The 72,089-nt window shown below is 44.5% G+C and overlaps 1 protein-coding gene and 1 long non-coding RNA gene across 2 annotated transcripts; both read left to right on the top strand.

Moving 5' to 3' along the window:
• Window positions 1-35,525: 35,525 nt before the first annotated feature.
• Window positions 35,526-63,173, top strand: LOC123191667 (hydroxyproline O-galactosyltransferase HPGT1-like). Its single transcript, XM_044604321.1, has 4 exons — window positions 35,526-35,652; window positions 59,463-59,612; window positions 62,829-62,916; window positions 63,023-63,173. Exons 1-4 carry the CDS (start codon window positions 35,526-35,528, stop codon window positions 63,075-63,077), a joined length of 420 nt encoding a protein of 139 aa, XP_044460256.1. The 3' UTR covers window positions 63,078-63,173.
• A 4-nt stretch (window positions 63,174-63,177) lies between these two features.
• LOC123185266 (uncharacterized) lies at window positions 63,178-65,030 on the top strand. The gene is made up of 3 exons (XR_006493276.1): window positions 63,178-63,238; window positions 63,368-63,480; window positions 64,739-65,030. It is a non-coding gene; the product is annotated as an uncharacterized lncRNA (long non-coding RNA).
• Window positions 65,031-72,089: the final 7,059 nt, after the last annotated feature.

The raw sequence follows: 72,089 nt of genomic DNA, 5'->3' as shown, positions 1-72,089 counted from the left end.
CACACGTATGGGAGTGCGAGGCCATGGGTTCCGTGGTGTGGGTACAGTGTGCTAACCTCTGCAGAGTGTTTATTAAATCTATCGATAGCCGCGCCCGCGGATATGGGCCCATGTCGGTGTACAAAAAGGGGGGGGTACACTTTTTGTACCCCTATGACTGTGCACGGGCAGTCTGAGCCACGGACGCCGCCACACCGAGCACGGCAAGGGAGGTAAACCAAGGTAAGGCCGAAGCTAAAAAGAAGCAGGACGACGCCAAGGCCACAAAGAGCAAAGGGAACAAAGCAGACCCCCCGGCAAGGTCCTTGCCGGGGGACAACTTTAGCTAGCCAGGCAAGATCCTTGCCGTGGCAGCTCGCCCCGCACCTACGGAGCGAGGTCACCCTTGAGTCCACTGCCCCCATGGGGCAAGGATTCGGGAGACATCCCCGTGGTGGCACGCAGATCTTTGTGAAGACATTCAAGACCAGATACCCACTTAAGAAGGTGATGACTCTTGGCGGGATCCCAGCCAAGAAGGACCACAAGGCCCCCAGCAAGAGCCTTGCTAGGGATGACAGCGAGCGCCACGGCAAGACCCTTGCCAAGGACACCCGTGGGGTCACCATCAGGCCCGCACCAGTCACGCTCCCACCGCCATTCGCATGCAGCTGCCGACCCAACCAGTTGGGCAGGCACCTGCGTGGCGGCATGCAGATCTTCGTGGAAACCCACCGCTGCGCCACCTCAGCTGCTTGCCTGCCTACATGGCTCTACAAGAACCGTTGGCCAGGGCGCGTGTCAACACAAGAGGGAGTGGCGATGGACGGGACAGGGCTCTCCCCCGTCCCCGATAAAGCAAGGACACCTAAGCAAGGCGCATTAAATGCGCCTTGTCATGTAATGCGAGGGATAAACTCGCATTAGTGTACCCTTTCCACCTCCTGTGTGCCACTGTGGCAGCCCCTTTCCTATAAAAGGAGGCCCAAGGCGACCAGGAGAGGGATTCGGCTTTTTGGAGCTCTTCACTCCCCATAGCTAGCTCAAGAACACAGATATACAATCCACCAAAGCAGGAGTAGGGTTTTACGCATCCTCGCGGCCTGAACCTGGATAAAGGAACCGTGTGCTATCTGTTTGATCCGCTCTTCTCACGACCCCCGCGCCCCCGCAACCGTAGTAGGGATTCTTGTGATCCCATAGGTGTCGTTCCACACCGACAGCCCGGTTCGTAGTTGGTCACACGATGGGTCAACAGTAATAACAATATGCTTAATAACAACCTTGGTTCAATGATGAAAGAAGTTGGTTTATATTTATGTGATTGTGAGAGGATCACTGTGGTATCATGGATACCGAGTTGGTGGATATTGGTGGTGTTATGCGAGAGTCAAGGGTAAAGGTCAAGCTCCTTGTGGTCATAAATGATTACTACGGTATTGTTAATACCAAGCTTTATTGGATCCTGAGATGATCGTGTGATGTCTGTGATGGTAAGTGATACCTATGATGGTTACGATGTAACCCGAGCAAAGTAAGTTGGTGCATGGTAGTTTCATCATGTTGCATGCTAGTCTCGTCATGTTCATATGTTCATGCCATGATCGGATTGTTCTAGCTGTATCATATTGTACATGCCATGTTGCTCTGATAGTATCGTGTTCAACATTTCTTAATAATCTATAATTGACATGCTATTGTTTGTCTTGATTGCATTGGTTGCTATGAGCTTGCAAGTACATTCAATGTACTGACCTGGCGTGTCATGCCAGTTTGCAAGTCATGCCGGATTTGATTGCTTGTTTGCCGTGGATCCCTTGTTTACGAGCTAGGATAAGCGTTCCAGCAAGAGTCCCTATGGAGTTGAGTTCATCACCGTCGTCGTTGTTCCACTCCTAGAGTTATTCCGCTGCTTCGTGTTGTTCTGCTGCTTGCATGGAGCAACCGTGGCATGCGTAGTTTCGCCGTGCCGATGTAACCCCCTTGTACCCATATAGATTGTAATAAAGAGCTATTTTGTTCTATGCTAAGCAGTGTCGTATTCCAAAAGACTTCTCCTCGATCTCTGGGTTGGAATACGGGGTGTTCTGATTTCTCTGAGCCAGGGTGCCACAGATTGAATCGGGGGCATCACAAGTTGGTATCAGAGCCAAGTGCCTGTAGGAATCCCCCTTCCCAACTCCTTGGCCGAAGTTAAGTCTAGTCATTGCAAAACATTTACTAACATGGCTGTGTGGCTCACGGGCCCACATCACCATTGGGTGGTATTAGGATCTTCTATTCCTCGTCTATGCTCTGGGACTCTGATCTCTCTTCTCTTCGGGTTAAATGTTTTTGTAAAAAAACTAACTTTAGGTTCTCGAAAATACTTTCTCCCGGAGAGCCCCTCACTCCAGATGATCGATTTCTACACCAGAAGATTCTGAAGATACTCTCTGAATTCCTCTCGAGACTATGTGCCCATCACTTTTTCAAATCCCGTACCACCGATGTATCCCTATGGATAAATACATACACCTGTCCTTCTTACTTTCATTCCCAGCTGCTCTTGTTATTACAAGATGCATCGAATTATTCTTCGACTTTTAAGAATCTCTCGAGCCACTGCCTTACAGATCTTTGCCGTGTGAATACCCCTACGGATAATTCCTCGCACTTATCGAGTATCCGCTCATTCCCAGTTGTTCATCTATGTCGCAAAAGACTTCGAAATACCATTCGATCTTTCGAAAATCCTGAGAGACCTATTGCTCTTGAAATTCTTGCTTGCTTGCACTATGGTTAATCCCATCAGTCTCGTAACCTTATTGGCATCCCTTGTCTTTATCATTTTAAGTCCGTCGATTCAATATGTTGAGGATGCTCGCATTCCTTGGTCGAATCCTATAATTCATCCTTCCGGCTTAGACGTCATTTTGAATAGGAGCTGGTTGTCGACCAATCAAGTTGCCATCGATTGTACCCCTAAGCCTACTCAATTTATCCATCCTTGATCAGAGCGTGTGCTCCTGATCCCTTGACTTGAAAATCATAATTCCTTTGTTATTTAATCATTGAATTATTCAGATGTTCTATAAACTAATGCATTTGCATTCTTTCTTCCTCTGATTGGGTACCAATACTCACATCAGCTCCGTTATGGATCGCCATGTTCGCTGTTAAATTATTATCCGATAGTGTCCTTCATAATTAATCACCTTGTGATTTCTTTCTCCGATACATAATGCCTTTGGTAAATTATATCATCTCCTTTTGTCAACCATGCTCTGCCTTCGAGCTTCTGTTTATTACTCCTGAAGTTTATGATATATGTTCCCAAGATGCCCTATGGGTTGAACATATGCCTTCCCTAATCTCTGTGATCCCAAAAGTTATGCGGGTTATACCCTATTGACTCTTCGTCAGATAACTTTTCAACACTACAACTTCAAAAACGGGAGGCAAATATAAGGTTATGCATTGAAGAAGTGGGAGTCGACCTTGAACTTTGTGTTCATGCCCATGGACATGATGTAGATCCTATCATGGAAGATTCTTGTAATAATAACTATTTCTTTGATATAATATCATCTGCTATCGGTGAATTGATCCTTTGCAATCGTGGTTCCGACCATATGTTCTTCTTTGATCCCATTTCCCGGGCAAGTTTAAGCACTTGTCTTCCGCAGATCGATACCCCAGTCCAACCTCTACTTTGATCTGTCATCGAGTATTACCCCCCTGGTATCTCGATATTATCACGGAACTGCATAACTTCTTATGAGTTCCTCATCAAGTAATACATTCTCACTAATTCCAATCTTTCACGAGCTCTGAGTTATTAAACACTCAAAGACATCGATAACTGAATCCAGTCCACACCACGATTAAACAACTCTTGGTAACCTTCATTACTTACGAGTTTGAACTCAATCACGTCATTCCTAGCCCACTCGGCTATATCATTATAGTGTCGATTTTAACTGTGCTACCTGGTCCTTAAATCCCGAAGCACAACTTTCGACGATGAGCTAAGCTTACGTTGATCTTTCTCATCATATCATTTCGCCATCAACAACAAGCTTGATTTCGAGTTTGTGTCGTAACCATGGTTCCAATAACCTTTTGATTCATCATTCCTTTGACTTGATGTCATTGTCGATCGATTACATCTTCATGAAATATCTCGACAAAATTTGCCATGATCATCATCAACATTCTGAGCTCGTCCAGGATATCAATTAAATTCATGATGAGAAATGCCATCCTTTGCCCTCGATCATTTGGGTTATCATCAAAAACATTATTACATTCCCTCCAACACAAAACTTGTTATTGTTTTGTGTTATACCATGGAGTACTACCATCTTTGATGTCAAGAATGTTGTGAGGATTGCTCCACCTCTTTAGTGTTCTTGATATAGTAACACTTCTTGCCATCTCTGTTATTTTCTTTGTCCCCGTGTTTTTTCTAAACGGAATATCGACAAATGAATTGTGATGTATAATTTCATAACTTCTAGCAACCCTTTTGACTCGAAATGAATGGTTGATAGTTTCATTCTAAAAGTTGATTGGTTATTAAATCACCATTGTAATGTTGGTCGTGCTACTTAGTCCAGATTTTGGGGTGCACTTTTCAATCAATGTTTAGCCGAGGATGTTTTCCTCGAGCATACATCATTATACCATTTGATCTGACAAATGTTTTCTCCTTGTTCACATAATTGTGGAAATCCATCTTGTTGGAAATCTCGATGAATTGTCGCTGAGACCATCAGCCACCTACTCATCCTCTCCTTGGTTTAGTGATGAACTCTTGTTTCGGAACTCGCTCCCATAGTTCATTTCCCGAGGATCTTACATTGTCATCTCGTCAATTTGTGTTGCGCCTTTTCTTCTGAGGCATCCTAAGTCTGAGGTATCCTGACACCAATCAGATGTGAACCTCGGTCAGATATGATGGTTGGAACATATTTCCAATGTCATAACATTGGTTTATATAAACCAGCTAGGTGATGTCATGCCTAGCTCACCTGGCCGGAGGACCTATTATTATAGTTTCCTTTTTAGCAAGGTTAACCATTTTTCCATGAGGAAATTGTAAGACTTATTCTATCAATTGTTCCTAATGGATCCTTCGTGTATCCGAAGTCTGACCTTTGCTTGAAAACCATGTCAATGCTATCTCGAAGCATGTCTGTGGTACTCCGATCTTCAATAAGAACATTTGTAGCATAATGCTAAAATTTCTTTACTAATTATCCAAACACCGTTGTATGGGTAATGTCATGAAATTCCTTTCCCCTGACTTAATTGGTTTTCTACTTTCTATCCTGTCATGGATATCATGCTCTGCTTTTCATTGGGAAAGATATACCCTTGATACTCGGTTATAACCGCATTTTCCTTTCCATTGGTATGATTAATCTGATAATCACATTTTCCTTTCCATTGTTTGCTTTAGACTTTCTTGTGATCTATATGATCTAAGTGTTGGGAACGTAGTATTTCAAAAAATTTACCTACGATCATGCAAGATCTATCTAGGAGAAGCATATCAACAAGCAGGGAGAGTGTGTCCATGTACCCTCGTAGACCGAAAGCGGAAGTGTTTAGTAACGCGGTTGATGTAGTCCAACGTCTTCGCGATCCAACCGATCCAAGCACCAAACGTACGACACCTCCGCGTTCAGAACACGTTTAGCTCGGTGACGTCCCTCGAACTCTTGATCCAGTTGAGGCCGAGGGAGAGTTTCGTCAGCACAACGGCGTGGTGACAGTGATGATGAAGATACAAGCGCAGGGCTTCGCCTAAGCACTACGATGATATGACCGAGGTGTGTAACTGTGGAGGGGGCACCGCACACGGCTAAGAGATTGTTTGTTGTGCTGGCCACGTATATAAAGGAGGGAGGAAGAGGAGGCCGGCCTAGGAGAGGCGCGCCTATAGGGGGAGTCCAACTAGGATTCCCAATCATAGTTGGGGTCCCCTTCCTTTTCCAAGAGGGGAGAGAGGGAAGGAGTAGGAGAGGGAGAAGGAAAGAGAGGGGGGTGCCGCCCCCTCCCTAGTACAATTCGGACTTGCCATGGGGGGCCGCGTGGCCACCCCTTGAGGCCCTTCTCTCCATTCCTGTATGGCCATTAAGGCCCACTACTTCCCCCGGCGAATTCCCGTAACTCTCCGGTACTCCAAAAAATACCCGAATCACTCGGAACCTTTCCGATGTCCGAATATAGCCTTCCAATATATCGATCTTTACGTCTCGACCATTTTGAGACTCCTCCTCATGTCAGTGATCTCATCCGAGACTCCGAGCAACCTTTGGTACATCAAGTCACATAACTCATAATACAAATCATCGTCGAACGTTAAGCGTGCAGACCCTACGGGTTCGAGAACTATGTAGACATGACCGAGACACATCTCCGGTCAATAACCAATAGAGGTACCTGGATGCTCATATTGGCTCCTACATATTCTACGAAGATATTTATCGGTCAAACTGCATAACAACATACGTTGTTCCCTTTGTCATCGGTATGTTACTTGCCCGAGATTCGATCGTCGGTATCATCATACCTAGTTCAATCTCGTTACTAGCAAGTCTCTTTACTCGTTTCGTAATGCATCATCCCGCAACTAACTCATTAGTCACATTGCTTGCAAGGCTTATAGCGATGTGCATTACTGAGAGGGCCCAGAGATACCTCTCCGACAATCGGAGTGACAAATCCTAATCTCGATCTATGCCAACTCAACAAACACAATCGGAGACACCTGTAGAGCATCTTTATAATCACCCAGTTATGTTGTGACGTTTGATAGCACAGTAAGTGTTCCTCCGGTATTCGGGAGTTGCATAATCTCTTAGTCATAGGAACATGTATAAGTCATGAATAAAGTAATAGGAATAAACCAAACGATCATTATGCTAAGCTAAGGGATGGGTCTTGTCCATCACATCATTCTCTAATGATGTGACCCCATTCATCAATTGACAACACATGTCTATGGCTAGGAAACTTAACCATCTTTGATTAACGAGCTAGTCAAGTAGAGGCATACTAGGGACACTATGTTTGTCTATGTATTCACACATGTACTAAGTTGCCGGTTAATACAATTCTAGCATGAATAATAAACGTTTATCATGATATAAGGAAATATAAATAACAACTTTATTATTGCCTCTAGGGCATATTTCCTTCAGTCTCCCAATTGCACTAGAGTCAATGATCTAGTTCATATCGTCACGTGATTCCACACCAATAGTTCATATCTTTATGTGATTAGTTCACATCTCCATGTGACTAATACCCAAAGGGTTTACTAGAGTCAATAATCTAGTTCACATCGCTATGTTATTAACTCCCAAAGAGTGATCATGTTTTGCTTATGAGAGAAGTTTAGTTAACGGGTCTACCAAATTCAGAGCCGTATGAATTTTGCAAATTTTCTATGTCTACAATGCTCTGCATGGAGCTAGTCTAGCTAATTTCTCCCATTTTCAATATGTATCTAGATCGAGACTTAGAGTCATCCAAATCAGCGTCAAAAGCTTGCATCGACGTAACTCTTTATGACGAACTCTTTTATCACCTCCATAACCGAGAAATATTTCCTTAGTCTTCTAAGGGTAATTTTGACTGCTGTCAAGTGATCCACTCCTGGATCAATATCGTACCCCCTTGCCAAACTCATGGCAAGATACACAAAAAGGTTTGGTACACGGCATAGCATACTTTATAGAACCTATGGCTGAGGCATAGGGAATGACTTTCATTCTCTTTCTATTTTCTGCAGTGGTCGTCTTTTGAGTCTTACTCAACTTTACACCTTGCAACATAGGCAAGAACTCCTTCTTTGACTGTTCCATTTTGAACTACTTCAAAATCTTGTCAAGGTATGTACTCATTGAAAAAACTAATCAAGCGTCTTGTTCTATCTCTATAGATCTTGATGCTCAATATGTAAGCAGCTTCGCCGAGGTCTTTGTTTGAAAAACTCCTTTCAAACACTCCATTATGCTTTCCAGAAAATTCTACACCATTTCTGATCAACAATATGTCATTCACATATACTTATCAAAAAGGATGTAGTCCTCCCACTCACTTTCTTGTAAATATAGGCTTCACCGCAAGTCTGTATAAAACTATATGCTTTGATCAACTCATCAAAGCGTATATTCCAACTCCGAGATGCTTGCACCAGTCCATAGATGGATTGCTGGAGCTTGCACACTTTGTTAGCACCTTTAGGATTGACAAAACCTTCTTGTTGCATCAGATACAACTCTTCTTTAAGAAATCTATTAAGGAATGTAGTTTTGACATCCATTTGCTAGATTTCATAAAATGTGGCAATTTCTAACATGATTCAGACAGACTTTAAGCATCGCTACGAGTGAGAAAATCTTATCGTAGTCAACAACTTGAACTTGTCGAAAACATTTTGTGAAAATTCGAGCTTTGTAGATAGTAACACTACTATCAGCGTCCGTCTTCCTCTTGAAGATCCATTTATTCTCAATGGCTTGCCGATCATCGGGCAAGTCAACCAAAGTCCATACTTTGTTCTCATACATGGATCCTATCTCAGATTTCATAGCCTCAAGCCATTTTGCAGAATCTGGGCTTATCATCGCTTCCTCATAGTTCATAGGTTCGTCATGGTCAAGTAACATGAGCTCCAGAACAGGATTGTCGTACCACTCTGGTGCGGACCATACTCTGGTTGACCTATGAGGTTCGGTAGTAACTTGATCTGAAGTTTCAAGATCATCGTCATTAGCTTCCTCACTAATTGGTGTAGGCATCATCGGAACTAATTTCTGTGATAAACTACTTTCCAACTCGAGAGAAGGTACAATTACCTCATCAAGTTCTACTTTCCTCCCACTCACTTCTTTTGAGAGAAACTCCTTCTCTAGAAAGGATCCATTCTAAGCAACAAATATCTTGCTTTCGAATCTGTGATAGAAGGTGTACCCAACAGTCTCCTTTGGCTATCCTATGAAGACACATTTCTCCGAATTGGGTTTGAGCTTATCAGGTTGAAGCTTTTTCACATAAGCATCGCAACCCCAAACTTTAAGAAACGTCAGCTTAGGTTTGTTGCCAAACCACAGTTCATATGGTGTCGTCTCAACGGATTAGATGGTGCCCTATTTAATGTGAACGCAGCTGTCTCTAATGCATAACCCCAAAACGATTGTGATAAATCGATAAGAGACATCATAGATCGCACCATATCTAATAAAGTACGGTTATAACGTTCGGACACCCCATTACGCCATGGTGTTCCAGGTGGCGTGAGTTGCAAAACTATTCCGCATTGTTTCAAATGAAGACCAAACTCGTAACTCAAATATTCACCTCCACGATCAGATCGTAGAAACTTTATTTTCTTACTACGATGATTTTCCACTTCACTCTGAAATTCTTTGAACTTTTCAAATGTTTAAGACTTATGTTTCATCAAGTAGATACACCCATATCTGCTCAAATCATCTATGAAGGTAAGAAAATAACGATACCCACCGCGAGCCTCAACACTCATCGGATCGCATACATCAGTATGTATTATTTCCAATAAGTCAGTTTCTCGCTCCATTGTTCCGGAGAACGGAGTCTTAGTCATCTTGACCATGAGGCATGGTTCACAAGCATCAAGTGATTCCAAAAGCCCATCAACATGGACTTTCTTCATGCGCTTTACACCAATATGACCTAAATGGCAGTGCCACAAATATGTTGCATTATCATTATCAACTTTGCATCTTTTAGCATCAATATTATGAATATGTGTATCACTATGATCGAGATTCAATAAACCATTCACCTTGGGTGTATGACCACAGAAGGTTTTATTCATGTAAACAGAATAACAATTATTCTTTGACTTAAATGAATAACCGTATTGCAATAAACATGATCCAATCATATTATGCTCAACGCAAACACCGAATAACATTTATTTTAGGTTCAACACTAATCTCGATGAGGACATTAATACCATTGTTACACCCACAGCCCCTACTGTTACATATACTGGACCAATTACTTGAGCTCGCGCACGCCAATTAAATTACCAGGTACTTTCGTTTCTTGGTAATGATTCTAATGTTCAGATTATGATGCTGCCAAAATTGGATACATTTGTTTTGCTTACAAATGAAGGGCCTAGCTTGGAGAAGGATGAACATTGGAGCAAGAACACGCATGGAGTTGATGGCATGCGCAAGGGGATCAAGAACGGAGTTACAAGTGATGATTTCAGGACTTTGAATCCGCCAAAAGGAGTGCATGAAGCCTTGGACGAAATATACAAGATGCCACTTCATAATATTCGTCCATAGGCTATTCTAGGTGCTGCGTCACCTTATTAATGGGCTAGGCCCATGTAATTTCGAAATACTTAAGTATAGGCTATTTTTAGAGTCCGTATGTGTGGGGAAACAAGAGTTAGGGTTGGTTTCGGACCCCACCCTCAAGGGCCACGAAATTCCCCCTCTTCCTCCATATATACAACCCTTAGGGCGTCGTTTAGACTTTGGGTTTTGTTTAGATTAAAAGTTCGCCATAGCTGCAACTTCGCGTACTTCGTTTGTGTCCAATGACCAGACCAAGACGTCACAGAACCCCACCTTGATCAATAAAGCTTTCATCTTATATTCGCAATATCCCGATTGCAATCTCAGTTTCTTGCTTGTTCTTCGTTTGCTCGCAGGAAACAGACCCTCGTGGTCAGGTTGATCGTGCTCCGGCGTGGTCAATAACCCTCGGAAGTTGGTTTAGCGATTGCTAAGGCGCGACGTCTCGCACGTTCGTAGTCGGATCGTCAAGGTCGACTCCCACAGAAAACGATAGCCACCATCTCATCGAAACATCGGGACACCTTAGCCTCTATCAAGTGGTATCAGATTTCCAGGTTGCTCGGTGAGATTTTACAGTTTTTCGTAGATTAGATCGAGTCTGTTCTTCATACCTACAGTCCACGAAAAAGCCAGAAAAAAAATTAGGGTTAGTTCATCATATCCGAACCAATCTGAGCCTTTGCATAATCTTTTTAGGGTTTTTGCTTTGTTGAATTTGCGGTTGCATCGTCGTGTCAAGTTGCTGGTCTTAGAGTCTAGTCTTTTAGAGTTTCGAGTTCTGGTCATAAGTTGTCACGCCGCCGCCGCACCATCATCATCGCCCATCTACCACTTTTGCTTATCCGCCACCGCTCTGAATCCATATCCATATACCACCACCAATCCGTATCCATATACCACCACCAATCTGTATCCATATACCACCACCGCTACCATATACCACCACCGCTGCCATATACCACAACCATATATCCACCACCAATCCGAGTTCTTCTCATATTAGGTTTGTTCTTGAGATCAATCTAAATTCTGATTCGTGTTTCCTTGCCTGCGTAGGTCTCGGAAAAAAAAAGAGTCTGGAGACCCCCGGGCAGTTTTTAGGCCAAAATTTTCACGGGCAATTTTTTTCCCTATCCTATTTTTAGGCTTTTCTGAGTCTTTTGAGCCACGTGCCATCATAGTGATTTTTTGTCGCACTTTTTCGTCGTCGCTGCCCTGATTTCCGAAAAAAAAGTGAAAAAAAATTCGTGCCCATCCTATCAGTTTGACGAGGGAAGAGTTTTGAGACACTCGCCATTATAGTGATTTTTCGCAAAAAAAAGAGGAGCGCAAAAAAAAGGAGCGCAAAAAAAGAGCGAAAAAAAAGAGTTCCAGAGTGTGCTTTTCCCTTATTTACGTGCAGCGCCGTGATTTTGTTAGTGTTCTAGGCTCGCGTCTCTAGCACGGTCTAGCCTAGGACCAGCACAGTACCGTCGTTGAGCGTTTATTCAACTTTGCATCTCTGAATTGATTATTGCTGACCCTTTTTGCTACCATACTATAAGCCTTCCCAGCTCCACATACATCTACGTCGTGCGTTTGACTCTCCCTGGCAATCGCTCTATCCAAGCTTTTGAGAGTTTTGACTACAACGGTTGCCGATCACCGCCTGCTGCTGGGTAAGAACTGGTAAGAATTTGAGATTTGCTTGACGGATTTGTGACACCCGCCACCACCACCACTTGTTAGTAGTCTGTAGGATCATATTCTTGTGTGTTTCTATTGCTGCTAACCATGCCAGGATCACAAGCCGACGAGACTGACTGGGAGAACTTGACGAACAAGGAGCTTCATGATACGTTTCAGCAAATGATGAGTGGACAGGTGCAAGATGTGATAAACAGATTTGAAGAGGCCATGGAGAAGATAGATGGCATGGAGAAGACGTTTGAAACAAAGCTCGATAACAAGTTTGCTGAATTGCTTTCGCGTTTTCCACCACCACCACCGGCTGCTCCTGCCGCACCTCTGCAACAACAGCAACAACATCGACTACCTCCACGTCGGGAAACAGCCCTCCGCCGAGCGAGCCGTGTCCCTCTTCAGTCGGGCCAAACTGCTGGTGCTGCTGTTGATACTTCTGTGGCTCCTACTGCTGATGTGGAGGAGGATGATTATGTGGGAGATTATGAGGATGAGGTTGATCAAAATCAGAACTACGTGCCACCACCAGCACAGCAACCACCAGGTCGTCCACATGCAAATAATGGCAATGGTAGGGCTCACCCTCAGGTACGAGATCATGACCATCTCCCTAAACTAAAATTGAATATTCCACCATTTGAGGGTAGATATGTTCCTGATATATATCTTACTTGGGAGTTAGAAACTGAACAACGATTTACATGTTTACAATATCCCGAGGAGAGACGTGTTCCTGCTGCTGTTTGTGCATTCACTAGTTTTGCATGTGTTTGGTGGTCTGAGCATTGTAGATTATATCCTATTCCGGCTACTTGGGCTGCTTTGAAAACTGCTATGCGTACTCGTTGGGTTCCACCATATTATCAACGTGAATTACTTCAAAAATTGCAGCGCTTAAGACAGGGAAAAAATTCTGTAGAAGAATATTATCAGGAATTACAAACTGGCATGATTAGATGTGGTATTGTTGAGGAGAATGAAGCTATGCTTGCACGTTTTATGGGTGGATTAAATAGAGAGATTCAGACGATTCTAGAGTATAAGGAGTATACTAATATCACTCGTTTATTCCATCTTGCTTGTAAAGCTGAACGTGAAGTGCAGGATCGACAGGCATTGGCGCGGACTAACTTTTCTGCAGGTCGACCTTCATCATGGACACCACGTGCATCATCTACTTCCACACGTTCTGCTACACCGGCGCCTCCGTCGGCTGCCACCTCCAACCGTGATACAATAAAGCAGGCACAATCACCACTATCTGCCAAGAGCACACCTTCTGGGCCTGCAAAGAGCTCTTCTTCATCCATGGCATCAACAGGGCAAACACATGATATTATTTGTCGACGTTGCAAGGGTGGAGGTCATTATGCGAGAGAATGCCCATCTAAGCGTGTGATGATTGTTACTGAGGATGGTGGGTATGAGTCCGCTAGTGACTATGATGAGGAGACTTTGGCTCTTATTACACGTGAAGAACACGGTGGAGACGATTCTGATCATGAGACGCAATACATGGCTCCTGAAGATGCTGACAGGTATGAATGTTTAGTTGCTCAACGTGTTTTGAGTGTGCAGGTTACACAAGCTGAGCAAAATCAGAGGCATAATTTGTTCCATACAAAGGGAGTTGTGAAGGAACGTTCTGTTCGCGTGATCATAGATGGAGGGAGCTGCAATAACTTGGCTAGCATGGAGATGGTGGAGAAGCTATCTCTCACCACAAGACCACATCCACATCCTTACTACATCCAATGGTTCAACAACAGCGGCAAGGTTAAGGTAACACGTACTGTTCGTGTGCATTTTAGTATCTCTACATATGCTGATTATGTTGATTGTGATGTGGTACCTATGCAAGCATGTTCCTTATTACTTGGTAGACCATGGCAATTTGATAAAAATTCTGTACACCATGGTAGAAACAATCAGTATACTCTTGTTCATAACGATAAAAATATTACTTTGCTTCCTATGACTCCTGATTCCATTTTGAAAGATGATATTAATAGAGCTAATAAAGCAAAACAGGAGACAAATAAGAGTGAAAATCAGATTGTGGCAAAAGAATTTGAGCACCAAATGAAGCCTAATAATAAACCATCTACTGTTGTTTCTGAAATTAAATTGAAAAGTGCATGTTTACTTGCCACCAAATCTGATATTGATGAGCTAGATTTTAGCAAATCTGTTTGCTATGCTTTTGTGTGCAAAGAGGCATTATTTTCATTCGAGGACGTGCCTTCCTCTTTGCCCCCTGCTGTCACTAACATTTTGCAGGAGTTCGCTGACGTCTTTCCACAAGACGTGCCACCGGGATTACCACCTATTCGAGGGATTGAGCATCAAATTGACTTAATTCCCGGTGCTTCGCTACCCAACCGTGCACCATACCGTACCAATCCAGAGGAGACGAAGGAGATTATGCGTCAAGTACAAGAACTGCTCGACAAAGGTTATATACGCGAATCCCTTAGTCCTTGTGCTGTTCCTATCATTTTAGTGCCGAAAAAGGATGGTACGTCGCGTATGTGCGTTGATTGTAGAGGCATTAATAATATTACTATTCGTTATCGTCATCCTATTCCTAGGCTAGATGATATGCTTGATGAATTGAGTGGCTCTACAATATTCTCCAAAGTTGATTTGCGTAGTGGATACCATCAAATTCGTATGAAATTGGGTGATGAATGGAAAACAGCATTTAAAACTAAGTTTGGATTATATGAGTGGTTAGTCATGCCTTTTGGGTTAACTAATGCACCTAGTACTTTCATGAGGTTAATGAACGAAGTTTTACGTGCTTTCATTGGACGATTTGTGGTAGTTTACTTTGATGACATATTGATTTATAGCAAATCTTTGGAGGAACATTTGGAACATTTACGTGCTGTTTTTATTGCTCTACGTGATGCACGTTTGTTTGGAAACCTTGGAAAGTGCACCTTTTGCACCGACCGAGTATCTTTTCTTGGCTATGTTGTTACTCCACAGGGAATTGAAGTTGATAAAGCCAAGATTGAAGCTATTGAGAGTTGGCCGCAGCCCAAAACGGTCACACAAGTGAGGAGTTTCCTTGGCCTCGCTGGTTTCTATAGGCGTTTTGTGAGAGATTTCAGCACCATTGCTGCACCTCTCAACGAGCTTACAAAGAAGGATGTGCCTTTTGTTTGGGGTACCGCACAGGAAGAAGCCTTCACGGTATTGAAAGATAAGTTGACACATGCTCCTTTACTCCAACTTCCTAATTTCAATAAGACTTTTGAGCTTGAATGTGATGCTAGTGGAATTGGATTAGGAGGTGTGTTATTACAAGATGGAAAACCTGTTGCATACTTTTCTGAAAAATTGAGTGGGCCTAGTCTGAACTATTCTACTTATGATAAAGAATTATATGCTCTTGTTCGGACCTTAGAAACATGGCAACATTATTTATGGCCCAAGGAATTTGTTATACATTCTGATCATGAATCTTTGAAACACATTAAAAGTCAAGCAAAACTGAACCGTAGACATGCTAAATGGGTTGAATTCATTGAGACTTTCCCTTATGTCATTAAACACAAGAAGGGTAAAGAAAATGTTATTGCTGATGCCTTGTCTCGTCGTTATACTATGCTTTCACAACTTGACTTTAAAATATTTGGTTTGGAGACCATCAAAGATCAATATGTTCATGATGCTGAATTTAAAGATGTATTGCAGAATTGTAAGGAAGGGAGAACTTGGAACAAGTTCGTTCTTAACGATGGATTTGTGTTTCGTGCTAACAAGCTATGCATTCCAGCTAGCTCCGTTCGTCTTTTGTTGTTGCAGGAGGCGCATGGAGGAGGATTAATGGGACACTTTGGCGTCAAGAAGACGGAGGATATACTTGCTACACATTTCTTTTGGCCAAAGATGAGACGGGATGTTGAGCGTTTTGTTGCTCGCTGCACTACATGTCAAAGAGCTAAGTCACGACTCAATCCTCATGGTTTATATATGCCTTTGCCTGTACCTAGTGTTCCTTGGGAGGATATATCTATGGACTTTGTTTTAGGTTTACCTCGAACAAAGAAGGGGAGGGATAGCATATTTGTTGTCGTGGATAGGTTCTCGAAAATGGCACACTTTATACCATGTCAATTAAATAAGCGATGATGCTGTTAATGTTGCTGATTTGTTCTTTCGTGAAATTATTCGCTTACATGGTGTGCCAAATACTATTGTTTCAGATCGTGATACTAAATTTCTTAGCCACTTTTGGAGATGTTTATGGGCTAAGTTGGGGACTAAGCTGCTTTTTAGTACTACTTGTCACCCCCAAACTGATGGACAAACTGAAGTAGTCAATAGAACATTGTCTACTATGCTTAGGGCTGTTTTGAAGAATAACAAGAAAATGTGGGAAGAATGCTTGCCTCATATTGAATTTGCTTATAATCGTTCATTGCATTCTACTACTAAGATGTGCCCTTTTGAAATTGTGTATGGTTTCCTACCTCGTGCACCTATTGATTTGTTGCCTCTTCCATCTTCAGAGAAGGTTAATTTTGATGCTAAAGAACGTTCTGAATTGATTTTAAAAATGCATGAGTTAACTAAGGAAAACATTGAGCGTATGAATGCTAAATATAAACTTGCTGGAGATAAGGGTAGAAAACATGTTGTGTTTGCGCCTGGAGATCTTGTTTGGTTACATTTGCGTAAAGATAGATTTCCTAATCTGCGCAAATCAAAGCTAATGCCACGTGCTGATGGTCCTTTTAAGGTGTTAGAGAAAATAAATGATAATGCATATAAACTTGAGCTACCTGTAGATTTTGGGGTTAGTCCCACTTTTAACATTGCAGATTTGAAGCCTTATTTGGGTGAGGAAGATGCGCTTCCGTCGAGGACGACTTCATTTCAAGAAGGGGAGGATGATGAGGACATCAATACCATTGTTACACCCACAGCCCCTACTGTTACATATACTGGACCAATTACTAGAGCTCGCGCACGCCAATTAAATTACCAGGTACTTTCGTTTCTTGGTAATGATTCTAATGTTCATGAGATTATGATGCTGCCTAAATTGGATACATTTGTTTTGCTTACAAATGAAGGGCCTAGCTTGGAGAAGGATGAACATTGGAGCAAGAACACACATGGAGTTGATGGCATGAGCAAGGGGATCAAGAACGGAGTTACAAGTGATGATTTCAGGACTTTGAAGCCGCCATAAGGAGTGCATGAAGCCTTGGAGGAAATATATAAGATGCCACTTCATAATATTCGTCCATAGGCTATTCTAGGTGCTGTGTCACCTTATTAATGGGCCAGGCCCATGTAGTTTCGAAATACTTAAGTATAGGCTATTTTTAGAGTCCGTATGTGTGGGGAAACAAGAGTTAGGGTTGGTTTCGGACCCCACCCTCAAGGGCCACGAAATTCCCCCTCTTCCTCCATATATTCAGCCCTTAGGGCGTCGTTTAGACTTTGGGTTTTGTTTAGATTAAAAGTTCGCCATAGCTGCAACTTCGCGTACTTCGTTTGTGTCCAACGACCAGACCAAGACGTCATAGAACCCCACCTTGATCAATAAAGTTTTCATCTTATATTCGCAATATCCCGATTGCAATCTCAGTTTCTTGCTTGTTCTTCGTTTGCTCGCAGGAAATAGACCCTCGTGGTCAGGTTGATCGTGCTCCGGCGTGGTCAATAACCCTCGGAAGTTGGTTTAGCGATTGCTAAGGCGCGACGTCTCGCACGTTCGTAGTCGGATCGTCAAGGTCGACTCCCACAAAAAACGATAGCCACCATCTCATCGAAACATTGGGACACCTTAGCCTCTATCAAATCCCGAAGGTAAAGGGAGTGTGTGATGGTGATCTTATCAACCTTGGAATCACTTCCAACACACATCGTCACCTTGCCCTCAACTAGTCCTTGTTCATTTTGTAACTCATGTTTCGAGTTACTAATCATAGCAACTGAACCAGTATCAAATACCCATGGGATACTATGAACACTAGCAAAGTACACATCAATAACATGTATATCATATGCTTTTGTTGACTTTGCCATCCTTCTTATCTGCCAAGTATTTGGGGCAGTTCCACTTCCAGTGTCCATTTCCTTCGCAGTAGAAGTACTCAGTTTCAGGCTTGGGTCTAGCTTTGGGCTTCTTCATGGGAGAGGCAACTTGCTTGCCATTCTTCTTGAAGTTCCCTTTCTTTCCCTTGCCCTTTTACTTGAAACTAGTGGTTTTGTCAACCATCAACATTTGATGCTTTTCTTGATTTCTACCTTCGTCGATTTCAGCATCACGAAGAGCTCGGGAATCGTTTTCGTCATCCCTTGCATATTATAGTTCATCACAAATTTCCAATAACTATTTTATCTGAAGGTTAACTCCCACTTGATTTAAGCGATTGTAGTACTCAGACAATCTGAGCACATGCTCACTGGTTGAGCTATTCTCCTCCATCTTGTAGGCAAAGTACTTGTCAGAGGTCTCATACCTCTCGACTCGGGCATGAGTCTGAAATACCAATTTAAGCTCTTGGAACATCTTATATGCTCCGTGGCGCTCAAAACATTTTTGAAGTCCCGCTTCTAAGCGTAAAGCATGGTGCACTAAACTATCAAGTAGTGATCATACCGATCTTGCCAAACATTCATAACGTCTGCATCTGCTCCTGCAATAGGTCCGTCACCTAGCGGTGCATCAAGGACATAATTCTTCTGTGCAGCAATGAGGACAATCCTCAGATCACGGATCTGGTCTGCATCATTGCTACTATCATCTTTCAACATAGTTTTTCTCTAGGAACATATCAAAAATAAACGGGGAGCTACATCGCGAGCTATTGATCTACAACATAGTTATGCAAATACTATCAGGACTAAGTTCATGATAAATTAAGTTCAATTAAATATATTACTTAAGACCTCCCACTTAGATAGACATCCCTCTAGTCATCTAAATTATCACATGATCCATATCAACTAAACCATGTCCGATCATCATGTGAGATGGATTAGTTTTCAATGGTGAACATCACTATGTTGATCATATCTACTATATGATTCACGGTCGACCTTCCAGTCTCAGTGTTCCGAGGCCATATCTGCATATGCTAGCCTTGTCAAGTTTAACCCGAGTATTCTGCATGTGCAAAACTGGGTTGCACCCGTTGTATGTGAACGTAGAGCTTATCACACCCGATCATCACGTGGTGTCTCAGCATGAAGAACTGTCGCAATGGTGCATACTCGGGGAGAACACTTATACCTTGAAATTTTAGTAAGGGGTCATCTTATAAAGCTACCATCGTACTGTGCAAAATAAGATGCATAAAAGATAAACATCACATGCAATCAAAATATGTGACATGATATGGCCATCATCATCTTGTGCCTTTGATCTCCATCTCCAAAGTACCATCAGGATCTCCATTGTCACCGGCATGACACCATGATATCCATCATATTGATCTCTATCAATGTGTTGTCACATGGTCATCTCGCCAACTATTGCTTTTTGCAACTATTGTTATCGCATAGCGATAAAGTTAAGCAATTACATGGCGCTTGCATCTTATGCAATAAAGAGACAACCATAAGGCTCCTGCCAGTTGCCGCTAACTTTACAGAACATGATCATCTCATATAACAATTTATATCTCATCATGTCTTGACCATATCACATCACGACATGCCCTGCAAAAACAAGTTAGACGTCCTCTACTTTGTTGTTGCAAGTTTTACGTGCCTGCTCCGGGCTTCTAGCAAGAACCGTTCTTACCTACGCATCAAAACCACAACGATTTTTTATCAAGTGTGTTGTTTTAACCTTCAACAAGGACCGGGCGTAGTCACACTCGATTCAACTAAATTTGGAGAAACAAACACCCACTAGCCACATGTGTGCGAAGCACGGCGGTAGAACCAGTCTCATGAACACGGTCATGTAATGTCGGTCTGGCCGCTTCATCCAACAATACCGCCGAATCAAAGTATGACATGCTGGTAAGCAGTATGACTATTACCGCCCACAACTCTTTGTGTTCTACTCGAGCATATAACATCTACAGATAGACCTAGCTCAGATGCCACTGTTGGGGAATGTAGTATTTCAAAAAAATACCTACGATCATGCATGCTCTATCTAGGAGAAGCATAGCAACGAGCGGGGAGAGTGTGTCCACGTACCCTCATAGACCAAAAGCGAAAGCGTTTAATTAGTAACGCAGTTGATGTAGTCGAACGTCTTCACGATCCAACCGATCCAAGCACGGAACGTACGGCACCTCCGTGTTTAGCACACGTTCAACTCGGTGAAGTCCCTCGAACTCTTGATAAAGTTGAGGCCGAGGGAGAATTCCGTCGGCACAACTGCATGGTGACGGTGATGATGAAGATACGGTGTAGGGCTTCGCCTAAGCACTACGACGATATGACCGAGGTGTGTAAATGTGGAGGGGGGCACCACACACGGCTAAGAGATTGTCTGTTGTGCTATTGGGGTGCCCCCTAGCCACGTATATAAAGGAGGGAGGAAGAGGAGGCCGTCCTAGGAGGGGCGCGCCTATAGGGGGAGTCCAACTAGGATTCCCAATCCTAGTTGGAGTCCCCTTCCTTTTCCAAGAGGGGAGAGAGGGAAGGAGTTGGAGAGGGAGAAGGAAAGAGAGGGGGGCGCCGCCCCCTCCCTAGTCCAATTCGGACTTGCCATGGGTGGGCGTGCGGCCACCGCTTGAGGCCCTTCTCTCCTTTCCCATATGGCCTATTAAGGTCCACTACTTCCCCCGGCGAATTCCCGTAACTCTCCGGTACTCCGAAAAATACCCGAATCACTCGGAACCTTTCTGATGTCCGAATATAGCCTTCCAATATATCTATCTTTACGTATTGACCAATTCGAGACTCCTCGTCATGTCCGTGATCTCATCCGGGACTCTGAACAACCTTCGGTACATCAAATCACATAACTCATAATAGAAATTGTCATCAAACGTTAAGCGTGCGGACCCTACGGGTTCGAGAACTATGTATACATGACCGAGACACATCTCCGGTCAATAACCAATAGCGGTACCTGGATGCTCATATTGGCTCCTACATATTCTACGAAGATCTTTATCAGTTAAACCGCATAACAACATACGTTGTTCCCTTTGTCATCGGTATGTTACTTGCCCGAGATTCGATCATCGGTAACATCATACCTAGTTCAATCTCGTTACCGGCAAGTCTCTTTACTCGTTCCGTAATGCATCATCCTGCAACTAACTCATTAGTTACATTGCTTGAAAGGCTTATAGTGATGTGCATTACCGAGAGGGCCCAGAGATACCTCTCCGACAATCGTTGTGACAAATCCTAATCTCAATCTATGCCAACTCAACAAACACCACCGGAGACACCTGTAGAGCATCTTTATAATCACCTAGTTACGTTGTGACGTTTGATAGCACACTAAGTGTTCCTCCGGTATTCGGGAGTTGCATAATCTCATAGTCATAGGAACATGTATAAGTCATGAAGAAAGCAATAGCAATAAACTAAACGATCATTATGCTAAGCTAATGGATTGGTCTTGTCCATCACATCATTCTGTAATGATGTGACCCCTTCATCAAATGACAACACATGTCTATTGCTAGGAAACTTAACCATGTTTGATTAACGACCTAGTCAAGTAGAGGCATACTAGGGACACTCTATTTGTCTATGTATTCACACATGTACTAAGTTTTGGTTAATACAATTCTAGCATGAATAATAAACATTTATCATGATATAAGGAAATATAAATAACAACTTTATTATTGCCTCTAGGGCATATTTCTTTCACTAAGCAGTAATATTCTCTTGCTTAAGTAAACACCTATGTGTACAATTCTGTCAGCAAGACCCTGTTACTACTGTCGATGACATTCCGGTAGCCACTAATGGATGAGAACCTTGCCTATTGGTCTGCCTCGTTCTACGAGTAGGAAAAAGGTTCTCTTCGTCCCTCGCCCTTGGTATCAACGTGTTGCCAACATAACTGACGGGCTATCCTCTGACATGCCTTGTTATCATGACTGTTTGAAATATCACAGCCCTTTCTCTTTTAACCCACATGATGGACCCATAACCCACAGTTCCACAGGATCCAAACCTGACTCTCCTGTACACCCCTGTTTCCATAGTTATTCCTCGCGCGTGGCCTCGTATGTAATTCACGAGCCACCTCTCAAGAGATCATCAATCCTCCTATCAGATACAATACTTATTCTTGTTGCTTTGAGCCCCTTTCACGCCTTGTTTCTGGCATCGAATGCTTGCCTGCCCGCTCGAAACTTCCCATGATACCTCCTTACTTTGCTCTTGATATTTTTCGTAAGTTTCAATTTGAGAGTTACTTTCCGCTACCTTCCCCAATGTTATCTACCAGATATTCAACCTTGCCGAGGTCCGTTCTCCCGGAATGCTCCCCCTTTATTCTTTCGTAAGCATGATGAAGACCCCAAAGAAAGAACAACAACTTCATCTTGATGCATTGATGCATAGGAATGAATACATCGAGGCTATTGGTCAACCTCTTCGAGAATAGCAATCAAGACCGAGAAGATTCGTTACAATTTCGTAACCAGACCCTTTCCCCCTTGTTCCACCTCTTAAATCTCGGGACGAGATTTCTTGTAATGGAGGAGAATTGTGACGCCCGGATAATTAAGCTATAGTGAACCTATGTTAATGATGCCACGTCACCTCGCTTACTGATGGTAATATCGTGTTAGTTCAAAACGATTCAATTTCAAATTTGAATTAAAGTCAAATGATAAAAGTTTTCAAATATTAGTGGAGAAACCAAGTATTTATAAAATGTATAAATGTACTAAACTAAATAAAACAGTAGCAAAAACAATTATTTAAATGATTTAAAATAATAAACAGTTACAAACTATTTTGTTTTAGGTGCGAAGCTAATTCTGGTAGGGGCATAATTATTAATGCTCTTTTAGGTACAACTTTGTATTTTATAAAAGCTAAAATTTAATAAAATAGAAAAGAACATTAAACAAAAAGAAAGAAAAAACAGTAAACAAAAAAGGATTGAAAAGCCCCCCACCCTCCATTGGGTCGAATGGCCCAGCTGGCCGGCCCAGTCGCCCTGGCCTATATGGCCCTCCCCACCCCAGGAACCCTAACCGACCCCCAATCCTCCCACACGATCCCCTCCGCACCCCCTCTCGTTTCTCCAGCATCGCAACGCTCCCCGTGCCGGAGCCCCACCCCCGTCGGCATGCCCGCCCCCGAGGAACCGTCGCCTCTGCCCCACAACTACCCCCCGGTCCTTGCGCCACCGTCCCCGCCTAGGACTTGGCAGGATTCGAGCATCCACGTCCTTCGGCCCCGACCTCCGCCGCACCAACGAGCAAGTCCGGCCAGCCTCTGCCGCCCCTTCCCGTTCCCGGACGAATTCGGCTGCATCCATGTCGTGTCCTCCTGTGCCGCCTTGCTACCCGAGGAGCACAAACCGCCGCCTGGAGCTCCGTCCTAAAGATCGCTGCTGTCGCCTCCCCGACCTCATCGCCTCGTCCCCATCGTCACTCGCAGTCGTCCCCGTCTTCCTCCCCGCACCCACTGCCATTTCCCTACAACCGCCGATGAGGCGCCATACCTCCCCTTTTCCCCCTGCGCCTCCACCGCCGCGTCGACCTTCACCATTCACGCCCGCGCCGCACGCCCGTTGGCCGTCCACTGATGTCTACTACACAACCTTCTTCTTGTAGACGTTGTTGGGCCTGCAAGTGCACAGGTTTGTAGGATAGTAGCAAATTTCCCTCAAGTGGATGACCTAAGGTTTATCAATCCGTAGGAGGCGTAGGATGAAGATGGTCTCTCTCAAGCAACCCTGCAACCAAATAACAAAGAGTCTCTTGTGTCCCCAACACACCCAATACAATGGTAAATTGTATAGGTGCACTAGTTCGGCGAAGAGATGGTGATACAAGTGCAATATGGATGGTAGATATAGGTTTTGGTAAACTGAAAATATAAAAACAGCAAGGTAGCAAGCGGTAAAAGTGAGCGTAAACGGTATTGCAATGGTAGGAAACAAGGCCTAGGGTTCATACTTTCACTAGTGTAAGTCCTCTCAACAATGATAACATAATTGGATCACATAACTATCCCTCAACATGCAACAAATAGTTACTCCAAAGTCACTAATAGCGGAGAACAAATGAAGAGATTATGGTAGGGTACGAAACCACCTCAAAGTTATTCTTTCCAATCAATCCGTTGGGCTATTCCTATAAGTGTCAAAAACAGCCGTGGAGTTCGTACTAGAATAACACCTTAAGATACAAATCAACCAAAACCCTAATGTCACCTAGATACTCCATTGTCACCTCAAGTATCCGTGGGTATGATTATACGATATGCATCACACAATCTCAATTCATCTACTCAAACCAACACATAGAACCTCAAAGAGTGCCCCAAAGTTTCTACCGGAGAATCACGACGAAAACGTGTGCCAACCCCTATGCATAGGTTCATGGGCGGAACCCGCAAGTTGATCACCAAAATATACATCAAGTGGCACATGGTATCCCATTGTCACCACAGATACGCATGGCAAGACATACATCAAGTATTCTCAAATCTTTAAAGACTCAATCCGATAAGATTACTTCAAGGGGAAAACTCAATCCATTACAAGAGAGAAGAGGGGGAGAAGAAACATAAGATCCAACTACAATAGCAAAGCTCGTGATCCATCAAGATCGTGCCAAATCAAGAACACGAGAGAGAGAGAGAGATCAAACACATAGCTACTGGTACATACCCTCAACCCCGAGGGTGAACTACTCCCTCCTCGTCATGGATAGCGCCGGGATGATGAAGATGGCCACCGGTGATGGGATCCCCCTCCGGCAGGGTTCCGGAACAGGGTCCCGATTGGTTTTTTGGTGGCTACAGAGGCTTGCGGCGGCGGAACTCCCGATCTATTTTTTGTTCTAGAAGTTTTAGGGCACGTAGGTATATATGGGTGCAGGGAGAACGTCGGTGGAGCTACGGGGGCCCCACGAGGCAGGGGGGCGCGCCCAGGGGTGAGGGCGCGCCCCCCACCCTCGTGAGCACCTCCCGTATCTTCTGACGTGGGGTCCAAGTCCATCAGGTGGGTTTCCTTCCAAAAATAACTTCTCCAGTTGATTTCGTTCCGTTTTGACTCCGTCTGATATTCCTTTTCCCCGAAACACTGAAATAGGCATAAAACTGCAAATCTGGGCTGGGCCTCCGGTTAATAGGTTAGTCCCAAAAATAATATAAAAGTGGATAATAAAGCCCAATATTGCCTAAAACAGTAGATAAAGTAGCATGGAGCAATCAAAAATTATAGATACGTTGGAGACGTATCAAGCATCCCCAAGCTTAATTCCTAATCGTCCTCGAGTAGGTAAATGATAAAAAAGATAATTTTTGATGTGGAGTGATACTTTGGCATAATTTCGATGTAAATCTTCTTAATCATGGCATGAATATTCAGATCCGAAAGATTCAAGATAAAAGTTCATATTGACATAAAAATAATAATACTTCAAGCATACTAATCAAGCAATTATGTCATCTCAAAATAACATGGCCAAAGAAAGTTCATCCCTACAAAATCATATGGTTAGGCTATGCTTCATTTTCGTCACACAAAGATGTTCCCAACTTCTATACCCCTGATGAGAAGCCAAGCAATTGTTTCATACTTTTTAACGCGCTTCAGCTTTTTCAACCCTCACGCAATACATGAGTGCAAGCCATGGATATAGCACTATGGGTGGAATAGAATATGATGATGGGGATTGTGTGGAGGAGACAAAAAAAGGAGAAAGTCTCACATTGACGAGGCTAATCAACAGGCTATGGAGATGCCCATCAATTGATGTCAACGTGAGGAGTAGGGATTGCCATGCAATGGATGCACGAGAGCTATGAATGCTCAACAAAAGAAAACTAGTGGGTGTGCATCCAACTTGCTTGCTCATGAAGACCTAGGGCATTTGAGGAAGCCCATCGTAGGAATATACAAGCCAATTTCTGTAATGAAAAATTCCCACTAGTACGAACAAGACAATTTATGAGACTCACTATATGACAGAGGCTAAGGTGTCCCGATGTTTCGATGAGATGCTGGCTATTGTTTTCTGTGGGAGTCGACCTTGACGATCCGACTACGAACGTGCGAGACGTCGCGCCTTAGCAATCGCTAAACCAACTTCCGAGGGTTATTGACCACGCCGGAGCACGATCAACCTGACCACGAGGGTCTGTTTCCTGCGAGCAAACGAAGAACAAGCAAGAAACTGAGATTGCAATCAGGATATTGCAAATATAAGATGAAAGCTTTATTGATCAAGGTGGGGTTCTGTGACGTCTTGGTCTGGTCGTTGGACACAAACGAAGTACGCGAAGTTGCAGCTATGGCGAACTTTTAATCTAAACAAAACCCAAAGTCTAAACGACGCCCTAAGGGCTGTATATATGGAGGAAGAGGGGGGAATTTCGTGGCCCTTGAGGGTGGGGTCCGAAACCAACCCTAACTCTTGTTTCCCCACACATACGGACTCTAAAAATAGCCTATACTTAAGTATTTCGAAATTACATGGGCCTGGCCCATTAATAAGGTGACGCAGCACCTAGAATAGCCTATGGACGAATATTATGACGTGACATCTTGTATATTTCGTCCAAGGCTTCATGCACTCCTTATGGCGGCTTCAAAGTCCTGAAATCATCACTTGTAACTCCGTTCTTGATCCCCTTGCACATGCCATCAACTCCATGCGTGTTCTTGCTCCAATGTTCATCCTTCTCCAAGCTAGGCCCTTCATTTGTAAGCAAAACAAATGTATCCAATTTAGGCAGCATCATAATCTCATGAACATTAGAATCATTACCAAGAAACGAAAGTACCTGGTAATTTAATTGGCGTGCGCGAGCTCTAGTAATTGGTCCAGTATATGTAACAGTAGGGGCTGTGGGTGTAACAATGGTATTGATGTCCTCATCACTATATGAAAAACATGGTGCTACTTTGAAGCACAAATATATGAGACTCACTACATGAAGAACAAGGTGCTACTTTGAAGCACAAGTGTTGTAAAAGGATAGTAACATTGCCCCTTCTCTCTTTTTCTCTCATTTTTTTATTTTTTTTTATTTTTTTATTTTTTTATTTTTTTGGTGGGCTTCTTTGGCCTCTTTTTTATTTGGGCTTCTTTGGCCTCTTTTTTTTTGTAAAGTCTGGAGTCTCATCCCGACTTGTGGGGGAATCATAGTCTCCATCATCCTTTCCTCACTTGGGACAATGCTCTAATAATGATGATCATCACACTTTTATTTTTCTTACAATTCAACAATTACAACTCGAAACTTAGAACAAAATATGATGCTATATGAATGCCTCCGGCGGTGTACCGGGATGGTGCAATGAATCAAGAGTGGCATGTATGGAAAATAATGCATGGTGGCTTTGCCAAAAATACGATGTCAACTACATGATCATGCAATGGCAATATGACAGAAGTAAAGTATGTCATGATGATGAAGAACGGAACGACGGAAAGTTGCATGGCAATATATCTCGGAATGGCTATGGAAATGCCATAATAGGTAGGTATGGTGGCTGTTTTGAGGAAGATATAAGGAGGTTTATGTGTGAAAGAGCGTATCGTATCACGGGGTTTGGATGCACCGGTGAAGTTTGCACCAACTCTCAAGGTGAGAAAGGGCAATGCACGGTACCGAAGAGGCTAGCAATGGCACAAAGGTAAAAGTGCGTATAATCCATGGACTCACATTAGTCATAAAGAACTCATATACTTATTGCAAAAGTTTATTAGCCCTCGAAGCAAAGTACTACTACGCATGCCCCTAGGGGGATAGATTGGTAGGAAAAGACCATCGCTCGTCCCTGACCGCCACTCATAAGGATGCACAAGCCAGGTACACTTCATGCTTCAAATTTGTTACACAACTTTACCCATACGTGCATGCTATGGGACTCACAGACTTCAACACAAGTATTTCTCAAATTCACAACTACTCAACTAGCACGACTTTGATATTATTACCTCCATATCTTAAAACAATTATTAAGCATTAGATTTATCTTAGTATTCAATTCACTCAAAAGAAAGTTTCACATATCTCGAACACTAAGTATATTAACATTAAGCAAATTACCATGCTATTAATGACTCTCAAAATAATCTAAGTGAAGCATGAGAGATCAAGTTTCTTTAAAACAAATCCACCACCGTGCTCTAAAAGATCTGAGTGAAGTACTAGAGCAAAAATTATCACGCTCAAAAAGATATAAGTGAAGCACATAGAGTATTCTAGCAAATTCCAATTTGTGTAAGGCTCTCTCTCATTAAAGAATTTCAGAACTTGATACTTTAATCAAAACAGCAAGAAAAGCTAAAGAAAACTATATTGCAAGGATATCACAACTCATGTGAAGAAGCAAAAAACTTAGGATCAACCGATACTAACCGATAGTTGTTGAAGAAGAAAGGTGGGATGCCTACCGGGGCATCCCCAATCTTAGATGCTTGAGACTTCTTGAAATATTATCTTGGGGTGCCTTGGGCATCCCCAAGCTTGAACTTTTGTGTCTCCTTAATTCCTCTCATATCATGGTTTCTCTTTTTATCAAAAGCTTCATTCACAACAAACTCAACAAGAACTCGTGAGATAGGTTAGTATAAACCAATGCAAAACCTTATCATATTATACTGTAACAAATCACTTAAATTATTATTCAACATTGAATACTAAATGCCTCTGCATATTTAATACTCCTATCATCAAATAGAATCATTAAACAAGCAAACATATGCAAACAACGCAAACATAACAGCAATCTGTCAAAACAGTACAGTCTGTTAAGAATGCAAGAGTATCAATACTTCCCTGACTCTAGAAATTATGAACTAAAATTCCCAGTGTAATAAATTTATAAGAGCTCAATATGCAAAAAGATTCAACGTTATACCATGCTCTGACTTTTCTAGGTAATTTTTGCAATAGCAGTAAACTTTCTGTTTTCAAACAGCAACATGCAAACTAGCAAAATAAGCATGGCAAAGGCTATCCTTGACTTTTTTATTGAAACTAAAGAGGCAAAACATTATTCTAACTACAGCAAGAAAATACTAACAAAACAAAATGACGCTCCAAGCAAAACACATATCATGTGGTGAATAAAAATATAGCTCCAAGTAAAGTTACCGATGAACGTAGACGAAAGAGGGGATGCCTTCCGGGGCATCCCCAAGCTTAGGCTCTTGGTTGTCCTTGAATATTACCTTGGGGTGCCTTGGGAATCCCCAAGCTTAGGCTCTTGCCACTCCTTATTCCATAGTCCATCGAATCTTTACCCAAAACATGAAAACTTCAACCACACAAAACTCAAAACAAAACTCGTAAGCTCCGTTAGTATAAGAAAATAAAACCACCACTTAGGTACTGTAATGAACTCATTATAAATTCATATTGCTGTAATATATACTGTATTCTAACTTCTCTATGGTTCATACCACTTAATACTAGCCATAGATGCATCAAAATAAGCAAACAACACATAGAAAACAGAATCTGTTAAAAATAGAACAGTCTGTAGTAATCTGTATCAAACGTATACTTATGGAACCCCAACAATTATGAAATAAATTTCTGGACCTGAGCAATTTGTCTATTAATCATCTGCAAAAAGAATAAACCTAAAAGCACTCTCCAGTAAAAAATGGCAGCTATTCTCGTGAGCGCTAAAGTTTCTGTTTTTCACTGCAAGATCACATAAACTTCACCCAAGTCTTCCCAAAGGTTCTACTTGGCACATTATTGAAACAAAATCTATAAAACATGATTAATACAGTAGCATAATCATGTGAACACACAAAAACATCAAGGATAAGTATTGGGTTGTCTCCCAACAAGCGCTTTTCTTTAATGCCTTTTAGCTAGGCATGATGATGACAATGATGCTCACATAAAAGATAAGAATTGAAACATAACGGGAGCATCATGAAGCATATGACTAGCACATTTAAGTCTAACCCACTTCCTATGCATAGGGATTTTGTGAGAAAACAACTTATAGGAACAATAATCAACTAGCATAGGATGGCACAACAAGCATAGCTTCAAGAATTTAAGCACATAGAGAGGAAACTTGACATTATTGCAATTCCTACAAGCATATGTTCCTCTCTCATAATAATTTTCAGTAGCATCATGAATGAATTCAACAATATAACCAGCACCTAAAGCATTCTTTTCATGATCTACAAGCATAGAAAATTTTCTACTCTCCACATAAGCAAACTTTTTCTTTATAGCATACGTATCATCACAATAATCATCATAAATAGGAGGCATACTTTCATCATAATAAATTTGCTCATCAAAGCTTGGGGGACAAAAAATATCATATCCATCAAACATAGCTTCCCCAAGCTTGTGGCTTTGTATATCATTAGCATCATGGATATTCAAGGAATTCATACTAACAACATTGCAATCATGCTCATCATTCAAAAATTTAGTACCAAACATTCTATAGATTTCTTCTTCAAGCACTTGAGCACAATTATCCTTTCCATCATACTCATGAAAGATATTAAAAAGGTGAAGCGTATGAGACAAACTCAACTCCATTTTTTTGTAATTTTCTTTTATAGACTAACTAGTGCTAAAACAAGAAACAAAAAGATTCGATTGCAAGATCTAAAGATATACCTTCACTTACCTAGCCTCCCCGGCAACGGCGCCAGAAAAGAGCTTGATGTCTACTACACAACCTTCTTCTTGTAGACATTGTTGGGCCTGCAAGTGCACAGGTTTGTAGGACAGTAGCAAATTTCCCTCAAGTGGATGACCTAAGGTTTATCAATCCGTAGGAGGCGTAGGATGAAGATGGTCTCTCTCAAGCAACCCTGCAACCAAATAACAAAGAGTCTCTTGTGTCCCCAACACACCCAATAAAATGGTAAATTGTATAGGTGCACTACTTCGGCGAAGAGATGGTGATACAAGTGCAATATGGATGGTAGATATAGGTTTTTGTAAACTGAAAATATAAAAACAGCAAGGTAGAAAGCGGTAAAAGTGAGCGTAAACGGTATTGCAATGGTAGGAAACAAGGACTAGGGTTCATACTTTCACTAGTGTAAGTCCTCTCAACAATGATAACATAATTGGATCACATAACTATCCCTCAACATGCAACAAATAGTTACTCCAAAGTCACTAATAGCGGAGAACAAACGAATAGATTATGGTAGGGTACGAAACCACCTCAAAGTTATTCTTTCCAATCAATCCATTGGGCTATTCCTATAAGTGTCACAAACAGCCCTAGAGTTCGTACTAGAATAACACCTTAAGATACAAATCAACCAAAACCCTAATATCACCTAGATACTCCATTGTCACCTCAAGTATCCGTGGGTATGATTGTACGATATGCATCACATAATCTCAATTCATCTACTCAAACCAACACATAGAACCTCAAAGAGTGCCCCAAAGTTTCTACCGGAGAATCACGACGAAAACGTGTGCCAACCCCTATGCATAGGTTCATGGGCGGAACCCGCAAGTTGATCACCAAAACATACATCAAGTGGCACATGGTATCCCATTGTCACCATAGATACGCACGGCAAGACATACATCAAGTATTCTCAAATCTTTAAAGACTCAATCCGATAAGATTACTTCAAGGGGAAAACTCAATCCATTACAAGAGAGAAGAGGGGGAGAAGAAACATAAGATCCAAATATAATAGCAAAGCTCGCGATACATCAAGATCGTGCCAAATCAAGAACACGAGAGAGGGAGAGATCAAACACATAGCTACTGGTACATACCCTCAACCCCGAGGGTGAACTACTCCCTCCTCGTCATGGATAGCGTCGGGATGATGAAGATGGCCACCGGTGATGGGATCCCCCTCCGGCAGGGTGCCGGAACAGGGTCCCGATTGGTTTTTGGTGGCTACAGAGGCTTGCGGGGCGGAACTCCCAATCTATTTTCTGTTCTGGAAGTTTTAGGGTACATAGGTATATATGGGTGCAGGGAGAACGTCGGTGGAGCTACTGGGCCCCCATGAGGCAGGGGCGCGCCCAGGGGGGAGGGCGCACCCAGGGGGAGGGCGCGCCCCCACCCTCGTGAGCACCTCCCGTATCTTCTGACGTGGGGTCCAAGTCCATCAGGTGGGTTTCCTTCCAAAAAATAACTTCTCCAGTTGATTTCGTTCCGTTTTGACTCCGTCTGATATTCCTTTTCCTCGAAACACTGAAATAGGCATAAAACAGCAAATTTGGGCTGGGCCTCCGGTTAATAGGTTAGTCCCAAAAATAATATAAAAGTGGATAATAAAGCCCAATATTGCCTAAAACAGTAGATAAAGTAGCATGGAGCAATAAAAAATTATAGATACGTTGGAGACGTATCATCCACCGCGCACGCACGCACGCGCACCACCCCACCACACTCAGACACGCCCAATCAGCCCCTTGCGCCGTTTCGTACACGCCCAGCTCTCGGCTCCCTCCATGTCCCACTCTGTTGTACAACCCTGCTGCTGCTGCCCCGCTGCGGGCGCCCCTCGCTGTGCGTCCGTGCCGTTCCGCCGCCGCATCGCCGTGCGGCCCCGCACCGGCCCGGCCGTGCCACCACCTCCAGCCGACGCCACATACGCCCGCTCACCGCCGACCGCCCTGCTGCCCACTGCCGCTGTGCTGTTGTTGGCCCTGCCCATCGCCACGCGGACCCAACCGCTGCCGTCGTCTGCGGCCTGGCTTCGCCGCCGGCCTCCTTTTCGTGGTCGTGCCCGCCCCGTCGCGATCGGGTCCGCCCTGACGGGCGCCTTGCCTGCAACGCCCTACGCCCGCACCCGCAACGCCCACACGCCCGCTAAGGCCCCCTCTGGGTCAATGACCAGTGGGGCCCGCTCGTGTATTAAATGAAAAAGAAAAACAAATATATAATAATAATAATTAACTTAATTAATTAAGTAAACTAATTAACTTAATTAACTAACCTAATTAAGCTATTAATTAAACTAGTTAACCATTAACAGTCAATGACGAGTGGGACCCACACGTCAGTTTGACCGTTCAATGGTCAGAGTTGACCGCCGATGTCATGCTGACGTCACTTTTTGTATTTTCTAATTTAATTAATTCTGTTAATCCTAAAAATGATTTAAATCTTTAAAAATTAATATAAAATAATCTATAACTCGGATGAAAATACTTTGTACATGAAAGTTGCTCAGAACGACAAGACAAATCCGGATACGTAGCCTGTTTGTCCGCCACATATCCCTAGCATAGCGAACATGCAACTTTCCCCCTCCAGTTCATTTGTCCGAAAACGCGAAACACCGGGGATACTTTTCCCGGATGTTTCCCCCCTTCACTGGTATCACCTCCTACTGCGTTGGGGCACACCTAGCACCGTTACTTGTCATGTCATGCATCAACATGCATCTGTTTGCATTGTATTCATTGCTTCTTCCCCCTCTTCTCTCCGGTAGACTACGAGGCTGACGCCGCTGCTGGTGCCCTGATCGAGTACGTTGTTGATGACCCGTCCTTCTCGCCAGAGCAACCAGGCAAGCCCCCCCCCCTTGATCAACCCAAAAATCGCCTATTCTTCTCTCTATTGCTTGCATTAGAGTAGTGTAGCATGTTACTGCTTTCCGTTAATCATATTCTGATGCATAGGCTATCTTTGCTACTACTGTTGTTACCGTTACCGTAATCCTAGTTGCTTAGTATAGGATGCGAGTTTATCATCAGTGGCCCTACATTCTTGTCCGTTTGCCATGCTATACTATCGGGGCGTGATCACTCGGGAGGTGATCAATAGTATATACTTATATACATAACATATGATACTTGTGGTGACTAAAGTTGGGTCGGCTCGTAGAGTACCCGCGAGTCATTCACGGATTGGGGGCTGAAAGGACATTTGTCCCAATTGCCCTCTAGGTGGATCTTTGTGGCGGAGCGACAAGGCAGGTTGAGACCACCTAGGTGAGAGGTGGGCCTGGCCCTAGGCGGCGTCCACGGTTACTTCAAAATAACACGCTTAACAAGATCTTGGTATTTGATCTGAGTCCGGCCACTGGCCTATACGTACTAACCAACTACGCGAGAACAGTTATGGGCACTCGATGTTGTGGTATCAGCCGACAGCTTCATGACGTCAGCGACTGAGCGGCGCGCGCCGGGTTGGACCGCGTAACGCAACTTCCTTTAAAATGGAGGTTGCTAGGTCTGCTCACCGGCCGCCCTCGCAACATGCAGGTGTGCAATGGGCGATGGGCCCAGACCCCTGCGCCATGGGTTTTAGACCGGCGTGCTGACCTCTTTGTTGTGCCTAGGTGGGGCTGGGATGTGTTGATCTTCCGAGGCCGGGCATGACCCAGGAAAGTGTGTCCGGCAAAAGGAGATCGAGCGTGTTGGGTTATGTGGTGCACCCCTGCAGGGAATTTTATCTATTTAAATAGCCGTTTCCCTCGGTAAAAGGACGACCCGGAGTTGTACCTTGGCCTTATGACAAATAGAATCGGATACTTAATAAAACAAACCTTTTCAAGTGCCAGATACAACCCGGTGATCGCTCTCTAACAAAGCGACGAGGAGAGGATCGTCGGGTAGGATTATGCTATGCGATGACACTTGGTGAACTTACCATCTACTCTCTTCTACATGCTGCAAGATGGAGGCTGCCAAAAGTGTAGTCTTTGATAGGACTAGCTATCCCCCTCTTATTCTAGCATTCTGCAGTTCAGTCCACCGATATTGCCCCTTTACACTAATACCCATGCATATGTAGTGTAGATCCTTGCTTGCGAGTACTTTGGATGACTACTCATGGTTGCTTTGCTTCCCCCTTTCCCCCTTTCTATACATGGTTGTCGCAACTAGCTGCTCAAGCCCAGGAGCCAGACGCCACCGTTGACGACGACTCCTACTACACTAAATGTGCCTACTACTACGTGCAGGTCGCTGACGACGACCAGGAGTAGTTTAGGAGGATCCCAGGCAGGAGGCCTGCGCCTCTTTCGATCTGTATCCCAGTTTGTGCTCGCCATCTTATGGCAACTTGTTTAACTTATGTCTGTACTCAGATATTGTTGCTTCCGCTGACTCGTCTATAATCGACCTCTTGTATTCAAGCCCTCGAGGCCCCTGGCTTGTAATATGATGCTTGTATGACTTATTTTATTTTTATAGTTGTGTTGTGATATCTTCCAGTGTGTCCCGGATCTTGATCATACGCGTTTGCGTGCATGATTAGTGTATGATTGAATTGGGGGCATCACACCATTGCCCCCATTGGCCGGGGGAAAAGACGGCTGGTTTTGGGGTGGCTGATAACAGCGGGGGTGAGGGGCGTTGGCTGTTTGTTGCTGCTGCAGGCGGGGAGGAGAGGGGGGCGGTCCTGGCGACAAGGAGGAGGAGATGGCGAGCGGCGCCGGGAGGAGCGCCACTGCTCGTCCGATGGAGATCACTGCCGGTCCTGGAGCTCATCCCTTGGGGAAGCGCGTCGGCCAGGCGAGCGGTGGGGCTCCCCCCGGGGCGACTGACGGTTCGCACGCACTGGCGAGCGGCGGGACTCGCGGGGAGGAGGGGAGCGATAGGACTCCCTGGTCGATAGCTGCCGGCGTAGATCAGCTTCGTGCCAGAGGCCCTCGAGGGAGGAGCGGGGAGGGTCGCGGCTGATAGAGGCTAAGGTGTCCCGATCTTTCAATGAGATGGTGGCTATCGTTTTCTGTGGGAGTCGGCCTTGACAATCCGACTACGAACGTGCGAGACGTCACGCCTTAGCAATCGCTAAACCAACTTCCGAGGGTTATTGACCACGCCGGAGCACGATCAACCTGACCACGAGGGTCCGTTTCCTGCGAGCAAACGAAGAACAAGCAAGAAACTGAGATTGCAATCGGGATATTGCGAATATAAGATGAAAGCTTTATTGATCAAGGTGGGGTTCTGTGACGTCCTGGTCTGGTCGTTGGACACAAAAGAAGTACGCGAAGTTGCAGCTATGGCGAACTTTTAATCTAAACAAAACCCAAAGTCTAAACGATGCCCTAAGGGCTGTATATATGGAGGAAGAGGGGGGAATTTAATGGCCCTTGAGGGTGGGGTCCGAAACCAACCCTAACTCTTGTTTCCCCACACATACAGACTCTAAAAATAGTCTATACTTAAGTATTTCGAAATTACATGGACCTGGCCCATTAATAAGGTGATGCAGCACCTAGAATAGCCTATGGACGAATATTATGAAGTGGCATCTTGTATATTTCGTCCAAGGCTTCATGCACTCCTTATGGCGTCTTCAAAGTCCTGAAATCATCACTTGTAACTCCGTTCTTGATCCCCTTGCGCATGCCATCAACTCCATGCGTGTTCTTGCTCCAATGTTCATCCTTCTCCAAGCTAGGCCCTTCATTTGTAAGCAAAACAAATGTATCCAATTTAGGCAGCATCATAATCTCATGAACATTAGAATCATTACCAAAAAACGAAACTACCTGGTAATTTAATTGGCGTGCGCGAGCTCTAGTAATTGGTCCAGTATATGTGACAGTAGGGGCTGTGGGTGTAACAATGGTATTGATGTCCTCATCATCCTCCCCTTCTTGAAACGAAGTCGTCCTCGATGGAAGCGCATCTTCCTCACCCAAATAAGGCTTCAAATCTGCAATGTTAAAAGTGGGACTAACCCCAAAATCTACAGGTAGCTCAAGTTTATATGCATTATCATTTATTTTCTTTAACACCTTAAAAGGACCATCAGCACATGGCATTAGCTTTGATTTGCGCAGATTAGGAAATCTATCTTTACGCAAATGTAACTAAACAAGATCTCCAGGCGCAAACACAACATGTTTTCTACCCTTATCTCCAGCAAGTTTATATTTTGCATTCATACGCTCAATGTTTTCCTTAGTTAACTCATGCATTTTTAAAATCAATTCAGAACGTTCTTTAGCATCAAAATTAACCTTCTCTGAAGATGGAAGAGGCAACAAATCAATAGGTGCACGAGGTAGGAAACCATACACAATTTCAAAAGGGCACATCTTAGTAGTAGAATGCAATGAACGATTATAAGAAAATTCAATATGAGGCAAGCATTCTTCCCACATTTTCTTGTTATTCTTCAAAACAGCCCTAAGCATAGTAGACAATGTTCTATTGACTACTTCAGTTTGTCCATCCGTTTGGGGGTGACAAGTAGTACTAAAAAGCAGCTTAGTCCCCAACTTAGCCCATAAACATCTCCAAAAGTGGCTCAGAAATTTAGTATTACGATCTGAAACAATAGTATTTGGCACACCATGTAAGCGAATAATTTCATGAAAGAACAAATCAGCAACATTAACAGCATCATCGCTTTTATGACATGGTATAAAGTGTGCCATTTTCGAGAACCTATCCACGACAACAAATATGCTATCCCTCCCCTTCTTTGTTCGAGGTAAACCTAAAACAAAGTCCATAGATATATCCTCCCAAGGAACACTAGGTACAGGCAAAGGCATATATAAACCATGAGGATTGAGTCGTGACTTAGCTCTTTGACATGTAGTGCAGCGAGCAACAAAATGCTCAACATCCCGTCTCGTCTTTGGCCAAAAGAAATGTGTAGCAAGTATATCCTCCGTCTTCTTGACGCCAAAGTGTCCCATTAATCCTCCTCCATGCGCCTCGTGCAACAACAAAAGACGAACGGAGCTAGCTGGAATGCGTAGCTTGTTAGCACGAAACACAAATCCATCGTTAATAACGAACTTGTTCCAAGTTCTCCCTTCCTTACAATTCTGCAATACATCTTTAAATTCAGCATCATGAACATATTGATCTTTGATGGTCTCCAAACCAAATATTTTAAAGTCAAGTTGTGAAAGCATAGTATAACGACGAGACCAGGCATCATCAATAACATTTTCTTTACCCTTCTTGTGTTTAATGACATAAGGGAAAGTCTCAATGAATTCAACCCATTTAGCATGTCTACGGTTCAGTTTTGCTTGACTTTAATGTGTTTCAAAGATTCATGATCAGAATGTATAACAAATTCCTTGGGCCATAAATAATGTTGCCATGTTTCTAAGGTCCGAACAAGAGCATAGAATTCTTTATCATAAGTAGAATAGTTCAGACTAGGCCCACTCAATTTTTCAGAAAAGTATGCAACAGGTTTTCCATCTTGTAATAACACACCTCCTAATCCAATTCCACTAGCATCACATTCAAGCTCGAAAGTCTTATTGAAATTAGGAAGTTGGAGTAAAGGAGCATGTGTCAACTTATCTTTCAATACCGTGAAGGCTTCTTCCTGTGCGGTACCCCAAACAAAAGGCACATCCTTCTTTGTAAGCTCGTTGAGAGGTGCAGCAATGGTGCTGAAATCTCTCACAAAACGCCTATAGAAACCAGCGAGGCCAAGGAAACTCCTCACTTGTGTGACCGTTTTGGGCTGCGGCCAACTCTCAATAGCTTCAATCTTGGCTTTATCAACTTCAATTCCCTGTGGAGTAACAACATAGCCAAGAAAAGATACTCGGTCGGTGCAAAAGGTGCACTTTCCAAGGTTTCCAAACAAACGTGCATCACGTAGAGCAATAAAAACATCACGTAAATGTTCCCAAATGTTCCTCCAAAGATTTGCTATAAATCAATATGTCATCAAAGTAAACTACCACAAATCGTCCAATGAAAGCACGTAAAACTTCGTTCATTAACCTCATGAAAGTACTAGGTGCATTAGTTAACCCAAAAGGCATGACTAACCACTCATATAATCCAAACTTAGTTTTAAATGCTGTTTTCCATTCATCACCCAATTTCATACGAATTTGATGGTATCCACTACGCAAATCAACTTTGGAGAATATTGTAGAGTCACTCAATTCATCAAGCATATCATCTAGCCTAGGAATAGGATGACGATAATGAATAGTAATATTATTAATGCCTCTACAATCAACGCACATACGCGACGTACCATCCTTTTTCGGCACTAAAATGATAGGAACAGCACAAGGACTAAGGGATTCGCGTATATAACCTTTGTCGAGCAGTTCTTGTACTTGATGCATAATCTCCTTCGTCTCCTCTGGATTGGTGCGGTATGGTGCACGGTTGGGTAGCGAAGCACCGGGAATTAAGTCAATTTTATGCTCAATCCCTCGAATAGGTTGTAATCCCGGTGGCACGTCTTGTGGAAAGACGTCAGCGAACTCCTGCAAAATGTTAGTGACAGCAGGGGGCAAAGAGGAAGGCACGTCCTCGAATGAAAATAATGCCTCTTTGCACACAAAAGCATAGCAAACAGATTTGCTAAAATCGAGCTCATCAATATCAGATTTGGTGGCAAGTAAACATGCACTTTTCAATTTAATTTCAGAAACAACAGTAGATGGTTTATTATTAGGCTTCATTTGGTGCTCAAATTCTTTTGCCACAATCTGATTTTCACTCTTATTTGTCTCCTGTTTTGCTTATTAGCTCTATTAATATCATCTTTCAAAATGGAATCAGGAGTCATAGGAAGCAAAGTAATATTTGTATCGTTATGAACAAGAGTATACTGATTGTTTCTACCATGGTGTACAGAATTTTTATCAAATTGCCATGGTCTACCAAGTAATAAGGAACATGCTTGCATAGGTACCACATCACAATCAACATAATCAGCATATGTAGAGATACTAAAATGCACACGAACAGTACGTGTTACCTTAACCTTGCCGCTGTTGTTGAACCATTGGATGTAGTAAGGATGTGAATGTGGTCTTGTGGTGAGAGATAGCTTCTCCACCATCTCCATGCTAGACAAGTTATTGCAGCTCCCTCCATCTATGATCACGCGAACAGAACGTTCCTTCACAACTCCCTTTGTATGGAACAAATTATGCCTCTGATTTTGCTCAACTTGTGTAACCTGCACACTCAAAACACGTTGAGCAACTAAACATTCATACCTGTCAGCATCTTCAGGAGCCATGTATTGCGTCTCATGATCAGAATCGTCTCCACCGTGTTCTTCACGTGTAATAAGAGCCAAGGTCTCCTCATCATAGTCACTAGCGGACTCATACCCACCATCCTCAGTAACAATCATCACACGCTTAGATGGGCATTCTCTCGCATAATGACCTCCACCCTTGCAACGTCGACAAATAATATCATGTGTTTGCCCTGTTGATGCCATGGATGAAGAAGAGCTCTTTGCAGGCCCAGAAGGTGTGCTCTTGGCAGATAGTGGTGATTGTGCCTGCTTTATTGTATCACAGTTGGAGGTTGCAGCCGATGGAGGCGCCGGTGTAGCAGAACGTGTGGAAGTAGATGATGCACGTGGTGTCCATGATGAAGGTCGACCTGCAGAAAAGTTAATCCGCGCTAATGCCTGTCGATCCTGCACTTCACGTTCAGCTTTACAAGCAAGATGGAATAAACGAGTGATATTAGTATACTCCTTATACTCTAGAATCGTCTGAATCTCTCTATTTAATCCACCCATAAAACGTGCAAGCATAGCTTCATTCTCCTCAACAATACCACATCTAATCATGCCAGTTTGTAATTCCTGATAATATTCTTCTACAGAATTTTTTCCCTGTCTTAAGCGCTGCAATTTTTGAAGTAATTCACGTTGATAATATGGTGGAACCCAACGAGTACGCATAGCAATTTTCAAAGCAGCCCAAGTAGCCGGAATAGGATATAATCTACAATGCTCAGACCACCAAACACATGCAAAACTAGTGAACGCACAAACAGCAGCAGGAACACGTCTCTCCTCGGGATATTGTAAACATGTAAATCGTTGTTCAGTTTCTAACTCCCAAGTAAGATATATATCAGCAACATATCTACCCTCAAATGGTGGAATATTCAATTTTAGTTTAGGGAGATGGTCATGATCTCGTACCTGAGGGTGAGCCCTACCATTGCCATTATTTGCATGTGGACGACCTGGTGGTTGCTGTGCTGGTGGTGGCACGTAGTTCTGATTTTGATCAACCTCATCCTCATAATCTCCCACATAATCATCCTCCTCCACATCAGCAGTAGGAGCCACAGAAGTATCAACAGCAGCACCAGCAGTTTGGCCCGACTGAAGAGGGACACGGCTCGCTCGGCAGAGGGCTGTTTCCCGACGTGGAGGTAGTCGATGTTGTTGCTGTTGTTGCAGAGGTGCGGCAGGAGCAGCCGGTGGTGGTGGTGGAAAACACGAAAGCAATTCAGCAAACTTGTTATCGAGCTTTGTTTCAAATGTCTTCTCCATGCCATCTATCTTCTCCATGGCCTCTTCAAATCTGTTTATCACATCGTGCACCTGTCCACTCATCATTTGCTGAAACGTATCATGAAGCTCCTTGTTCGTCAAGTTCTCCCAGTCAGTCTCGTCGGCTTGTGATCCTGGCATGGTTAGCAGCAATAGAAACACACAAGAATATGATCCTACAGACTACTAACAAGTGGTGGTGGTGGCGGGTGTCACAAATCCGTCAAGCAAATCTCAAATTCTTACCAGTTCTTACCCAGCAGCAGGCGGTGATCGGCAACCGTTGTAGTCAAAACTCTCAAAAGCTTGGATAGAGCGATTGCCAGGGAGAGTCAAACGCACGACGTAGATGTATGTGGAGCTGGGAAGGCTTATAGTATGGTAGCAAAAAGGGTCAGCAATAATCAATTCAGAGATGCAAAGTTGAATAAACGCTCAACGACGGTACTGTGCTGGTCCTAGGCTAGACCGTGCTAGAGACGCGAGCCTAGAACACTAACAAAATCACGGCGCTGCACGTAAATAAGGGAAAAGCACACTCTGGAACTCTTTTTTTTTGCGCTCCTTTTTTTTGCGCTCCTCTTTTTTTTTGTGAAAAATCACTATAATGGCGAGTGTCTCAAAACTCTTCCCTCGTCAAACTGATAGGATGGGCACGGAATTTTTTTTCACTTTTTTTTCGGAAATCAGGGCAGCGACAACGAAAAAGTGCGACAAAAAATCACTATGATGGCACGTGGCTCAAAAGACTCAGAAAAGCCTAAAAATAGGATAGGGAAAAAAATTCCCGTGAAAATTTTGGCCTAAAAACTGCCCGGGGGTCTCCAGACTCTTTTTTTTCGAGACCTACGCAGGCAAGGAAACACGAATTAGAATTTAGATTGATCTCAAGAACAAACCTAATATGAGAAGAACTCGGATTGGTGGTGGATATATGGTTGTGGTATATGGCAGCGGTGGTGGTATATGGATACAGATTGGTGGTGGCATATGGATACGGTTTGGTGGTGGTATATGGATATGGATTCAGAGCGGTGGTAGATAAGAAAAAGTGGTAGATGGGCGATGATGATGGTGCGGCGGCGGCGTGACAACTTATGACCAGAAATCTAAACTCTAAAAGACTAGACTCTAAGACCAGCAACTTGACACGACGATGCAACCGCAAATTCAACAAAGCAAAAACCCTAAAAAGATCATGCAAAGGCTCAGATTGGTTCGGATATGATGAACTAACCCTAATTTTTTTTCTGGCTTTTGGGTGGACTGTAGGTATGAAGAGCAGACTCGATCTAATCTACGAAAAACTGTAAAATCTCACCGAGCAACCTAGAAATCTGATACCACTTGATAGAGGCTAAGGTGTCCCGATGTTTCGATGAGATGGTGGCTATCGTTTTCTTGGGAGTCAGCCTTGACGATCCGACTACGAACGTGCGAGACGTCGCGCCTTAGCAATCGCTAAACCAACTTCCGAGGGTTATTGACCACGCCGGAGCACGATCAACCTGACCACGAGGGTCTGTTTCATGCGAGCAAACGAAGAACAAGCAAGAAACTGAGATTGCAATCGGGATATTGCGAATATAAGATGAAAGCTTTATTGATCAAGGTGGGGTTCTGTGACGTCTTGGTCTAGTCGTTGGACACAAACGAAGTACGCGAAGTTGTAGCTATGGTGAACTTTTAATGTAAACAAAACCCAAAGTCTAAACGACGCCCTAAGGGCTGTATATATGGAGGAAGAGGGGGGAATTTCGTGGCCCTTGACGGTGGGGTCCGAAACCAACCCTAACTCTTGTTTCCCCACACATACGGACTCTAAAAATAGCCTATACTTAAGTATTCGAAATTACATAGACCTGGCCCATTAATAAGGTGACGCAGCACCTAGAATAGCCTATGGACGAATATTATGAAGTGGCATCTTGTATATTTCGTCCAAGGCTTCATGCACTCCTTATGGCGGCTTCAAAGTCCTGAAATCATCACTTGTAACTCCGTTCTTGATCCCCTTGCGCATGCCATCAACTCCATGCGTGTTCTTGCTCCAATGTTCATCCTTCTCCAAGCTAGGCCCTTCATTTGTAAGCAAAACAAATGTATCCAATTTAGGCAGCATCATAATCTCATGAACATTAGAATCATTACCAAGAAACAAAAGTACCTGGTAATTTAATAGGCGTGCCCGAGCTCTAGTAATTGGTCCAGTATATGTAACAGTAGGGGCTGTGGGTGTAACAATGGTATTGATGTCCTCATCAGCGGCGGTCCTCCTGGTAACTCTTGGGGCGGCCGGCCGCGTCACCCCACACGCGGGTCATGACCGGGAGGGGCGGCAGAGACACCGGCGGGGGGAGGGGGGCAGAGTGGCGCGGCGGCTTAGGGGCAGCGCTAGGGTATCGGGAAACGAAGAGGAGGGGACTGGGATGGGGCGAACAGTGGCTGGATCGGGAACCCTTTGGGGGCCAAATCGAGCGGCCAATTGGGCCTGCAGCAGCCCAACTGCCCAGGACCCACCAGGAGCCCCATGGGTAGGCTAGGCAGGCCAGAAGGGGGTCCATGCCCAACGAGGGTCGGCCCAAGTCCACCGCCCAGGCAGGCGAGCAGCGAGGGTTTCCTCGAGCACCACCGGCGATGAGGATGGATGGGAAGGAGCAGGCCTAGCCGGATGGTGGGGAGTATTCGAGGGCCGGGGACGGGAGGAACCGAAGGAGGCGATGAAAGGGCGGAACGGGAAGCGGCGCGAGAGCACCGAAGCCAGCGCGGGCCATGCCGGTGGCGGATCCCAGAGGGAGCCAGGGGAAGCGAGGGTCGGAGCCCGCCACGAGATGCACGCAGCGCCACGGTCAGCACGGCCCGCAACCCCACAACCGGCGGAGCGGGGGTGACGACGGCGTCATCCCCCCGGCCTCAAGGCGGCGCCTTGTCTCCCTGGCGTCTGAGGAGTACTCAGCGACCGGTGTCGGGGCTGGGCTGCCACGTCGGTAGTCGAACTCCCACCCCTGGGAGTAAGGCTGCCGGTGCCGGCGCCGGCCGGCCGCGGCACGCGAGCAGGACCAGGGGGACCCAGTCACGGCAGACCACCAGACGCCCGGCTTCGAGGTCATCCGCCTCGGCGATGTCGATCGACACCACCCGCGCAGGGCCTAGGGAGGACAGAGCATGCAGCAGGGAGGGGGGAGGGGGCGGGGAGTCCGCGGAGGGGGATGAGGCGGCCGAAGACGCCGGAGGGGGGGGGGGGTTGCGGGCGTGGCTGGGAGGCCACCGCGCCGGGCGCGTCGCCCCGGCGCCAGAGCCGCAAGCCATCCACTTTCCTTTCGCCAAGATGCTAATTTTTCATCGAACAGAGTCTTCATAGCACATTTTCCCTGTAACCTTGCTGGTAAATTTCATGGGAACCTATTGTGTACCAATTTAGAACTGTCAATATGACCTTAATTTAAAGAATCGCTGCATGTAAAAAATACAGTGAAAGTGCAGAAACTTGAATGATCTGAAAATGGCAGAACGAACAGAATACCAACCTCCGAGAAAACTCTATCCACAGTCCAATATGTTAACTCATGGTTTCCATACTTAATACAGATTTTCTTTATCAATAAATAAAGTGTGGTCCTATCTATAGTTCTTAGAACCTACAGTATATCACATAGAAATGCTCAGACAAGAAATACCTACCGAAAATGAGAAATGTTATGTGTCTCACAAGTTGGAGAGGAAATAATTTTTTCGTACAAAGAAACAGAAGCATAGTGAATCAAGCAGATTCCGTGCTTCAGCTCCGTCAAACAAAGAACGCTGCTTCCAATTCGATGCCACTGATATTATGTATAGCATGCTTAGCTTACTATGCAAGAACGCTAGTACAGCAGAATCTCTATGATATCTAATAAAATGAAATTGCAACGTACGCATATATTCATTTCAGTTAGTTTACTACTAGCCACTACAACAAAGGGAAAATGTCAATAGCTGCACCCAAAAGGAAACAACGAAAATGAATAACCCAATTGACACGCAACTGGGCAACAGGGATAGATCCTTATCTAGATTGTGCATCATCTGCCAAAGGAAGCTAAAATAGATAAATAATGGGTTGACAGACCTAAAAGGAAACCTAAAATATCTCTATTTCATAAGTGGCAAGATTCATGATACAGAGGACCCATGGTGACAACCACATGTCAACCGGAAGAGCGAAGTCAGGAGTGACAACTACACATTTATCTCATTGTCTATATAAGATACCATTTTGCCTAGCCTCAATTTGAACTCCACCCAAAAAAATCTTAAGTACCTAAAAATATTCATCTCCTGTGGGTTATATAACAAATATGTAGAAAAAATGCTGGCATATTTATGCGTGCACGAAATTATTGATCTTCCAGTCAAAGTGATAATGGATAATAGTAACACGACGACATTAGCAGCATAGGTCAATTACTGAAATGCCAAAGCCAAATAGCTTTTGAGGTTTCTCGCATAATACACCTTTTAGGTCTATAAATTGTGAAGTGGTTTTAAAATATTATTAGTGAGAAGCCTGGCATGGCAGAGAAGTCTACAGATAATCAAGAACCTATGAACTGATAGTTAATTCGTAATGAAGTGTTCCATATGAACTTTAGACAGCAAAATTTAGTTTTTGAAAAGAAGAAGCAATTTGACCTTTTATAGGCTAAACATAAAAGAAAGAACATGATAGTATTTAAATGGCGATTGAGATGGTTAGCTACATACGGTTTTTGATAGCTCACTGGCCATCTCCATGGTACGCAAGCACGGAGGAATTATTTCAGTTTGCATAAGAAAGCCGATAACTTCAATATCACCAACCTGCATGCATAATAAGAAGGTCAAAAGGCTTCTTCCAAAAGTAAGAAGAAAACATTTGGTATTTGGAAACACATGCAGCTTATTCCAAAAGCAAGAAGAAAAGATTTGATAGAAAAATGTTTGTTTATAAGGCAACAGTAGTTCAACCAACATCCAACCACATAGTATGCAATAGAAAGATGATTGTCAACGGAAGGCAGGTGAAGCACAACTATATTTGATGGACCGGAAGGCACACACGAACAGTGAAACAAAGAAGTTGGTTGTTAGTTGATGATGCAGGACCTTGTGTGTATTGTTCATATATAACCCTATTCGTTTATTCCATTTGATTTGATGATAAGAAGTGCACATCAAGTCATCTCTTTCTTTTCTCACAAAGCAGTTGACACCAGTATAATCTTCAGTAAGAAGAGCACACAACAATCAATGTTTTTTATTGGGCTTCACTGCAACTAGAAGCAAAAGCCGTGCTTTGCCGCGGCCGCTCCATTATTGCGACAAAGAAAACAGAGATTTAGTTCTTCTGGTTCTTCTTAGGAAAGAAGGGACTACAAATAATTCGGCCCATTAGCGACAAAGAAAACAGAGATTTAGTTCTTCTGGTTCTTTCTTATGGATTTGCGACTGATTTATTAGTGATCTAAACGCTCTTATATTTCTTTACGGAGGAATTACATTATAATTCAAATCTCCATTGATAATTATACCTTCCATTTTTTTCATCAATATTTATATTGTCTCGATACTCTTTCATCAAGATGGCGGGCGCGGCAAAGCGCGCCTTGACGTTCTAGTGAACAGATGACAATGAGACTCTTGGCACCAAAAATAGACAAATGAATAGCTAGAATGTGCCTCTTCTATAATTGTTGCAACCCACAGACTATGCTAAATGGAAATAGTTGAAATGTCTGTTGTTGTAATTGTTGGCACCAAAATTGGGCAAAAGTATCACTACTCATTGTATAACTCTCTTTCTTATTTTTTTTACTTACTATGGTATGATTTTCTTCAAGTGAATAATATGGGCAAAGCAATATACAGATAAATAATAGCTGACAGGTATATCATAAGTGTACTACTCCCTCCGATCCAAAATATGTGTCACAATTTTGAACTAGGTTTAATTCAATCTTAGTTCAACATATTATGGATCGGAGGGAGTATCATTTACTGCTCATTGTGGAGAGTAAGTTGCAACAAAAAAATGAAATAAAGTGTTGTTGAGCAAAAATAGATCTAGTGAAAAAAACAAAAAACATAAGTAACGCTAAGGTGGCTTCCATAGAGCAAGGAAAACAGAGAATTTACCGTTTATGGCCAAAGAGGAAAAGCTAAGGGTAAGGGGGAGCACATGCAACTGGAACACTGATGTGAAGAAACAATTGATACATTATTGTTGCCTGTTGGCAAAGAAATAATGGGGCAACAACATCCGATCCCGCGAGAGCCACACCTGTGAAACACAACAAAGAGGAAGACTATCGAAATATGTCCTTTAAAAGTGTTTCTTGGCCTAAGTGCATCATCTACACGCTATAAAATCCGTTCTTGGCATAGAAATTTATTTTCCTTGTATAAGATAAAGGTGTGGCCATCAGTCTGGATGCTAAAAGAAGAGCAGTAGTTTGAAAGTATGAGAGAAATATTGGTGCTTTTTGTTGGGTATTATTGTTTCTGGTATGTACTAATAACCACATTTAGTTTAACAAAAAATTAGGCAGCCCAAAAATGGTGTAGACAGGGAAAGATAAATCCGAGAGCGAGAAGGTAAGATAAAGACCATGTTTAGCATTTTTTTGTAACTGAGGAAAACATAAGTATTTCTGCTTACCAATTAAATGTCCACAACAACACTTTCTATCTGCTCATACAATTTCTAATTTATTTTCTTACTCTCGGGAAATTTCTTGGCAATATACATTATTAGAGGGATAAAAACTGCATTAATAACCTATTCACTACATGCTTGCTGCTGGCACAAATTACACTAATAGCATAAAGCAGCCTAACCATATAACAGGATTAGGCCTAACAAAAAAAGGACGGGCTGATGATTGGGAAAAAGCTGCAGAAAATCATGATCACATATACATACAAGATATGAGAGTACACATACTAACCTGAACCTAATTAGTGGCCATCACAAACTATGAGCTTTCGGATTCCCCAAACCAACACACCAGAACAAATATTCAATCTTTGGACTGGCATCATCTGAACCAAATTAGGAGGAAAAATCCATCACCAAAATAGTCTGAATCTAGTGGTAGATTGAGGATTGGGGGTAGCATTAATATGGAGTCCTATTGGGTGGAGCCCCAGCACCCAACGTCCTCCCCGACAACAATGACAACAACAGGAAGATAACTAAGAGAGATGAAGCAAACAAGAATAGAGAAGAAGCACAATAGAACGGAGAAGCGGCAGCGCTGCCGCCGTACTCATCAGTGGCGTCCATATCCCTACTCGGGCTCCTCCTGCTCCGTGCATAGTCGTCATCACATCAGGATCGAGGAGCTCTTCCCACGCGCTTTCACCCTGCAGCACAACCATGAGGAGTTGGCGAAGAGAAGATGGTGGTCATTCTAACCATAGCGAGGCTGGGTACCATCGGATTTATGCCTGGGGACGGTGTGGAGGCGTTGAATCAATCATGGTAAGAACTTAGCAGTACCTTTGAACTTTCTCGTCAATCCAAAACAACTTCTATCTACAACAAATCGAAGGTGACAGAGAGCGATGTGGGAGCGAAAATACATGAGCATGAACAAAAAGTATCAATGCATTAGCATGTGCAAGAAGTGAAATTTCACATTAATATATACGCAGCTCACTCTGTTCGGAATAAATCTGCAACAAATGGAAGGAGACAGAGAGAGATGTGGGAGCTACCAATACATGAGCATGAACAAAAAAATATGCATTGGCAAGTTCAAGAAGTGAAATTTCACATTAATATATAAGCAACTCACTATGCTTGGAAGAAATCTGCAACGATGGAGAGAGATGTGGGAGCTATAATACATGAGCATGAAAAAATATATCAATGCTTTAGCAACTGGAAAACTGAAAATTGACATCAATATATACACTACAAAAAAAGACACATCCGTGACATTTTGGGCCGAACGAAATTTTTGTCTGTCATACATATGACACTTCTATGACGATAATTGTGACAAAACCCGGTATCATCATAGATGTGGTGGGATCCTACTTCTATGACAAAAAATCATGACAGAAAATGGGCTTTTCGTCCTAGGCGGGCCGGAGACGCAGCTGCATGACATTCTTTGGGTCGTCCATGACGGAAAAAACCATGGTAGAAGCGAGGGCGAGGAAAATTTCAGGGAGTTCCCAGTTATGGTGGGAGGTCGGGGGCCGAGCGATGCGCGTTTCTCTCGTACACGTACGCGCGTGTGTGCGAGGTGTTGGCTCTAACTGAACCCGAGCAAGGCGTTGGGCTCTAACTGAACCCGAGCGATTGCACTGCAGGCTACGCATTACTGAACACGAGCGATCGATCGCTGCTAACTAAAGCCGATCGATGTTGCCTCTAGGATGAACAGCGAGCGTTGCAGGGGGGATGGATGAACAGTGAGCGGTGGCGTTTCCTCTGGATGAACAGGACCCCGCAGTGTGGTGGAGGGCTAGATAAACAGTAGACGGTGGAGGGGTGCCCGTGGAGGGGTGGATGAACAGGACCATGTGGTGTGGAGGGCTGGATGAACAGTAGACGGTGGAGGGTTGCCCGTGGAGGGGTGGTTGAACCGGACCCCGTGGTGTGGAGGGCTGGATGAACAGTAGACGGTGGAGGGGTGCCCGTGGAGGGGTGGTTGAACACGACCCCGTGGTGTGGAGGGCTGGATGAACAGTAGATGGTGGAGGGGTGGTTGAACAGTAGCCAGTGGAGTAGCGCGCGGTGGAGGCTGGATGAACAGGAGCCCGTGGAGGCTGGAGGAGGTCGACGGTGGAGATGAACACTATCCCAGAGTCCTGTTTTGTGGTACGCCACACCCCTCCCGATGAACAGGACCCCCGTTTCGACCGTAGCGCTCCAACACAAGTCCGTTTCGTTCGTATTGCTGTACGCCACACCCCTCCCGATCAACAGGACCCCTGTTTCGACCGTAGGAGGTCCGTTTCCTCCGTTTTGCAGTACGCCAGACCCCTCCCGATGAATAGGATCCCGTTTCGAACGTGGCCGGTCGAACACAAGGCCGTTTCCTCTGTTCGGCGGTACGCCAGGCCTCGTTTCCATCGCCTGTTCCGTCCAAGCCCTCCCGATGAACATGACGGATTCCGTTGCCTCCCCATGAACACGACGCATTCCGTTGCCTCCCCGTGAACAGGACGACGACACTGTTTCTCCGTTCTGACCCGGCCATGTACATGAGCCCTGGCCGTACGTATGCGCAAGTAGGCATTCGAGACCCCGCCCGTATGTACACATACGTGGCCGTATTTTCTTTCTTGCACCCTGGCCGTTGTACATACGTGTACATGCTACGTGCGCGCCTCTACTATGATACGTGCGCGCCTCGACTACTACACGTGTGCGCCTCTACATCGACCAGTATGGACGTACACGTTCGCGACCAGAATGACAACGCTACGTACGCTTCGACCAGGTGGGTCCCTACTGTCAGGCACCTCCTTGCGTGCGAAGATGTAGCTGGTGGGTCCCAGCAGTCAGGGGCAAAAGGTTTTTTTCGCAAAATACGGTGGCCCGTCCGGTGGGTCCCCGCTGTCAGGTGGAGCAATAATTATTTTGCACATAATAAAGAGGCACTTCCTTGCTGCGGTCGTGGACCCAGCTATCAGCCTCTCCACGTACAATCCACGTCCGATGGAAGCTGTTCCTTGACCACGTTGACCACGCCGTGCCGAGAGCACCAGGGCGGTGGACGACGGCGAGGCCTAGGAAGGGGACGACGCGGAGCCGGGGAAGACGCGGCAGTGGATGCCCACGCATAGAGGAGTACGAGGGTTCACTGGTTCGCTACGGTGTGAGGCTGCCGTCGCCGCAGAGTAACAGGGGGTGTGGGTGAGTAGAGGGATGGCCTGGCCAGCAGTGGGAGTAGTAGGGGGCGGTGAGGCCTCCACCGCATCGCAGTCGGCCACGGGAGGCAGGAGCACGAGGCACGACCGACGCTCGTTTGGGCGGCTGGAGCAAGAAGACCTGAGGTTGAAGAAGCACTACGGCCGTTGGATGGACATCGTATGGTCACTGGAGCTAGAATCGTGCATATTGACTAAGTTGACAAAGCCCTCCATCCCCGTCAACTTAGTAGGCCCACAAGCCAGCCTTCCACTATACTGGGTCCCAGCTAACAGGGGGAGTTTTCATTTTTTTTTGTGCGTAATAAGGAGGCACTTCCTTGCGTGCGAAGATATAGCTGGTGGGTCCGAGCTGTCAGCAGCGGTAACGTTTTTTTCGCGAAATACAGAGGCCCTTTCGGTGGGTCCCTGATGTCAGGTGGAGGAATCATTATTTTGCACGTAATAAGGAGGCATTTCCTTGTGTGCGGCTGTGGACCCAGCTGTCGGCCTCTCCACGTATAGTCCACTTCAGATGCATGTCGGTCGTTGACCACGTTGACCAGGCCATGCTGAGAGCACTAGGGCGGTGGACGACGGCGAGGCCTAGGAAGGGAACGACACAGAGGTAGGGAAGACTCGGCAGTTGTTTCCCACGCGGAGGGGAGTACGACTATACGAGGATTTACTGGTTCGTCTGCCGTCGCCGGAGAATAACAGCAGGTGTGGGTGAGTAGAGGGATGGCTAGGCCAGCGATGGGAGTACGGTGGGGCGGTGAGGCCTGCGCGGCAGCACAGCCGGCTGCGGGGAGGAGGGAGCAGTCAGTCCCGCCGGCGCTTGTTTGAGTGGCTGGAGCAGGAAGAGCAGAGACTGAAGAAGCACGACGGCCGTTGGATGGACATCCAACAGTCACTGCTTGTGCGTCAACCTTTTTTTAGGAAAGCCTCAATCTGTGGAAAACAGCATACAGCCCATCTGCCATTATTTCTAATAATTTTGAGCCCATTTGCTAATTCTTAAGGTTTTTTTGGAGCCCATATTCTTTTTGTTAGCATTACAGCCCATATTGTGGCCATGGTTAAAAAATTATATGAAATTTTGCATATTTCGGTGCGGTCTGAACTGTTTTTAATCCCGAAATTTTGACTCACATTCAAACTGATTTTAAAAATAAATGTATATCAATATAAAATCCAACAAATTCTCCACGCATAAAAATTAATGTAATTTAAAATCTTGAAATGAAAAAAAGATATTTGAAACTAATTGCCAGTTTGATGTGTTTTAAAAATGTACAACCCATTTCTGATTACTGATGGGCCATTTTCTTGACCAGCTGAATGAAAGCTCTCCTCGTCTTGAAAGATTTGCAGCCCAACAGGCCTGACAAAGCGACTTACTTGGCAAATCACAAAAAAACTGGGCTATGGCCGTGGACCCAGCTATCAGCCTCTCCACGTACAGTACTCTTCCGATGGAAGTCGTTCCTTGACCATGTTGACCACGCCGCGCGGAGAGCACCACAGCGGTGGACGACGGCGAGGCCTAGGAAGGGGACAACGCGGAGCCGGGGAAGACGCGACAGTGGAAGCCCGCGCGGAGAGGAGTACGAGGGTTCATTGATTCGGCTGCGGTGTGAGGCTGCCGTCGTCGCAGGGCCTGGCCAGCGGTGGGAATAGTAGGGGGCGGTGAGGCCTCCGCGTCAGCACAGCCGGCCACGGGAGGCAGGAGCATGCGGCACGACTGACGCTGCTTTGGGTGGCTGGAGCAAGAAGACCAGAGGTTGAAGAAGCATTACGGCCGTTGGATGGACATCGTACGGTCACTAGAGCTAGAATCGTTCATAATGACTAAGTTGACAAAGCCCTCCATCTCTATCAACTTAGTTGGCCCACAAGTCATCGTCCCACTATGGTGGGTCCCAGCTAGCAGGGAGGTATTCATTTTTTTGTGCATAATAAGGAGGCACTTCCTTGCCTGCGAAGATATAGCTGGTGGATCCGACATGTCAGTAGGGGGAACGTTTTTTTACGAAATACAGAGGCCCTTCCGGTGGGTCCCAGCTGTCAGGTGGAGGAATCATTATTTTGCGCGTACAGTCCACGGCCGATGGATGTCGTTCGTTGACCAAGTTGACAAGGCCGCGCCGAGAGCACCATGGCGGTGGACGACGACGAGGCCTAGGAAGGGAACGACATGGAGCCAGGGAAGACTCGGCAATGGTTGCCCATGCGGTGGGGAGTACGAGGGTTTACTGGTCCGGCTGCCGTCGCCGGAAAATAACAGGAGGTCTGGGTGAGTAGAGGAATGGCCTGGCCAGCAATGAAGTAGGGTGGGGCGGTGCGGCCTGTGCGGTAGCACAACCGGCCACGGGAGGCGGGAGCAGGCAATCCCACCGGAGCTGGTTTGGGCGGCTTGAGCAAGAAGATCAGATATTGAAGAAGCAGCACGGCCGTTGGATTAACATCCAACGGTCACTGCTGCTAGAATCATTTGTGGACTAAGTTGACAAAACCAAAGTACACGTCAACCTAGTAGACCCACAAGTCAGCCTCCAAATCTGTCCCAAATAGCATACAACCCGAAATTTCTAGCCAGATTCAAATTAATTTTAAATCTAAATATACCTTAATTTAAATTCAACGAAATTTTACCCGCACAAAAACTATGAAATTTAAAATATCAAAATCCGAAAGAAAACAGTATTTTGGAACTAATTGCCTGTTTGCTGTATTTTTTTCATTTTACAGCCCATTTATTATTACTTATAGCCCATTTCTTATTACTTATAGCCCATTTTCTGGGCAAAATGCATCCCTCCTCATCTTGAAAGATTTCCGGCCCAAGCAGGGCATAGAAAAGCAAGTAGGCCTACGTTTGTTATTCTGCAAAAAACAAAATAGTTGGCTAGCCATTTTCAGAAAGGAAAAAAACAATCTGGGTTGGTCATGTGCTAAACATATGAAATAAAAGCCTGGGCTAGACGGGCCACGGGTCCCGCACAACCCAGTTGATACCCCTCTCCGCCCCGAAAAAACAAAATTACTGCACACGCTGCTGGGTCCCTACTGTCATCCTCACCATGTACAGTCATCTCCTTATTCCTCTCGGTTGTTGACCATGTTGACAACACCGGAGGGCGGCTCCGCGGCGAGCGAACCAAGGCGGAGGACGATGGTGAGGCCTCGGACGGGAACGAACAGGAGACAGGGAAGATCACAGCCAGCCGTGGGAGGCGAGAGCAGGCGGTCCCGCCGGTGCTGGTTTGGCTTTGGCGGCTTGAGGAAGAAGAGACTGAAGAAACGCGACTGACATTGAATGTCAATCCAACGGTCAAGGTTGGCACAATTATTTCTTGACTAAGCGGACACCAAGTAGCATACTTTTTTATATATAGGAAGAAAACTAAGAGGAAAATGCGTTCGTCTGCCGTCCTCCTCACAGGGAACATTCGCCACATAAGTGACTAGCACCCTTGGTTTTCAACCGAGAGGTCTTGGGTTCGAGTCCCAGGAACTCTCAATTTTGTCCTCCTTCCTTCCTCGCAAAAAAAGGGAAAGAAAATCAAAGACTTGGGAAGGCGTATAGAACAAGCTAGTATACCAGTAAAGAGATGTTGCCGAGTTTTAGAAAAAAGAAAGACGTGCTCCTGTAGCTGGTTCGAATCCAAACCTATACTATGAATATATATGGTGTTATGCTACTCTGCAAGTAATGAAACTAACATATCCAACGTTCGCTTCTCCTCTTCTCTACTTACTCTGCCTAGCATCAGAAGCTCTGGCCGCAGCAACCATGTCCGCTGGCTGCTCGTCCACCTGCTCTTCAGTAGGCAACAACCAGATATGCGCCAAGTCGCCACCCGTACCATCGCCTGTGGGTCTCATCACACCCTTGCCAGCACGCGCACCGCAGCCGATTTCTCATCGCAACCCGCTGTTGTTGGTATGGTGCCACTGCTGCAAATCATGCAGAGTCATCCGTCGCGTCTCAACCACAATCCGCAACCCTGGCCGAGTCTTCTACAAATGCCCGAATCATGGGGTAATAATATGTTTAAGTGTTGTTCTGCTGCTTTTAGTTGCTGATTTTTTAATAGTTTGGTTGATGATCTACCAATTTGATTCGTGCAGAAATGGGAAGATCCGTGTGATTTGTATTTCTGGGAAGTTGCTGATGTGGGGGAATGCAACTACGCTGATTATTTGGTTAGCCGAGGAATCCCAATACTAGCAGGTTGGGGTGTTGGACAAGTAACTGAAGGAATTGCAGAAGAGGAAGATGCAGAGCAGAAGGTTAAAGATGCAGTTCCTCTGATCATGGCCAATCAACAGCTGCTGAACGACCTTGACAGCAATGAGGAGATGAAAGAGCTTGTGAAGATAATGGGCAAAATTAATGTGCTCTGTAGGATGATTGTCTCTTTATTTGCAGTGTATGTAGCACTCGTGATGTATTCAGTGGCTACGACATGAGCACTTTGCTGAAACTAGTAATGAATGAAACCTGTGTAGCAGGCTGGGCGTAGTGTTGTGAACATCTAATGATTTCTATTAACGGAAATCAGGGGTATCCCCTTTTGCTCATATAAATAAATAAATACCAGAGGCCCTATCGGGTCAGCTTTGTTCTTATTCGAAGACGTCAAGCAAATTGCAGTCCGACAGCAAACTATGTCATCAAGTTCAAGTTTCACAGCCAAATATGAGTACAACTAAACAACAATGTCATCATATTTTAGTTGTCATACAATCACCAAACACAAATCAGCATACATAACAAGTGATGTTCTCACAGCAAAATACTAAACAACATGTTCATCAGGTTTCAGTTGTCATAGCAAACACAATTTCACATAGTAGATAAAAAAACGTCTTCTGACAGGTAAATACGACAAAAGCAATGTAATCATCATCCGCAGCAGCAGCGTCAACATCTTCGCCATGTGTATCAGTATGAATCGTAATTCCCCATGGTGTCATCTTCTTCTTCGTCCTCAACGTCCTCGAACGTTGGCTTCTTCTTGATCAACTCTTGTATGTCCACAGCACGACAGGCAATCTTTTCGCCGGCGTCATTGACATGATGGTTCTCAAAGATATTAGGAACATCTGTGTTATCTTGTATATCAGGAGCAGTGTAAGCATCATCTTGTTGTGCAACTTCATTAAACGAATTCCTCTGCTCAAACCTTTGCAATACTCTCCAGTCATCGCTACGTGCAAATGTGTCTTCCAAGAAAGATATCTGTGTTGCTTGATTTACCAAAATAAAAGGCTCGTTGGTCTGGTACGCCGCCTTGACATTGATGGATTTGAAATAATCATCAGCTCTGGGTTTTGCGATCCTGGAAAACAGGTTATACCAACGACAGCACAACAGAACTACACACCGATGATCCTCGAAACTGGAGATATACTGCAACTGAACAATGTCTGTTATGTTAGCATACATTTCAGTTGTCTCTTTGTCATATGTATCCGTCCTCATGATGGCATTGTTTTGTGTCTTCCTGCCTTCATCTCGTGCAAGGGTGTTGTAGCGCACATCTCCAACAACGCAAGATTCATAATGTCTTACCCGAATATTAGGACCTATTTCTAGTGAGTAAAGGGCATCATCAACTGCATTCCCATCCTCCCGCATCTTCTTAACCTATGGTTAGAAAATAGACAAGCTGATCATCTTATGTACTCAATATATTAAAAAAAATTGACAGTGCACTTCAAAAGCTTACATGGTTCTTGAACCATTTCGCAAATCCTGCCATAACCAGTTTGTCAATGTTTCTTGGATTTTGCGGTAGTAATTCCTCTTTGTAAATGTTTCACAACATAGTGATCGCGTCAAACATCTAAATATATAAGAATGTGCTGAAAGTTTAGTAGATTACGATGTATAAGCTGCAGTACTGCACTTACTTGATATAAGGTAGTATCTCAGCACAGTTATTCAACACATACCAAACCATTTTGTCCAAATCTTTAGGTTTGTCCTCTTGTCGACTCTTCCCTGTAACTCGAACAGAATAATCGAAAACATTGAGCCCGGGATTGTCTTCACCCACCTCTTTGCTAAGCTGATCAGCTGTTTCAATGTATTTTGAGCAGAATGTCAACGCTTCTGTAGCAATGTAGGCCTTTGAAATGGAACCCTCGGGTCTAGCTCTGTTCCTAACATAGCCCTTGAAAGTGCCTAGCCGCCTTTCAATAAGGTAAATCCAGCCATACTGTACTGGACCTCTAAGTAGTGCCTCATCAGGTAAATGAACAGCCAAATGCACCATCACATCAAAGAAGGCTGGAGGATATATCTTCTCAAGGTCACATAGGATAGTTGGTATCTTGTCTCTAAGACGCTCCAAAGCATCTATCCTGATATTCCTACTGTAGAGTTCCCTGAAGAATTGTCCCAACTCTGCAACTGCTCTGTATAAGTCAGGGCGGCCCAATCCTCTAAGGATAACAGGTAAAACCCTTTGAAGTAGGACGTGGCAGTCATGAGTTTTCAACCCTTGTACCTTGTTTCCATCTGCACTGAATCTCCTTTCAGGGTTGGAAGCAAATCCATGTGGGAATCTCACACGTGACAGGACCTCGCAGAATTCTTTTCTTTTTACCTTGTCCAAGACGTACATAGCTGGTGCCATATCCCGTGGTTTACCTTCATCTTGCACCTGCAAATCCTTTCTGATACCCAGGTGTGTCAAATCAATCCTAGATTTTAAGGTATCTTTCGTCTTGCCTTCAATATTAAGAAGTGTGTCGATAATGCTGTCACATATATTTTTCTCGATGTGCATCACATCAAGATTATGCCGCAGATCCAAATCTTTCCAATACTCCAAGTCCCACAAAGTGGACCTGCGGGTAAACAATAATCTCTCTTCTATCCTGCCACGCTTCCTTTTCTCGCTACCATTACCAGGATGGTTTCTTGGTGTAATATGCCTGACCTTCTCTAATTCGACTTGCAACTCATCGGTGGTGAGCCTCTTTGGCGCATCACGGTTTTCATGCTTTGCATTGAACACATGTCTTCGGTATTTTCAAGGACGCGGCTTGTCCTTGGCAAGGAAACGACGGTGTCCAATGTAACAGATCTTGCTAAGTATTGCGTATGGCAGCGGATTCCTGTCACAGCGAACACATGCATTGTAACCATGTGTCGTTCGCCCTGACATAGTGCCCAAAGCCGGATAATCATGGATGCACCAAATTATAACAGCACGCAGAAAGAAATCTGCTGGTGGGCTGCTATATAGGTGTCGAGTGAGAACACCCTTCCATAGCTGTTGAAGTTCCTCCACAAGAGGCTCCATGAACAAATCAAAATCCTTTCCAGGACTTTTTGGACCTAGGATGAGCAAGGCCATCATGTAGTTTGATTCTTTGGTGCAGACATTTGGAGGCATGTTGTAAGGGATAACAAGCATTGGCCACATGCTATATGTGGCGCTCTGGTGGCCAAATGGGTTAAATCCATCTGAAGCTAAGCCAAGTCTAATTTTTCTCTAGTCAGCAACAAACTCTTTGTGTTTATCATTGAAGCTTTTCCACTCACTACCATGAGATGGATGGCTCATTACATTCTGATCTCTGTACTCCTGGTTCCTAGAATGCCACATTACATCCTCTCTTGTTTCAGCATCATGAAACAACCTCTGCAATCTTGGTGTAATTGAAAAATGTCTCAGAACATTATGAGGAATCCTCTTCACAGCAGTGCCATCTTTCCATCTTGATGATTTGCATTTCTGGAATTCACTTAAGTTGGCATAATCCTTACAAACATGGATCATATCATATCCAATTCCAACTGCATGAAGGAAATTCTTCATTTTACTGTAGGTGTGTGGCAGCTCAAACGCATCTGGGAAAGATTCGCGGAAAGCAGCCAACATCACATCGAATGATTTGTTGGTCATCCGCTCAGATGTCTTCACCTGAAGAAAGGTGACCATAGCTGGGAATACTGATAGCTTATTTCCTAGGTGACAGCAACGTTGCATTGTTCCAACATGCGGGCCCATTGTTTTTCTTCTGCAGGTGAAAGTTCACGGAATGCAACGTTGCAAAATTCAAATATGAATAGAACATAAACACTAGTGAAATATTACCCTGGCCAACCTTTTTCATTTCAAGATAACTTGCTAGAGCCGTGTTTTATTTTTTTTACACTGGATGTTTTGTTTCTCACTTTGTAGTTCTTGACTATTATTGGGCATTGCAGGATGATCACATAGAGTCTGATGAAGAGCTCCCTAAGAAGACAAAACGTTACGTTGCTAATGCTGCAGAGACATTTGATGCTGAATTTTATGCTAAGTTCAATGATGATATATACATAAATGTTGGTAAGTATCATCTGTTAACTTTTATTACGTCTGAACAATTTTCTGGGATAAATGGTACTCCTTCCAGTTCAAAATAGTTTATGCATTTTGACTGTACATAATCTTGAGGATCTGACTATGGCTTGTATTATTTACCAAAATATGCTTTTAAAAATTCATGAACTTTAATATTAAGGTATTCTTACGATAAATGTACTTGTATAATTTTTGTTTGGAGTGTATGAGCAACCAAAAATATTATTATTGAACCAGTAGTTACAGACAAAGGGGATTATTATGTTTGGATGAGGAGCTGTATCAATCTACTGATCTGCATGATATGCTTCAAGTATCAATTTGTTATTGCCAATTTAAGTGCTCCAATTTTTTTTGTTGATATGTTATGATGGTAATGAACTTGGGAGTTGGAAAAGGGACTTCAGTTAGCTATTGCATTTCTACAGAATAAAGTAAAACTTTTTTCTTTGAGAAAACGCAGAAGCTTTGCGTTTCTTTGCATTGAAAAGATAGAAGTTCAATTACAGACGTCCGAGGACGCGCAGGTTACAGCATGGTTAGTGCATGTCCTAGGTTTGTGGTAGCACAAGCCGGAGGCCAAGTGCCCCAGCAGCCGCCCAAGAGCAGGCCTCGTCCTTGATCCTTTCGAGTAGCGTATTCATAGATGGTGATGCATTGTCGAAGATGCAGCTATTCCTATGCTTCCAAACCATCCAAGGCACCAGCAGCGCAACGGGTTTCAGGGCTTTGTGAAGGCTCGGTGGTGTGTTCTCTTCGGCATGCTTCCACCAGTCCATGAGCGAGGGCTCGCGGGTGGGAATCGGGGCTGGAATGCGCAGCCAGGCCAGGACCTCGTGCAATGCCTGGCGAGCGAAGGGGCATTCCAGCAGTAGGTGTCGGAGCATTTCCGGCTCTTGATTGCATAGGAGACAACAAGGGTGGTGTTGTAGTCCATGGCGAGCCAACCTCTCAGTAGTCCAGCACTGGTCTTGGTTGGCCAGCCAGTGGAAGAATTTTACTCTCGGCAGCGCCCAACTTTTCTAGATAAGCTTCCAGGAGTAGCAAGTCGTCGATCCATGGAATGTGGCCAAGTAGCTAGATTGGGCGGAGTAGGTGTCGCTCGCCGTCCATTTCCAGATCAGCTGGTCCGGGGCAGCAGAGAGCTCGGTGTGCTGCATTACCTGCAAAAGCTGCAGGTACTGACCAATCTCATGCAGGCCCAGGTTGCCATGAATGTTGCGTGCCCAAGAGTTGCCATTCAGCCCGTCCGCCATGGTTCTCGCCATGCGCCGTCGCTTGGGGATGCATAGAGGTTGGGCAGGAGCTCGCAGACGGACTGGCCGTTGATCCACCGGTCCTCCCATAGCAGGGTGGTCAATCCATTCCCAATGACCATGGACGTGCATGGCCAGAAGAGCGCACACTCCATGGACAAGAACTGGAGGTTAAGCCCTTGCCACGCTCGCTTGGGATCTGTTCCGGTGAACCACAGCCAACACAGCCTCCGTGCAAGGCCGGCTCGTTCGAGGTCGCGCATGCCTAGACCCCCAAGCTCGACGGGGCGGCAGACGCGGTTCCAGTTCACGTGGCAGTGCCCTCTGTTGGCAGCGGCGCGCCCGGCCCACAAAAGTTCGCACTGAATCTTCTCGAGCTGCTTGATAGCCTTTTTAGGGGGCACGAACACGAGCAGCTGGTGCACCGGGATCATGCACATGACTGATTTAACCAGTGCGAGGCGCCCGGTTTTGGTCATCAGCCAGGCCTTCCAAGTTGGGAGGCGTGCGGCGACCGAATCGACCATGGGCTGCAGCTGGGCGGCTGATGGGTGGTGTGTGGACAGGGGAATGCCGAGGTAGGTGATAGGGAGTGTCACCATTGGGCATCTGAGGTGCGCGATCGTCTCCGTGGCCGCCTAGTCACCGTGCAAGATGGTAGCGGAGCTCTTGGCGAAGTTCACTTGGAGGCCAGAGGCCCTGCGGAACAAGGCGAGGATCTCCTTGACCGCAGTGACGTCGCCAGCCGTGGCATGGCAGAAGACCATGACGTCACCGGCGTAAAGAGAGATCGCTTGGGGATGTGTCATCAGGGGTGCAGCGGCTGCAGAATGCCCAAGCTGTGGGCGCGTCTCAGGAGCCGTCCGAGCGTGTTGACGGTGAGCACAAAGAGCTACGGGGACATAGAGTCGCCCTGGCGGAGCCCTTGTCGGTGCCAGATGGGTCGTCTGGGCTTGCTGTTCATTAGAACATGCGTGCTGGAGAAAGCGGTTCCCAAATCCATATTGGCGCAAAACCTTGAAGAGGAATGGCCACGATATGGAGTCGAAGGCGCTCGTGAGGTCGAGCTTAAGCATGACTCGTGGAGCTCCCAAATGGTGTAACAGCTTGAGCGACTGCTTGACGAGGTCGTAGTTGTCGTGTAAGCTCCGTCCCGAGATGAATGCATTCTGGTTACGGCTGACTGGCGATCCAGCTTGGCGCCGAGGCTCGAAAGCACCTTGGCGAAGAGCTTGGCCACAAGGTGAATAAGGCTGATCGGCCGATAGTCGCGCAGTCCATGGGCTGCGGCGTTCTTCGGGAGCAGCATCAGAAGCGCTTGGTTCAGCTTGCAGAACCCCCTTCCTCGCAGGTCATAGAGCTGCTGGCGCACGTCGAGAAAGTCCTGCCTGACGATGCTCCAGCACGCGCGAAGGAATTCCACTGTGAACCCGTCTGGTTCCGGCGCCTTGCGCGCGAGGAGGCGCTTGACAGCCTCCCAGATCTCCTCTGCACTGAACGGTTCGTCAAGGTCGGCGAGGTCTGTCGGTTCAATGAGCTGCGACAGGTCCAGGGAGTGCTCCTGGTCGGCGGCGGTGCTGAGCAGGGTGTCGTGATAGAGGAAGGCTGCCTGCGCCATCTCAGTGTGGTCCGTGAGCACCCTGCCATCCGCAGTAAGGCTAAAGATGCGGTTCTTCTGTCGTCTGAACAAGCACTGCCGGTGGAAGAAGCCCGTGTTAGCGTTGCTGTCTTTGAGGTTGGCTATGCGGGGGCGAGAGATTGCGTGATTCCTGGGCCTTGTCGAAGCGAAACTTTTTTATCTGTAAAAAAGTCTATCTGCATGATCTTGGTTTCTGGAATGCATTTTTCGCACTTGCTCGACATGTTTTATAGTCAAATAGCACTTTCAGTATTTTTGCGGGGAAAAGCAGCACCTAACATGGAACAACATATTGTGTTTATGCAGACACTCTGAGTGCAATGCTTGAAACTCACTGGGACAAGCCTCGTGTCTACATAGGTTGTATGAAATCTGGGGAGGTCTTTTCTGAAGCGTGAGTTGTTTGAGCCAGAAGAAATGGGATTTGTGTACCATGTTTGCCTTTTGCATCCTTTTCTTTTTCAGGGAATCGACAATCGCTAACAGCTTCCTTGAAACAGGACCCATAAGTGGTATGAACCGGATTGGTGGAAATTTGGTGACGGGAAATCGTAAGCAACCTGTACTAGTATTTAATCTTAGTACATTGAATGCTCAAGACCACTACGTTGGTGGCTCACCCATTTCATTGTACCAACTCATAGATACTTTCAACATGCTTCTGGTGAAATGTTTGTCGTATCAAGGGTCGTGTCTCAGTTCATTTCTATAAACAGGTACACAACCTATGCTTTGTGCACTAATATTTATTTTGTATTCTAGCATGGATATAGAAATAGAAAGAAGAGATGTTTTTATAAGTATACATCTAGTGATGTATCTTTGGTGTCACTTTTCAAGGCTAGGTCTGTTCTCCGGACATATGCACATGATGATGTTAGTGTTGGATCGTGGATGATTGGGCTTGCTGTAAAGCATGTAAATGAAGCAAAGCTATGTTGTTCATCATGGCCCTCAGGTTTTACCGTCTCCTTCACTGTACTTATCGGCCTTGTTATTTCTTCCTTTTTTTCCTTGGAACTTGGTATGTGGACGTTATCTCATTTTTCTTGTCAAGATTGCATTGTGATGAATGTATCTTTGGTATTCAGGCCATTTATTACCTAGGAACTTTGTTGATGTCTTAGATGGCATGATCTATTTATTCACTTCCCTTATTAGGAATATATACACATGCGTCATATAATCTCCTAAAAGTTTCCTATATATAGGATAGAGAGATTATGAGCTATGTTGAAGAAAATCTTCTGTACTCACTAGAATTGCAATAGGTAACAGGAATAACTTAGTCCTGAGAATACATGCCACCGCTAACAAATACTCCCTCCGTTTCTTTTTAGTCTGCATATAAGGTTTGGTCAAAGTCAAGCTTTGTAAAGTTTGACCAACTTTATATTAAAAAATATCATCATTCACAATATGAAATAAATATTATCAGATGTACCATGAAATGTATTTTCATACTATATAGTTTTAATATTATAGATGTTCATATTTTTTCATATAAATTTGGTCAAACATCGTGTAGTTTGACTTTGACCAAATTTTATACGCGGAGTAAAAAGAAACGGAGGGAGTACCATATACATGCCACACAATTAGATCATGTTACTCATTGCCGACAACTCTTTCAATGATGTAAGTTGTGTTCTGAGCTAGTAGTTGGGAGCAGTTATTGTATTGGCACTTTACCTGCTGTCATTCAGGGACTGGTTCTGCTTAGATTATGAATCTGGGGTCCCATTGTTATGAAAACTGGGGTCCCATTGTTATGGAAACTTAGAGCCTGTTCGGAATTCCGCCGGCTCCGCAAAATCCCCGGAGCTGCAGAGCCAGGAAACGGCAGCTCCACGATTTTCGATAGTAACTCCCCCCGCTATGAGAGTGAAGTTGTGGAAAGGAGGTCCTCCAAACATGGCCTTAGATTATGAATCTGGGGTCTCTTGTTAAATTTGGAATTAGAGTGGATAATTCATAGTTCCTATTTGAATCTGAAACCAAAGGCCGTTGTTGCTTGTTATTTATTCATAGTTCCAATTTGTGGAATTATTTATCTAATAATGATGTGATTTCACAAGTAACTTAGTACTCCCTCCGTCCCATAATATAAGAACGTTTCTGACACTATACTAGTGTCAGAAACATTTTTATATTATGGGATGGAGGGAGTAGTAGATCATTCAAATATGGGATAACGACAAAATTTCACATTGTAGGAGCCATGTGTTCAGCTCTTTGATGGGTAGTGCTTCCCTGAAGAAGGGTTTTGTGAAGAGTGTGTTACACTGAATAGATTTTCGTTTTCTCTTGCCATTTCTTTTTTTCTATGCCATCATTGAGCAAGCAGTGCCGGTTCATAGTGAATGTGGTATCTTCAATGCGAAGGAGAAGTATTGTACCTTTTCCTCGTATGCCGACACTACCTGCCGTAGTTTTTTTGTCATTCCCTAGATCTCCATCAGTACCATTCTTTGCTGACAAACATCACTGTTTGAGTGACAGAAATTAATAGCACTTGAGAAATTATGTTTACTAACGTATCCACATATATTGTTTCGTGATGATGGTTGTGAAATTCGCTACACCTAGTGTGCCATTTTGAACCAAGAAAAACAAAGTTCAAAGGGTACTCTACGCTCATTATGTACCCTGACTTCGTGTCACTAGCACATGGAGCCCACCAAATGCCGGACCTGCCTGTCAACGACCCAAAGTCAAGCTGGGCTAAGTCAGAGAATGTCATTTGGGAGATTTCAGAGTTGTGACGTATTCCTCGATGAATGTTTGGAGGGAAGAATTATGGAAACAAGCTATATATTTTTTTATTCAATGAAGTGCCTGTGTTGTATGATCACAAACTTGAAAACGCCTTGATTATGGTATATCACTAAACATGTGCAAGATTTGACCCGAAGTTCATTTTCTTATTTGTTTACATGAGGTGTGGCGGTGGCAGCTGGGTGGGGGTGGATGCACTTGTCTAGAGAGACTAAGTGAGTTTCTGAAATGAGTGGGTGGGTGACGTAGGTCTTTATGCAAAAGTACCGCAAATTACCTCACATGTGTTTACTTGTGGATTGGACGGTCAGTACTGCTGGATGGTAGACACATTGTCATCAAACCTAGGTCTTGAAACCCTTCTCCCAAAGTCCGATTGTTGCTTTCCTTAGATGAAGGGGAGCGGTGGAGGGAGGTTGGGGGTGTGGCGACGGTGATAGGTAGACGAGAGAGACGGATTCAAGTTCTCGAGGAGGCGCAATGGTGGTTCAAGGCAGGAGGTGGTTGAGGGGAGAGATGGGGATGCATCAGGGTGGAGAGGAATGTGCGGATAATGAGTGTAAGAGACCCCCGCTTGAAAGGATAAGACAGATGCTCGAGAGATTCGCAAGGCCCACCAGCCATGTGTCCACTATGCGTGCGACCAACGCAAGGACATTCTAATTGTTATCATTTTAGACGCTTAATATTTTCCATAATTTTAGGTTCACATACTAGTCTCCAGTCTTTTCCCAATCCTCTCCTAGATACGCACCACACGTGCGCGCACACACACACACACGCACACGCACACACGCGCGCACACACACACACACACACACATCCCACGTGCGTCACACATGCGCCCAAGAACGTTGATGTAGGGAAAAACCCTAGGTGGCCCGATGTTCACGAATTGGAGGTGAATTTGAGGAAGAACACCAGGAACACAAGGGGAAAACACAAGAAGAACACTATAATGGACAAGATCCACACCAAATACTCCTCAAATCACAAGAATACAAAAGGTGCATCAAGATCCAAAGACAACAAGGGAAATAAAGATACAAGGTAGTTCATCCAAATCTCTAGGAGAGATGGGTCTTGATGATTCACCTAGGGAATCCTTCTCCCTTAGGAGGTCTTGATGATTCACTTGTGAATCCTTCTCCCTTTGGAGGCATTGTACTACAATGGAGTCTTCTCTCTCAAGAGGAATCCCACAAGGGGAGATACATGAGCTAAGCTCCAATGTCTAGATTTATTCTTAGCTATCCCCAAATGTAGGAGGAGGAGGAGTATATATAGCCTTGGGAAATGAAGGGGTAAGTAGGGGCGTAATGGGTATTACATGGGCAATCCCAACAGTTGCACACAGGCAGCCCCATGTGCATGGGATATCCAGAGACCTGGTGACTTAGCCCGTGTGCATGGGGGTGTATCGTGGGCACGGGGTGTCCAGAAGCTTCGCAGGTCGTTGCTGGAACCTTGCCTTCTTCTTGACGGTTCCCTCTCCGCTTCCAAGCCTCTCTCATGGATGGTGTAGGTGCTTGCTTGTGGATGACCTCCTCCATGGCACACTCGTCATTGGGCTCAAACCTATACATGGACACAGTAGGACGATCAAGTAGTATATCACCCTCGAGGGAACCAAGAAGACACGCATTAAGGAAGGAATTCACCGTAGTATGCTTGAAGTAGAAGTTGGGTGTGTCTCTTAGCAATGGAACTCTTGACATGGTGATGTCCATAGGATGCTCCGCATCATCCCCTCCCCATTGGGAAAGATCCATCCTCGGATAAAAAACCAAATCACCATGGAAAAGGCATCACCGTGTAGAAGTGGATGATCACCAAGCATTCACCATCTTGAAGCTCGAAATGGGCACTCTCCAATGTCGCACCGTCTTGTGATTCCTTCAAAAGGAGCAAGGACAACAAACACTTGGAAAAACAAATGTGGTTAGCATTAGTGCCAAACCAAGCATTCATGTGGTGATTCACCCGACAAGTGTTGTCATCATGCATAGCATAAGGTGCGACAAAGAAGTGTGGCATGTCATTTAAGCATATAAATTGAGCACATGTAAAAGGCACCATGGAAATAGTCATGCAAAGGTAAGGTAAAGATGCTAATATGCGTGACAAGTGAATAAGCATCTACCTTCATGTGATAGTAAGCATGCACAAAATGCTCCATGAATGGTCTATGGTAGGAATATGAATCATTCACAACACCAAAGGAAATGAAATGTCTAAATACATGGGGCAAGACAATCCAAGCATAATGTGCATATGGTGCAGTGAAGAGATTGTGGCACTCAACAAATGGAAAGAGTAATTGTTTAGCATGTGTGAGGCAATCAAGAAAAGCATGTATCAATCAATGGGACATGTCATATCTATCATGGCATGTAAGCTAGTAGCGCGAAGATGCAACATATTAGAGGAAATCATGGAAATCATGTCATGTGAGCAAATAATAGGCATATGCAATGCACATGACATATCACAAGCATGAAAACAAAACATGGCATGGGGCTCAAATGAAATATGGCAATAATAAGAGATATTGCCACCAAGCATGCACATACGCATACAAGTACTAGAATCAAGGATCATATGAAATGCAATGCATGGATCATAAATGCAGGGCAAAGGCATAGAAATGAGCATATCATGCAAAGTGAACATGGCTAGATGGGCGTAGAATACGTAATGGATAATAACCCGTAACCATGTAAGGGCCATGTAGAGGAAATGCGTGAAGTCCTTGCGCTATGAGGGTGGGTGGAGGATAAGCACTCCATGTGGTGCACATCTTCATTGCTCTTTAGAGCTTGTTTTGTCAACGCTTGCACTTGCGAGGTTGACGAGGAATCATGTGTACCTACACAATAAGGAGACACACAAAACAAAGTGTGTGCATGGTAAATGTACATATCATCCATCATGATGTGTATGTGCACGTGAGAGTTAGCACAAGACAAAAAATGCTCAAATAAATTTGAGGCATGATAGAGAAACATGTCATCCATCATGAAAGAATAGTTCTTATGTTCAACATGATCGGGACGCAAATTATAGCAAGTGTGTGGCAAAATAATAGCATTTTTAGTCATGGGATGCATATGGTGCACACAATCATGGGAATCATGCAATTCATAGGATGGAGCAAAATCTACTAATAGGTATGGGGGTCTCCTCATGTGTAATAGCGGAAGCATAACACGGAGAAAATTGACAACATAGCAAACAATGCATGTCCGAAGCATGTCCTAAGCTAGGTGGTCATGGCATGTCATATGATAGAAATGATGCAAAGGGAGCATATCAGTATCATCACAAGAAAAACAAATGCCAATAACCATGGGCTTGTCATCTATGCCATATGTGCAAACTGGGTTTATTTTAATGGCATAAGCATAGTTACTATGATGAGATTGCAAATATGACATACAAGTGATCTCATGCATAGCATATGACAAGTCAAGCGGGTTGTCAAACATGATGTGATCAAGACAATTATCACAATAAATCCTATGCAACATAGCATCACAACTAATAGAATCCTCATGGCAATCGTCAAACTTATCATAAATGGGTAACTCATCACATGGGGAAACCACACTAGCATGAGACATGCCAATAGGGAGATCAACGTCATGCAAGCAATCAATATCCACTAGTGCGACAAGAGCATCACCTTCACCTATGTTACCTTTGCCATTCCACTCATGTGGTGTAGGTGAGGTGGAAAAGACCAAATTGTGGTCATATTCATCGTGATGGAACCATGTTGGGGTGCATCATATTCAATCGTGGCCATCATCTTGTCCAAAGGAGGAACGATGTCATCGAGGATCAGAGCATCATCATATATGGGACCTTGCACCAAATGATAAGACACAATAGAGGTAGAGGTTAAGTTGTTAGAAATCGAAGTGGCCTCACACGACCTATTAACTACCTCACTCTCTCTATGTGGTGGTGGCTCACTCACTCCCTGAAAATAGGCGCACTCGAAGTCACATAAGGTGGAGTCACTCATTGAAGGAAATATGCCCTAGAGGCAATAATAAAGTTATTATTTATTTCCTTATATCATGATAAATGTTTATTATTCATGCTAGAATTGTATTAACCGGAAACATAATACATGTGTGAATACATAGACAAACAGAGTGTCACTAGTATGCCTCTACTTGACTAGCTTGTTGATCAAAGATGGTTATGTTTCCTAGCCATAGACATGAGTTGTCATTTGATTAACGGGATCACATCATTAGGAGAATGATGTGATTGACATGACCCATTCTGTTAGCTTAGCACATGATCGTTTAGTATGTTGCTATTGCTTTCTTCATGACTTATACATGTTCCTATGACTATGAGATTATGCAACTCCCGTTTACCGGAGGAACACTTTGTGTGCTACCAAACGTCACAACGTAACTGGGTGATTATAAAGGAGCTCTACAGGTGTCTCCAAAGGTACATGTTGGGTTGGCGTATTTTGAGATTAGGATTTGTCACTCCGATTGTCGGAGAGGTATCTCTGGGCCCTCTCGGTAATGCACATCACTTAAGCCTTGCAATCATTACGGAACGAGTAAAGAGACTTGCCGGTAGCGAGATTGAACTAGGTATTAAGATACCGACGACCGAATCTTGGGCAAGTAACATACCGATGACAAAGGGAACAACGTATGTTGTTATGCGGTCTGACCGATAAAGATCTTCGTAGAATATGTGGGAGCCAATATGAGCATCCAGGTTCCGCTATTGGTTATTGACCGGAGACATGTCTCGGTCATGTCTACATAGTTCTCGAACCCGTAGGGTCCGCACGCTTAACGTTTCGATGACAGTTATATTATGAGTTTATATGTTTTGATGTACCAAAGGTTTTTCAGAGTCCCGGATGTGATCACGGACATGACGAGGAGTCTCGAAATGGTCGAGACATGAAGATTGATATATTGGAAGCCTATGTTTGGATATCAGAAGTGTTCCGGGTGAAATCGGGATTTTTCCGGAGTACCGGGAGGTTACCGGAACCCCCGGGAACTTAATGGGCCTTAGTGGGCCCAGGTGAAAGAGGGGAGAGGAGGCAAGGGCTGGGCCGCGCGCCCCTCCCCCCTAGTCCGAATAGGACAAGGAGAGGGGGGCGGCGCCCACCCTTCCTTCCCTCTCCTCCACTCCTTCCCCGTCCCAAGTCCTAATCCAACTAGGAAAGGGGGGGGAGTCCTACTCCCGGTGGGAGTAGGACTCCTCTGGCGCGCCTCCTCCCTTGGCCGGCCGCACCCCCCCCCCTTGCTCGTTTATATACGGGGGCAGGGGGCACCCCATAGACACAACAATTGATCAAGTTGATCTTTTAGCCCTGTGCGGTGCCCCCCTCCACCATAGTCCAACTCGATAATACTATAGCGGTGCTTAGGCGAAGCCCTGCGTCGGTAGAACATCAAAATCGTTACCACGCCGTCATGCTGACAAAACTCTCCCTCAACACTCGGCTGGATCGGAGTTCGAGAGACGTCATCAGGCGGAATGTGTGCTGAACTCGGAGGTGCCGTACGTTCGGTACTTGATCGGTCGGATCGTGAAGACGTACGACTACATCAACCGCGTTGTGCTAATGCTTCCACTTTTGGTCTACGAGGGTACGTGGACAACACTCTCCCCTCTCATTGCTATGCATCACCATGATCTTGCATGTGCGTAGGAATTTTTTTTGAAATTAGTACGTTCCCCAACAGTGGCATCCGAGCCAGGTTTTATGCGTAGATGTCATATGCACGAGTAGAACACAAGTGAGTTGTGAGCGATATAAGTCATACTGCTTACCAGCATGTCATACTTTGGTTTGGCGGTATTGTTGGATGAAGCGGCCCGGACCGACATAACGCGTACGCTTACGCGAGACTGGTTCTACCGACGTGCTTTGCACACAGGTGGCTGGCGGGTGTCAGTTTCTCCAACTTTAGTTGAACTGAGTGTGGCTATGCCCGGTCCTTGCGAAGGTTAAAACAGCACCAACTTGACAAACTATCGTTGTGGTTTTTTGATGCGTAGGTAAGAACGGTTCTTGCTAAGCCCGTAGCAGCCACGTAAAACTTGCAACAACAAAGTAGAGGATGTCTAACTTGTTTTTGCAGGGCATGTTGTGATGTGATATGGTCAAGACATGATGCTAAATTTTGTTGTATGAGATGATCATGTTTTGTAACGGAGTTATCGGCAACTGGCAGGAGCCATATGGTTGTCGCTTTATTGTATGCAATGCAATCGCCCTGTAATGCTTTACTTTATCACTAAGCGGTAGCGATAGTCGTAGAAGCATAAGATTGGCGAGACGACAATGATGCTACGATGGAGATCAAGGTGTCGCGCCGGTGACGATGGTGATCATGGAGGTGCTTCGGAGATGGAGATCACAAACACAAGATGATCATGGCCATATCATATCACTTATATTGATTGCATGTGATGTTTATCTTTTATGCATCTTATCTTGCTTTGATTGATGGTAGCATTATAAGATGATCCCTCAATAAATTATCAAAGTATTCTCCCTGAGTATGCACCGCTGCGAAAGTTCTTCATGCTGAGACACCACGTGATGATCGGGTGTGATAGGCTCTACATTCAAATACAACAGGTGCAAAACAGTTGCACACGCGGAATACTCAGGTTAAACTTGTTGAGCCTAGCATATAACAGATATGGCCTCGGAACACGGAGACCGAAAGGTCGAGCATGAATCATATAGTAGATATGATCAACATAGTGATGTTCACCATTGAA

Source organism: Triticum aestivum, chromosome 2A (genome assembly GCF_018294505.1).
Source record: "Triticum aestivum cultivar Chinese Spring chromosome 2A, IWGSC CS RefSeq v2.1, whole genome shotgun sequence".
In the NCBI taxonomy this organism is placed as follows: Eukaryota; Viridiplantae; Streptophyta; class Magnoliopsida; order Poales; family Poaceae; genus Triticum; species Triticum aestivum.
The sequence above is the reverse complement of the archived record's forward strand: the minus strand, read 5'-3'. Positions and strand labels throughout refer to the sequence as shown.

What these genes read in the sequence shown, in the direction of transcription:
- LOC123191667 (XM_044604321.1), top strand. Translation starts at nt 35,526, where the DNA reads ATGGCGAGCGGCGCCGGGAGGAGCGCCACTGCTCGTCCGATGGAGATC. An exon ending in TCCCCCCGGGGCGACTGACG is followed by an intron (nt 35,653 to 59,462) that starts GTTCGCACGCAC and finishes CTCACTTTGTAG; the next exon opens with TTCTTGACTATTATTGGGCA. An exon ending in GGGGAGGTCTTTTCTGAAGC is followed by an intron (nt 62,917 to 63,022) that starts GTGAGTTGTTTG and finishes TCCTTGAAACAG; the next exon opens with GACCCATAAGTGGTATGAAC.